General features: G+C 46.5%; 1 protein-coding gene across 1 annotated transcript; it reads right to left on the reverse strand.

Annotated features, from left to right (window-relative positions):
* Window positions 1-22,234: 22,234 nt before the first annotated feature.
* On the reverse strand, window positions 22,235-44,592 carry ASRGL1 (asparaginase and isoaspartyl peptidase 1). The gene is made up of 7 exons (XM_082628807.1): window positions 44,457-44,592; window positions 43,681-43,884; window positions 34,375-34,517; window positions 33,459-33,616; window positions 25,029-25,147; window positions 24,103-24,213; window positions 22,235-23,696 (listed from the first exon to the last, which is right to left on the reverse strand). Exons 2-7 carry the CDS (start codon window positions 43,871-43,873, stop codon window positions 23,491-23,493), a joined length of 930 nt encoding a protein of 309 aa, XP_082484933.1. The 5' UTR covers window positions 43,874-43,884; window positions 44,457-44,592; the 3' UTR covers window positions 22,235-23,490.
* Window positions 44,593-72,089: the final 27,497 nt, after the last annotated feature.

Consider the following 72,089-nt stretch of genomic DNA (forward strand, 5'->3'; position numbering starts at 1 on the left):
TATATAAAAATATTATCAATAAAAAAGGAAGAATAGGTCTGACACTTGCCACAACATGGTTGAACCTTGAGGACACAGAGCTAAGTGAGATAAGCCAGTTACAGAAAGACACATGCTGTGTGAGTCCACTTATATGAGGTACTGAGGGTAGTCAGATTCATAGAGAGAGAGAGAAGAATGCTGGGTGCCAGGGGCTGGGGGGAAGGGGACAGACAGCTATTTTTGTTTAATGGGGACAGAGCCTCAGTTTGGGATGATAAAAAGTCCTGGAGGTGGACGGTGGTGATGATTGCACAACGATGTGAATGTGCTTGATTCTACTGAACTATATACACTTACAAATGGTTGAGATAGTAAATTTCATGTTGTATGTGTTTTGCCATAATTAAAAAATAATAATAATAAAAAAAAGGGAGAGAACAGCTCAGAGAATGAGCCTGTCTGAGTTGAATCCCAGGCGCATCGCTTACCAGTTGTACTATCTTGGGCAAAGTACTTCACTCCTCTCTGCCTCGATTTCCTTGTCTGTATTATGAGCATAATAATATTATCTATTGCATCTGGCCATGAGGATTAAATCTGGGTGATGCACGTTAAGGAGTGCCTGACATGGAGAAAGGGCTCAGTGAATGTTGGCGAGTATCCTACTGGCGTGTCTCCACTTTGAAGGCAAAAGAGAAGTCCTTTCAATTTTGAGTTTCCTGGGCTTCCCTGGTGGCACAGTGGTTAGGAATCCACCTGCCAATGAAGGGGACATGGGTTCGAGCCCTTGTCCGGGAAGATCCCACATGACGCGGAGCAGCAAAGCCCGTGCGCCACAACTACTGAGCCTGCGCTCTAGAGCCCACGAGCCACAGCTACTGAGCCTGTACACAACAACTACTGAAGCCCGCGCGCCTAGCTCTGCAACAAGAGAAGCCACCGCAATGAGAAGCCCGCACACTGCAATGAAGAGTAGTCGCTGCTCGCCATAGCTAGAGAAAGCCCGGGTGCAGCAACGAAGACCCAATGCAGCCAAGAATAAATAAAATAAAATAAAATAAAGAAAGAAAGAAAAGAAAAAAAAAGAAAATGCATGGTATTAAAAAAATTTTTTTTTGAGTTTCCTTGTTCAAATGCACACACGTGACTCTGGGGGATGCAGAGGATCTTGGGTAAACTGTGCTGCTTTCACGCTGGGCCTGGGCCCCCAGGATGAGGGTTTCCTTTGTTCCTACTACACTGCTGTGTCCGTGACATACACCTGTGGGCTTAGCTGACTCCCACGTTCCTGACCTGACCCCAGGGCAGGGCTTGATAGGCAAGGTTACATGAACAAAGAGTAGTTCTGAGGTCCCCCGGTAGGTAAGAGGCTTAGTCCCCTCTTATCCTCATCCTTGAGCCACAGAACTAGGTTGTCTCCATGAAGCCTCCCCCAAACTGGCTGTCAGACAGGGATGGCCTTCTGGGCACATGGCCTGTCTCCTTAGTGACACCACCCAGGGGCTGTGCAGAGAAGGGCCCTATGAGTGTCATCAAGACAGTTCATCAGGTCAAAAACCTTCAGCCTTCATGAAAAACCTTGGTCTAATCCCTCCAGAGCGGTCTGTGTGCTGTTCTCCAGGGCTGTGTCGTGCGGAATCGTGAATGTACTGTTCTGGCTCCTGTTCCTCTCTCTGGATACTCCATTCCTGGTTCCAAGTGTCGCAAGACGGGCTCTTCCATCCTGGCCCTTGGTGGGATGGTGGGGAGGGGCATTTCTCTCCCCCGCCCTGGAGTCTACAGAGCAGCTGCTTCTCTGCCTTGTCCTGTGGGCAGTTAGGCAAAAAGGGTCAGTCAAGGCTCAGAGCCCAGAGCTTCTTAGACCCTAACAACTGCTCCTCAAACCGTAAACACCCCCGCACTGCGAATTCCAGGCCAGAACCTGCAGCTCACCGTAGCCCATGGTGAGAGCTGGGAGCCACCGATTCTGGCCACATGTGGGCAGTCACCTGGTCACTGTGCAAAGACAAACTGTCTGCAGGAAGACAAGACTCTTGGTTATTAGCACCATGGGTGTGGCAGTGAGTTGGCACAGTTCCTGCTGGGTCCCCCTAGTAAAAGCTGTACCCTGTGTTGCCTGGGCCTGGCTCTGGATCTTCAGGGAGAGGGCCTGGCCGCAGCTAGGGAAGTGGCCAAGGAGCCTGCCCTGGGTGCAACCTTCCCTGGGCTCCAGCTCGGAGGGTGAGAGCACCTTGTGCTTGGCTCCAGTGTCCGCTGGGGCCCAAGGGTGGGAGGGACCCAGGGGATCTGGAAACCCTGCTTGGGGATCTGGATTTTAAGGTATGCCGATCCCTCTCCCCTGCATGCGGCATGTGTGTGTGTGTGTGCACACACGTGGCTGCCAGGTTGGTGAGCTCTGTTCAATGCCCCTTGGGGAGCCTGCCCAGGTCCCCACTTAGAGGTCCGGTAGGGATGGTGGTGGGAAAGCCTGGGCCAGAAGCAGCCCATGGAAGGTATTGACTGAGACCTGTTGTTCGCCCCTGGGCTTGGTGCTTGGTGTAGACTCTGAGCCAGAAGCTGGGGTGCAGCCTGGGCTGGCATCTGGCCTATTGCAAGTCCCAGCCTGGCCCAGAAAACAGGTTGGAGGCTGTGGGAGGGCCATGCTGATCCTATCTATCTGGCTGGGCCAGCAGACTGTGGCTGGTCAGGCCATAGGCTCATGGGGTCAGCTCATGGGGCAAGCTGTAAGTGTTTAGCCTCCTCCCTCCACCCTGGGCTTCTGGCTCCATGCCCGTTCAGGAAACAGCCCCTGAGCAGAGCAGAATTTCCCTTGTGGGTTTGCTGCATTCTTTTCTGCCTCAGTGGCTCCTGGGGATGGCCCCTGCTTTGACCCAGTCCTACCAGGAGGGGTCTGGCAACTTCTGGACATTTCAGCCAGAATGAACGAAACTCCACTGGCCATGATGCCTAGGGCCTGTGAGCTTTCAGAAGACCTAAAAAATTGTCATGTATCTGTTGGATTCCAAGTATAAAAAGAAAATCAAAATTGTAATTAATGAATATTTATCTAGGTAACATTATTTCCACTAGCTTACTGAGACTATCTTCAGCTGTGATATAGTTATATGTGGATGCAGTAATGTTTAAGTTGTATGAACCCAATGCATAACCTATTCTTAGGATCAGAATTATTAAATTTATACAAGCCTCTTTCAAAAGTTTATGGCCAAAATTATATTTATTGTGGGAAGCATATATATTTGAATGTGTTTGATATGATATGGGGCAGAAACATCAAAACTAATAGAGCCTCCCAATATCTGCAGCTGTGGCCATAGCAGAACACAGCCACCATCCAAACAGGCAGGGAGGGACCAGAGAGAAGAAATACCCCAGCTTCTCTCTTGTCCTGTCCTCTGATCTATAGCCAGAGCCTTCCATTGGCCTAACTAACTGGCATCAGCCAGCAAGGAAGCCCCGGTTTTGTGGCCCTTAGAGGTCAGCCTCCAGGGACATGGAGTAGATCATAGAAAGGTGGAGAATGAATGGGGGGAGGGAGTGAGTGTCAAATATAAGAAAACCAGCCTTGGGACTTCTCTGGGGGACCAGTGGTTAAGAATCCATGCTTCCAACGTGGGGGGCTTAGGTTCGATCACTGGTCAGGTAACTAAGATCCTGCATGCCACGCGGCATGGCAAAAAAAAAAAAAAAAAAAAAAAAAAAGAAAAAAAGAAAAACCAGCCCATAATAGTATCATTCTACATACGCAGCTCTGGATCTCTCTTTTCCCACTTAGTATATGTCTTGGATATCTTTCAAAACCTTGGCACTTACAGATTTTGATTTTTTTCATGCTGCAGAATATGCATTTGCAGGATGTAATAGAATTTAAGTTACCAGTACCTTTTTGATGGACACTTGTATTGTTTCCAGTTTTCCTGCCATTATAAAGCACTCGGCAACTACATACCTCTTTCTGCCCAACGCCTGGATTTCAATGGGCTTCTCTCTGCACCGGTACTGACTTTCTCTGTGGAGTGGTTGTTGGTGGTGAATGACAGGGCTGGGGAGGTGGGAGTGGGAGGGCGTCGGGGTGGGTGGGGAATGGGGGATCTGATTTGTGCAGAGATCTTGATCACCTTCCCAGGGGCAAGTTGTCCCTCAACCCGCAGAAGAGGGCAGTAGCCAGCCGAGACGCTCACATGGGCTGCCGAGCAGCATCCTGTGAGCGCGTTACCCACCCATCAGTTGCGGGTTGTACCCAGGTATAAAGAGACCTGGCTTTTGCTGTTTCTGGAGTTCCAGGGAGGGGTGGGCTGCGGCAGGCTTCAACCCGCTTAGGATCTGAGCCTTTTCTTGGCTCCCCAGCCAGGCAGGCTCCTGGAGCTGAAACTTGGGGGCTGGGAGGGTGGAGCTGGGCTGGGAGCTGGGGAATGGGCGTTCCTGAGACTGGGGGCCTGGCAGAACCAGCAGGTTCTTGGCTCTGGGGGAAGCTCCCTCCAAGGGTGGGGACAATAAAGGTGATGGAAGGCCCTGTTCTGCAGGGTGGAAACTGGTTTCCCCTCCATTTTACTGGCAGCTCCGGAGATTTGGACAGCAGATTTGCTGACAGCATGTGACACGATTCACTTCCTGAACTTTCCCAGGGAGTTCGTGCACTTGATTGCTGAATTCTGCAGACTCTTTGTTCTGCAGTGAGTCACCAGGTCCTGCCCTCCACGTCTGTCCTGCCCTGAGCTTCTGCCCACTGTGGACTTGGCAGGTCACTGCCGAGGTCCCTCTGCCCAGCGTGCAACGGCCCTACCCTCAGCCGTCAGGGGGGACATAAGACCACGTGGTCAGCAGACGGGGGTCAGGGCCCAGCTCTGCTGCTGGCCGGCCGAGAGGCTCTGCAGGGCTGTGGTGGTCCCACACGCACAGGGAAGGGGAGAGAAGACCACCACGGGCTCCTTCAGGCTCGTAGTCTGAGACGCAGCGATGTCTCACCCAGAGGAGCCTGGTGAGTCCCTGACCTACGTCCTCCACCCACGGCCTACACTGTCCCCTCTGGGACCCACATCACTTTCCGTCCATCAGGGTGACGCAGCGTCCTCAAACACAGGTGTTCACGAAACGAACTAGAACTTTATTTATCATCTATCTCTATTGTTATAACTAAAATAGTTACAGTTTATATTTAGATATTTTATATGTAGTGTGTTTTATCACATATACATATAAATATACATAATACATATAATAATAATATATAATATTTATATGATAACGAAAATAAAATGTAATTTCAGTCTCAAGCCTTCACTCTGCTAAGGGGGTGGAAATTTAGTCTCAGCCCCCTTGGGGCTTCTGTCCAGAGCTGTGCTTAACTTCCAAGGGGGCTTGTTCAGAACCAAGGCTTTGGTGGAGTTTGTGTGGTGAGAGCGTCTGGTGCTTGAGGTCACCTGTCACCAGCTCATCTTGTTGCTGGCCATCAGCCTGTGCAGGCCTCCAGTTCACTGGCTTTCTCTGCCACCTCGGGGCCACTCCTGGGTGCACAGAATCCCACTGCTGCTCCCACGTGGTGCGGGGCTGGGAGATTCTACTGTGATACCACCTCAGATGTTATCACACATCCATTTCTTCTTTGGGGGGTTCTGCTCTCTGCTCTCAGATTCTTCAGATGCATCTGAGGACTTTGCCATCTCACTAAGGCTTGGTCTCTCCGGTGGCTTACCTGGTGGATTTGATAACCAGAGAGGATCCGTTTTTAACGCCTCCCTACTCTAGACAACAAAACTTATTCTCATTAATAACTGTGAAATGAAATGAAGAAAAGAAATGAAACACAGAAAAGAAATGCAGACAGTGATCACTGATTTATTTATCTGTCAAGATCATTTTCTTTTATTGAAATACACACACCCTGCAGGCAAATATAAATATCAGAGCACACAAATATTCACACTTTAAAACACAGCTATTCAGCACTACTTACAATAGCCAAGCAACCTAAATGTCCATCAACAGATGAATGGATAAAGAAGATGTGGTACATATACACAACAGAATATTACTTAGCCATAAAAAAGAATGAAACAATGCCATTTGTAGCAACATGGACTAACCTAGAGATTATCATACTAAGTGGAGAAAGTCAGAAAGAGACAGACAAATACCATAGGATATCACTTACATGTGGAATCTAAAATATGACACAAATGAACTTATTTATGAAACAGAAACAGACTCACAGACATAAAAAACAAACTTATGGGGACTTCCCTTGTGGTCCAGTGGTAAAGAATCCACTTTCCAATGCAGGGGACACAGGTTCGATCCCTGGTCGGGGAACTAAGATCCCACATGCTGAGGGGCAACTAAACCCACACGCCACAACTACTGAGCCTGCACGCCTCAAGTAGAGAGCCCGCATGCTGCAAACCACAGAGCCCACGTGCCACAATTACAGAGCGGAAAACCCGCATGCCACAACTAGAGAGAAGCCCCCGCGCCGCAAAGATCCCGCATGCTGCAACAAAGATCCCGCGTACCACAACTAAGACCAGATACACCCCCCCAAAAAAAGAAAACAAACGTATGGTTACCAAAGGGAAAAGGGGGTGGGGGAGGGATAAATTAGGAGTTTGGAATTAGCAGATACAAAGTACTATATATAAAATAGATAAACAACAAGGCCCTACTGTATAACCCAGGGAACTACATTCAATATCCTGTGATAAACCATAATGGAAAAGAATACGAAAAAGAATATATATATGTATATATCTGAATCACTTTGCTGTACACCAAAAACTAACACAACATTGTAAATCAACTATACTCTAATAAAAAAAAAACCCACAAAAAAACAAAAGCACAGCTATTTATTCAATAGTTTGTATATTTACCTAATGAACTCTGATCCTTTGGTTATAGTCTGCTATATTAATACCTTATGTAAATAATTATCCAATTAAAATTCAGCCAGAAGTAAAGTTTTATAAAACTGAAATACGTACCTGTAAAAGGTAAAATTAGGCAACTACTAAGTTACACCACTGATGTACTGTTTTATTTATTTGATTTGTTCTTTAGTTTTAAAACAATCAGCAGTTGAAAAAAGAATACATTTCAACTTTAAAGATATTAATATTCAGTCCAATATTTCATGTATGAACGAAAATGTTCACTTCCTAAACAAAAAGATTATACCTTACACTGTGTTACTGTTTAAAACTTTAAACCCAAAGAAAAGCTCAAGTGGCCTAAGATGACAGAAATGAAGCAATTCAAGTTCTCTTTCTTGCTTTTTACAAGCACAGCACTTTGGTTGTTTACTTGGAATTTGCTGTTTGAGCACAGAAGTACGAAGCGCACAGGAGTTGGAGACGCACTGAACCTGAAGCCAGCTCCAAGGATTCTGCCCCTCCACAAACTTACTCTTTTTTTTTAAGCCACTGATAAAATAATGTTCTTTATTACAACAGAATATAGTATACAGATTTATAGCAAAACAACATAGGGGCTTCCCTGGTGGCGCAGTGGTTGAGAATCTGCCTGCTAATGCAGGGGACACGGGTTCGAGCCCTGGTCTGGGAGAATCCCACATGCCGCGGAGCAACTAGGCCCGTGAGCCACAACTACTGAGCCTGAGCGTCTGGAGCCTGTGCTCCACAACGGGAGAGGCCGCGATAGTGCGAGGCCCGCGCACCACGATGAAGAGTGGCCCCCGCTTGCCACAACTAGAGAAAGCCCTCGCACAGAAACAAAGACCCAACACAGCAAAAGTAAATAAATTAATTAATAAACTCCTACCCCCAACATCTTCTGAAAAAAAACAAAACAAAACATAAAAAAACTAGATAAATGAAAGAAAACAAACTGTAAAATTGACTCAAGTAAACTTAAAGGTGTGCTAAGCACAGTAACCAAAGAAATCAAAGAACCCTAAGAATCAGAAGGTCCAGCTGATTTTACAGGCAAGTTTTACTAAACTTTTAGGTAATAATAATAGTAATAGTAATAATAAATAACGTGTATTGAGCTGTATCTATGTTCCAGACAGTATGAAGTGCTTTACATAGTGAGCAAATTTAATTTTCACAGCAATCTAAGTGGATAGTCCGTGGCTTCTCTGTGAAAATTTTCAATGATGGCAAGCTTTCTACTTTGTACTTAGCCTGTTCTTTTGTTGAATAGCTTTAACCAACAATTTTCTTTTTACATATATGCAAATATCCTCTATCGTTCCCACCTATTAGCTCTAGTTCTGCCTTTTAGAGCTGTATGACATAAGTGAACCTCTTCTTTCAGGTGGCAATCCTTTATATCCTGGAAAGCCATTATCATGTCTGCTTTCTCTTGTTTAAGAGACTTCATTTAAGATCAGTACAGGGACTTCCCTGGCAGTCCAGTGGTTAAGACTGTGCTTCCACTGCAGGGGGTACAGGTTTGGACCCTGGTTGGGGAACTAAGATCCTGCATGCCATGTGATGCGGCCAGAAAAAAAAACAGAAGAAACGTTTTGGGTTTCCCTGGTGGTGCAGTGGATAAGAATCTGCCTGCCAATGCAGAGGACACAGGTTGGATCCCTGGTCCGGGAAGATCCCACATGCCATGGAGCAACTAAGCCCGTGCGCCACAACTACTGAGCCTGAGCTCTAGGGCCCACGAGCCACAACTACTGAGGCCGCGTGCCACAACTACTGAAGCTTGAGCACCTAGAGCCCGTGCTCCCGCAATAAGAGGTACGCGTGCAGCAATGAAGAGTAGCCCCCACTCGCCACAACTAGAGAAAGCCCGCGTGCAGCAAGGAAGACCCAACGCAGCCATAAATAAATAAATAATTTAAAAAAGAAACGTTTTGTATAAATTATTTAATATCCATATTTTCCCACCTTCTAGTCCTGTAGCCCTCCTGATTTCCTTCACGGGTTTACAAAGATTGCTACTAGTAGTTATGTGTTCCTGTCCTCACGACAAACTTATTCTTGACATGAACTCATTGGAGACCAACTGTATAACTGGGAGTTCTTAGAAATAATTTCCATGTAAAATACAATGCCTGTTAAAAGATAAGCAATAAACATGTGCTAATTTGGAGCTTACATATATATTATGAAAACTCTACATTACCTGTATCAGATGCTTGCAACTTGGACTTAGGAGAATATTCCAGGTAGGAGTATTTTATCACTGACATTGTTTAGAATTGCTGGTGCATGGTGATAGTATATAGACATAGAGAACGGACTTGAGGACCTGGGGTGGGAGGGGGAAGCTGGGGCGAAGTGAGAGTAGCATCGACATATATACACTACCCAATGTAAAATAGCTAGTGGGAAGCAGCAGCATAGCACAGGGAGATCAGCTCGGTGCTTTGCGATGACCTAGAGGGGTGGGATAGGGAGGGTGGGAGGGAGGCTCAAGAGGGAGGGGATATGGGGACATACGTATGCATATGGCTGATTAACTTTGTTGTACAACAGAAACTAACACAGTAGTGTGAAGCAATTATACTCCAATAAAGATGTATTTAAAAAAATAGCATACAGACTTTTAGGGAGTCTTATCATTGTTTTTAAATCCTCTTACTGCCTGCACTTGGAGGCCACTAGTTTCAGCAGGGACCATCAATCCGTGGTAATACAGGCATGTCGTTTTATTACGCTTTGAAGATTGTGTTTTCTACAAATCGAAGGTTTGTGGCGACCCTGTGTTGGGCAAGTCTATTGGTGCCATTTTTTCCAACCACGTTTGCTCGGTTCATGTTTCTGTATCACATTTTGGCAATTCTTGCAGTACTTCAAACTTTTTCATTATTGTTTGTTATGGTGATCAGGGATCAGGGCTCTTTGGTGTTACTATTGAAAAAAGATTATGCCTCGCTGAAGGCTCTCTGGTGGTTGGCATTTTTAAGCAATAAAGTATTTTTTAAATTAATATTTATTGGAGTATAGTTGCTTTACGATGTTATGTTAGTTTCTACTGTACAGCAAAATGAATCAGCTATACATATACATATATTCCCTCTCTTTTGGATTTCCTTCCAATTTAGGTCACCACAGTGCATTAAGTAGAGTTCCCGGTGCTATACAGTAGGTTCTCATTAGTTATCTATTTTATACATAGTATCAATAGTGTCACACATATCAATATGTGTCAATCTCAGTCTCCCAATTCCTCCCACTGCCCCCTTTAAGCAATAAAATATTTTTTGATTAAGATATATACATTGTTTTTTGCTTGTTTGTTTTCTTTTACTTGAAGTATAGTTGATTTACAATGCTGTGTTACTGTCAGGTGTACAGCTGTACCTTTTTTTAAAACATAATGCTACTGCACACTTAATAGACTACAGTATAGTGTAAACATAACTTTTTTTTTTTTTTTTTTTTTTTTGCGGTACGCGGGCCTCTCACTGTTGTGGCCTCTCCCGTTGCGGAGCACAGGCTCCAGACGCGCAGGCTCAGCAGCCATGGCTCACGGGCCCAGCCGCTCCGCGGCACGTGGGATCCTCCCGGACCAGGGCACGAACTTGTGTCCCCTGCATTGGCAGGCGGACTCTCAACCACTGCGCCAACAGGGAAGCCGTAAACATAACTTTTGTGTGCACTGGGAAACCAAAAATTCGTGTGACTTGCTTTATTGCGGTGGCCTGCAGCTGAACCCATAGTTGTGCCTGTTCTGGCTCTGAGCGTCCCCGCTGCCCTGGGAATCCTTTCCTAGTCTGGGGGTGCGGTGGGCTCAGGAAGCCTGGCTCTTACACAAAACGAGTGCCTGGAGGTCTTTCCATTCCTCTGAAAGCCTAGGCTTTTGATTTGCAAAAGCCGGGAAAAGATTCCCCCTTTCTCTGCCTTCTCTGTCACAGCCCTTCCCTGGTGCCACCTGGATCAAGGCAAGAGCCAAGAGAGGAGAGTAAATAAGAGGAAAAATAACATAGGCTCATGTTTCAAAGACTTGCCACTGCGAGTGAATGGCTTGGGGAGAATCTCCTCCACTGGTGCCCCAGGGAGCAGGCAGACACAGGGCTGCTACCCCCGAGGTGGCGATGCCCCATGAGGTCCTTGCTGTCTCTCCAGCCGAGACAGTGTGGAAGAGGCCAGGCTGCCCAGGCCCCAGCCTCCACGATCACCCCGTGGCTCTCCGCAGCTGCCTCTGGCTTGCCGCAAGCTTGAACTCCGGGAGGTTCTGCCTCTGGGGTCTGGAAGGGCTATAGCTCCATCCTCTTGTTCTGGAGAAGGGGTCTCAGGCCCAGAGAGATGCCGTAAAATCATCAGAGTTTGCACAGAGAGTTGAGGCAGAGACAGGACTTGAACCAGTTGTCTTCCCGCTGGTCTGAGCTGCAGAGCACAGCTTGGCTGGCTGCTTATTGCTCAGGTCTAAGTGCACCCAGCATCTTACGACCGAACAGTTCAATGCGTTTATGCTCTGAACCTCATGGGCCCTTGGGGCCTGGAAAAATGCGGAGAAACAGCCTCTGATGCTGTCAGTTACTTTCCTCTAAACTCACCGGTGGTCTTTCCCCGGTAGATGAGGAATGCCAGGAAATACGATAACTAGAGGACAGGTGTCCCTCCGTCCCAGAGGCTGGAGAGGAAGACGCGCTGGTCAGGCGAGACCAGCTGGGAGCAGCCTGTTCCACGGTGGCCCCGGACAGACAGGTGTCCTGGCCTGAGGGGACAGAAAGTACGGGGGCTCCTCCCTGGGCCTCTGGCGCAGCATGGGGCTCATGTCATGTCCACAGCACACTCCTGAGGTCCGTTCTCCCCAGGGCAGCCAGCGCGATCTTTTAAAAATAAATCAGATCATGTCACCTCTCTGTGTAAGCCCTTCTTGGCTTCCCACAACACTCAGAAGAAAATCTCAAGTCTCACCTGGTCCACATGAACTGGTGTGACCTGTCCCCCCGTCTCTGCAGTCCCATCTTGTGTCACACATCCCCCCCACCCCAACTCAGCACCCTGTGGCCACGCTGGCTTTCCTCCCTGCAGGGCACATGGAGGGCAAGCCCACCTCTGGGGCTTTGCTTTCGCTCTTCCTCTGCCTGGATGCTTCATCCCAGATTATTTCCTGATTGCGGCTCTTATCCACCTCTGTGGATAAGCCTTCCCTGATCACTGCGGCCCCTCTCCGCAGTTGCTCTGGATTTCAGAATCCGGCTTTCTTTCCTTTAGAGCCTTCATTACCATCTGAAATTATCTCATTTACGTGTTTGTCTATTATTTGCCTTCCCTTCCCTCTCCCAACGTAAGCTCCATGCTCACCTATGATTCTCCAGGGCCGTGCACATAGTAGGTGCTTATTAAGTATTTGTTGAATGAATGGATGGGGCTCTTAGCCTCTCACATACCGCCCCCCCAAGCCTCAGCACCAGGTGTTCTGTGAGCGTCGGTGGTGGGGAGGACGAGGATGGCACTCAGAGCAGGGCCTGGCACATCCTAAATACTAAAATACTCAGTGTTTTCTGTGACAGTTATTGCACCCAGGCCCTGGGGCTTGGCCTCAGTAATTTTCCCCATTTCCTGAGATGCACTCAGCTGTCCTTCCCATGTTTACCTGCTGAGATCTCCCTGCATACACCGACCTTCCATTCCCATCTCCACTTGCTGAAATCCTTCTCACCTTCGAGACTCAGGCCAAAGGCAACCTTCCACTAAGACTCCTCTCAGGGAGAATGTGGCATCGGCAGTGACAGCAGCAGCAATAACTCCCGCCCGCCCTGTGCCCGGCACCGCACTCAACTCCATCTTGGCCTTACAGCAGTCCTACGAGGTAGGTTCTGCTCCCGTCCCCATTTCACAGATGGAGAAACTGAGGCTCAGGAAGTTGCCGGACATCTCGCAGTCACAAGTAAAGGAAGAAGTCAGACAGAGAAAGACAAATATCATGTGATATCGCTTATATGTGAAATCTAAAAAAAAGGTGAAAATGGACTTATTTACACAACAGAAATAGAGTCACAGATGTAGAAAACAAACTTATAGTTACCAGGGAGGAAACGGGGGAGGGAGGGATAAATTGAAAGATTGGGATTGACATATACACACTACTATATATAAAATAGATAACTAATAAGGACCTACTGTATAGCACAGAGAACTCTACTCAATACTCTGTAATGGCCTATATGGGAAAGAATCTAAAAAAGAGTGGATTCATGTATATGTATAACTGAATCACTTTGCTGTACACCTGAAACTAACACAACATTGTAAATCAACTATACTCTAATAAAAATTAAAAAAAAAATCAAAGTTAAAACCAAACAAAACAAGTAGAGGAGGGAGGATCTAAACCCTGGGAGGCTGACCCTGGCCACGATCTCCAGCCCCTGTGCTGAGGGTCCCCACCCTGCCCCCGCCATTGACCATCCCATCTCCAGCCCTGTGTTCTGGAACCTGGGACATCGCTGGGCGGGGGGGGATTAAACCTAATTCTGGCCCTTCATCCCTCACCCCAAGCACCTGCTGTTTTTATTGCCAAGAAAAATTGGTTCCATAGAACTATTGTGAAAATTTTGAAGGAAAAGAAGGTCAGGTGCGGGGAAGGGACTAACAGAACTTGGCAAATAGAAGGTAATTACTGTAAATCGCATCTTAACATTTTTGTGTAATTACATACTTCTCTGTGGTTCAAACTGCTCAAGAGTTAGTTTTAAAATACAATCCTGGGGGCTTCCCTGGTGGCGCAGTGGTTGAGAGTCCGCCTGCCGATGCAGGGGACATGGGTTCGTGCCCCGGTCCGGGAAGATCCCACATGCCACGGAGTGGCTGGGCCTGTGAGCCATGGCCGCTGAGCCTGTGCGTCCGGAGCCTGTGCTCCACAACGGGAGAGGCCACAACAGTGAGAGGGAGGCCCGGGTACCGCAAAAAAAAAAAAAAAAAAAACAAAAACCAATTCTGGGACTTGCCTGGTGGTCCAATGGTTAAGACCCAGCACTCCCAATGCAGGGGGCCTGGGGTCGATCCCTGGTCAGGGAACTAGATCCCGCATGCTGCAATGAAGATCCCGTGTGCCGCAACTAAGACCCGGCACAGTCAAATAAATAAATGAGTAAATAAGTAAGTAAATAAATAAATATTTAAAAAATAAAATAAAATAAAATACAATGCTGACTGAAGTAATTAAGTTCTCCCCCCCTGCCACCATCTCCCCTCTGGAAGGCTGGGCCTCTGTGAGGAAAGAAAAGGCCCATGACCTGAAGCTGGCCGTCCTCCCAACAGGCGACACAGTGCCCAGCACAGGGATGTTTGGAGCAATGCAGGACTCTGAGCTTTTTTTCTCTTAGCCTCAGAGGTGTCATCTGTAAATTGGGGCTAGTGGAGGCCACCAGCCGTCCCTCTCAGAGGGGCTGTCAGAGTTCAGCAAGTGACGGGAGGAAGCTCATGCATTCCAGCGGCCTCTGCTTGAGTGGTTTGAGGGGAACGTGTGGGGAAGAGACAGTGGTTGGCCGGGGCCCAGGGCTTGGCCCTACTTCAAGGGTCTCACAAGCATATGGGGAGGCAGACAGACAAGGCAACTATGGTTCACGGACTGTTCCCTAGGAGCTGCTCAGAGGAGGAAAAGACAGAAAGGCTTCCTGGAGGAGGTGTCTTTTTTTTTTTTTTTTTTTGCGGTACACAGGCCTCTCACTGTTGTGGCCTCTCCCATTGCAGAGCACAGGCTCCGGACGCATAGGCTCAGCGGCCATGGCTCACAGGCCCAGCTGCTCTGCGGCATGTGGGATCTTCCCGGACCGGGGCACGAACCCGTGTCCCCTGCATCAGCAGGCGGACTCTCAACCACTGCGCCATCAGGGAAGCCCAACGAGGAGGTGTCTTTGAGTTGGGTGGGTAGGTGGGAGCTGGAAGGAAGCGAGGTCAGAGCTGGGAGAGGCCGGCCCCTCCATCAGCTGCTGTCCACATGCCGAGCCTGGGGCTGGTACTGGGGACACCGTTTAGAGTGGGAGACAGATGCTAATCGCAACAGTGACAGTTTCCATGAAGGAGAGATTCCGGCATGGAAGAGGGATCACTGGGCCTGGGTGTTGGAGCAAGGGTCCCTTGGGTGGGCTCTGAGATCAGCAGGCCCTGTCTAGTGGGGGGAGGAAAGGGGACTCTGAGCAGAGGGAAGAGTGTGTGAAGCTTGGTGGCCAGAGGGAGCAGGGCCCTGTAAGAAGCCGGCATGGCCGAGGCCCACGAGCTCGATGAGCTGGAGACATCTGGGCAGGGCCCGTCCACACAGAGCCTACAGTGACAAAGGGGCATTTGGGTTTAACTTGGTCACAGGACACCTGGAAAGGTACTAAAGTGGGGTGCAGGGCAGGCTGGAGCAGGGGCGGGGGAGGCAGGGGGCACAGGCGGGGCACGTGCATCTGGTGGATGCAGGAGAATGGGGCTTGTTGGGGTGGGGGAGGGCAGGTGGGCACAGCTCAGTTCATGGAGTCTTCTAGAAGCACCACTCTGGAGGGCGGGCTGGGATTGGGGTGGAGTTTGAGTTCATTGTTATTTCAACTCTGTGGTCATGGCTGTTATGTTTGTTAAATGAATGCAAACAATCCCGACTGGGCTCATGAACTTGGATTCAGAGAGGGACACTGCCCACACATCCACACCCACGCAGGCCTGGGGCTGGGCCTGAGCCTGACTCTGCCCTCAGCCCCACAAGCAGTCCTATCATCCAGATAGGGAGTTGGCTGTAGAAATGGCCCTCCAGGGGCGATTCCAGGCTGGTGACCTGGGCGCCCCAGCCGTGGACCCGCGCTCTGCCTGTTCCCTGTCCCTCTCACGTTCTCACGGAGCCCAGCCCCGCTTCCCCACCCAGGCCCTGACCTGCTGGAGCCACTGCCAGTAGGGCCTTCACCTCAACTGGGAGCTGATGTCTCTCCTGCAACAGCAAGGGGGGCCCTGACCCTGAGCCCACAGACCATGGGGCCTGGGGCCTCGTGGTGGGCCCGCCTCTGGGCTGGGGTTAGAGGGGGTGATGGGCAGAGCTGGCTCTGTTTCCCCAGGTCTTGGGTGGGTTTGCCCCCGCCGGGCGCCACTGTGACTAGGGCTGAGGCATGGGCTGTCATCCAGCCTCCTCAGGCATCCCTGCTTGCTCACCTGGACGGTCCCATCTCTCCTGGCCTCACTTTTCCCATCTGAAAAATGAGCGTAGCACCGGGTGGGCAGGGTTGTTGGGGTTAGGGAGGGTGAGTGGCAACACGGTTGGCCTTGGACACTCCTTGTTTCGACCCTGAAGATGAGTGGCCTTGCAGTCTGGCCCAGCTCTGGGGAGAGGCTTTCCCAGGCCCGCGGGGCTCCAGGCCCTTTCTCAGGGAGGCTCCCTCTGCCAGGAGATGAGCTCACAGGGCGGGCTGGGCCTCGGGGGCCACACATCCGTTGTCCTCCCTTTCCTGGGAGTTGGTCCAGAGACAAGGGGCAGGGCGTCTGGTTTTCATCGGGTGCCTGTTTCTAATTCCTTTGGCCTCTGAGCTCCTTTTCAGAAGGAGGAAGATGCACTTAACTGATTGTGACCCAGCACGGTGCTGAGGAAGAAGTGCTGGGCTTGGCATCAAGGAGAGCAGGATCCGGGGCCTAACCGGGCCACTTACTGGTATGTGACCTCGGTGAGGTGTTCACCGCGTCTCAGCATCGAGGGCCCCATTTGGAAAATGGGAATAATGATTTCTGCCCACAAAGTAGATGGTAAAGTGCTTTGTAAACTGCAAAATATGAAACTTCCCCTCTGTGGCGGCATGGCTGTAGGTGGGGTCCTGCCCAGGGGCCTTGCCCCACACAGGGGCAGCCAGGCCTGCTGGCCGAGCCCCAGGTCTGTGTCTCCAAAAGGTCAAAGCAGGGCTTCCCTGGTGGCGTAGTGGTTGAGAGTCCACCTGCCGATGCAGAGGACACGGTTCGTGCCCCGGTCCGGGAAGATCCCACATGCCGTGGAGCAGCTGGGCCCGTGAGCCATGGCCGCTGAGCCTGCGCATCCGGAGCCTGTGCTCCACAACGGGAGAGGCCACAACAGTGAGAGGCCCGCGTACCGCAAAAAAAAAAAAAAAAAAGGTCAAAGCAACTTTAGGTCCAAGGAATGGAGACCCATTTTAGGGGCTGCTGGCTGGGGACCCTAAGCATGGCAGGGGCTCAGAAAAGGAAGAGTTCAGCCTGGTTGGCGTGGCCTGGGGACAAACACACTAATGAGAGCTAACGCTTACTGAGTGCTCACTATGTGTCCGGCACACTTCTAAGACTTTTCTGTGTATTAATTGATTGAGCATCACAAGCACCCTCGGACAGAGGTCACTGTTTTTCTCCCTGTAAACCCTTCAAGGGTGGAAAGGCATTTGGGGAGAGGGAAAGGGGTGGGCAGAGGCTGGGGAGCCCCTTGCACGCAGGGGCAGCAGAAGGAGCGGGCCCAGGGGTAGGGGTCTGACCCTACAGCAGCAGGAACACTTGGAGGTTCCTGGGTGACCTAAACCTTGAGGGTGGGCAGGAGGGGGCTCTTAGGAGGACTGGTTGTGGGCCTTCCTTATTCCTCTGGCTTCATACTTGAGCACAGGTCCAGTGGCCACCCACGCGCCCCCCCGGGAATCCTCGACGCCAGGAAGGGCCGAGAAGCCGGGCAGTGCTGGCGCACAGGCTGAGGCTCTCGGACCCCGGTGGGCTAGCGTGGTGGCCAAGGGGCCTGCAGCAGGGCCTGCGGGTGCCAGGCCGCACCCCATCCTGGGACCTGACCCCGGGCAGGGCAGGGCAGCCCCGCCTGCCAGGTTTTAGAGGAGCCACGAGCATTCCGCCCATGAGGACAGGACAATGGTGCCCTCCCGGTCTGAGCCCCCCATGCAGCCTGGTCAGGGGACTGGCCCAGCTAGGGAGGGGGTGGTAGGGCCATGGCCCCAGTGGTCAGAGACAGGAGACAGCGCTGGAATCTTTCCTCTCAAAGAAAATGAAGCCCCTTCCAAGGGAGGCCACCCCGGAGTGCCAGGGTGGAGGCCCTCGGCCTGAGACCTGGGGTGCAACAAGGTAGGCGCATCGCCCTCCCAGGACAGCTGCCCATTTGCTGCCGTGCATCCACGTAAGGCCTTGGGGCTGGGAGTGGGGAGTGTGTGTGGGGAGATTCGGCTCTGCAGGGCACCCCGCCCTGGGTCCTGACCATTTCTGCTTGAGAGCAGTTGACAAACATGCAGGAATTTAAAACAAAGACGGGGACAGGGTGAGAAAGGGCTTGGCGGGGAGAGGCCGAGTCTTGAGTCTGAGGCATCCAGGGTGTGTTATCTGTGCAAGAGCCAGAGATAAGATGAGCCGAGATGGATGGGAAGATCAGGGCAGCACAAAGCAGAAAGGCCGGATCCAGGGCGGGGTCACCAGGGGAGCAGGGCCTCAGTGAGCTGTGTGGGCTGAGTGGGCCCAGGGAAGGAGGGGACAGACAGGCAGGAGGGAGGCAGGGACTCGCCCGAGTCTTTCTTACTTTTTCAAAGATTTAAATACTCGGTGTCTCAATAGAACCCTGGGAGGCAGTGTTCTGAGTTCAAAGCCCCAGGGATCTGGCACCAGTGGACAGGAGAGTGTTGTTCTCAAGGCAAGGGCAAGCCCAGCCTTTGTTCTCATCCCACAGAAATATTCCTGCATTTGGTGAGACGGCACCCAGCGGGGCCCATTTGTAAATACTGCGGAAGATGCCCTTTGCCCAAGAGGCACTTGGCGGAGCTCCTGCTTGCTGTGTGGACGGCAGGCCAGGCCTCCCTTGGGGACTGCATGGGGCGAACCCGCTCCCCACCTGCTCGACCCACTCCAAGTCACTCTTGGTCACATTTCTGGGTGGGGTCCTGTGCTCTGGCACAACCCACGCTTCCCTTTCCAAACCTTAAGCCTGGTCCTGTTCCCACAGCCCAGCACTGCGGGCTTCCACTGCAGAAGCAGAGGAGGGAGCTTGAGCGGCCGGGCAGGTGTGGCGCAGGCCCTGAGTACCCAACAAGCCAGAGCCATTAAGACGGGGTAGGACCTGGGAGGAGAGACCAAGGGCACAATCACCCACCCAGGCTAGGGACAGGCTTTGGACACAACTGCTGTCGGTGACGTTTTCTGAGTAAACTGGAGTCATCTGAATGTTGACTGAGTATTATAAAAGGTGAAAGTTTATTGACATGGAAAGGTGGATTGTTAACTGAAAAAAACATTTAAAAAGCACGTGGAGTGGCCTCATCGTGGACAAAATACTAATGAATACACAGTAGGGGTTAATAGTGATACTGACTGGGGTGCTAAGAAGTTTTTCCACTTATTTTTTTCTTATTTTGTGGATCTATGTTTTCTCACCCTTAAAATTTTTTTTTGTCAATTTTTTTCCAACTTCTACAATGAACATATACCCCCTTTTATTATACTAAAAGGTTATTTTTAACTAAAAAGTGTTTGGTAAAAATTGCTACCCTGAAAAATAACAACCCTGGGGCTGCCTGAGTCATGGATGGAGCCACGGCCTACGGGACAGGGAGAACTAACCTCTCTGCTCCTTTGCTCCCAGCCAGAGCTTAGAACCCAAACCCCATCTGAGTTCGGCCCAGGATCCAGAAAGTACTGATCATTGCAGAGCAAAAAACAGACTTGACTCTGAGATGATCTGTGATTTAAAAAAAAAAAAGGATCCCAGCCTGGTCTCCTTTACCAGTCCAGTCCAGGCCTGGCCCAAACATCTCTTTGTATGAAAATCCAAGTCCATTTTAATCGTGGGTTTGGGGAAAAACAGCAGAATTTGAGGGATAAGGTTGTTACGTGTGCTGTTCTTTTCTGCTCATTACCGGAGCGCTCATGGGACGCCCCCTACCTGCATCTGGGGGCGCTGGGTGCCACGCGCGACGTGAGAAGACCATCATCACTCAGGGACAGAGGGTTTGGGACCAGGGAGGCCAAGACAAACCGCGGTTTAACTGGAGTGCAACGAATGCCCCGGGAAACCTGTTTCTCTGGGCCTTTCTTCATCTGTCAGCAGGGCCCTATCGTCCCTGCGCCTCCCCTGGCACGCTAACCCCTCACAAGAGACGAGCTGCATGCCTGTGGCCCAGCTCTTCTGGGTCACGCGTGTTGGGTGGATGAGCTGGACGGGCGGCCTGCCTCTCTAGTGGCACCTGGGCCCCAGAGGGAACCACCGCTGGGCACCACGCCCACCACCAGCCCGGCCCTGTCCCCCATTCCTTCCTGGGTCCCTCCCACCCAGTGCAGGAGGAGGCGGAGGGCACCACACGCCCTTCAGCTGGCTGCTCTGCCGGCGGACCCCCCGCCCCGTCAGAGCTGCCACCGCCTGTCCAAATGCAGCGACGGTTCTGGGCGAGGGTGAAGGCACAGGTGGGGCGGGAGGGACGGTGTCCCCGCGGGCTCCCCACGCCTTCCACTTCTGAGGAGAGGGCGACACAGCCCGCTCCCTCCCCCTCTGCCCTCAGAGTCCGTAATCTCTCATGCTAGAGAGGAACACAGCTGGAACGGACATTACTTGAAAAAAACATTTATTGTCCAATAGCTACACAGTTAAGGCCCTTTCTTCCCAGGACTGTTCCGTCCAGCGCAGCAGGTGGGCCCAGCTGCCCCCCCGCAGACACCCACGCGCTCTTGGCTCTGGGCCCCCATATTCTCATTACCATGTAACCCTCTCCCTGGCTGGAAGGGGCGGCCGGCCCCGGCAGCAGGTGCAGAGCAGGCTTCACTGATTTAAGAGTCAGAGACGTGGTTGATTTCGATGCGTTCGGTGGGGCATTTGCTAGCATTTGTTTTTCTGGACAACTGTGCTCTAAAATAAATCATAGTATTTAGATGAAATGAAGGTCAGGAACAGGAACCCCCTTGCGGTTCCAAAATTTCTGAGTAGATTGATTTGATTCAGAGTGGAGATGAGTTATCTCCCCTTTGGGCTGAAACCGGTGGACAGCGTGTGGTTTGCTGCCCTCCTGTGGCAGAGAAGGGATAAAAGGCTGTCGTTCCCCTTCAGACGCTACCGTGAGCCTCCATTTGTTGGACAGTTAGGGAGCTGCCCCCTGGCAACGTGGGGGGCGGGAGAGACCCACGGTGGTCTCCACATAGGGGGCCCGGGCTAGTGGAGTGACTGTTCACTGAACTGAGGCCCGAGGGCAACAACACGCACCTTGGCTCACACAGAAGGGCTGGGGACCCTTCCCTAAGCGGGCTGCCCGACAAAGGGGGCAGGTGGCCCGAGCTGAGGCCCCAGCGGCCCCTGGTGACTAGATCCGCTTCCCTCGTGAACAGAAACGAGAAGCGTAAAACCAGGCGCTGCTCCCCGCTCCTTCCTTCTTCCTTCTCCGCTCAGCGATGGTTACTTCTGCAAAAGCCTCTCCCTTCCCAACCCCTAACGTAGTCCTGCTCTGCTTCCTGTTAGGGTCCGCACGGTGTCCCCTCAGAATCCCTATGTTGAAGCCCTAAGCCCCGGGTATGTGGCGACAGGGCCTTTGAAGAGGTGAAAATGAGGCCGTTAGGTGGCCCTGATCCCATGTGACTGGTGTCCTTAGAAGAGGAGGAGATTTGGCCACAGACTCGTATAAAGAACAGGCTGTGCGCAAGCCAGAGAGCACGACCTCAGGAGAAGCTACCCTGCTGACACCTGCACCTGGGGCTTCCCGCCTCTGGAACGTCTGTCGTGTGAGCCACCGCGTGTGCAGCCCTAGCAAACGAATACACCTGCTAACAAAGTACTTAGCTCTAAAGGACGATTGCTGCACCTGAGGTGTTCAAGGACGGAACCACATGGGCTCCCTCCTGGGCCTGGCCACATGTTCTCTATTTGTCCAGAGGATCCGGAGATAAACACTGAGCAGCTGTCCTTTGTTTTCATTTAATCTTCATAGTGACCTATTTTATAGATGATAAAATTCTCAGAAGTTAACCTGCCCCGGGTCACCCACGTCGTGGGGAGAAGCAGGATCCAAACTCCATTCTGCCTCAAGTGCCACCTCTCTCTTTCTCAGGCTCAGGGCAGTTGACACAGGCACAGGGAAGGTCAGGGGACAGGGACCGGGACTGCGTGACTGTCTCGTGCAATGGACGGCCAACGCGAAAAGCTGGATCCATAAGCCGTGCTGATTCCTGCAATGGTGGTTTGTCTTCTTCCTTAACCCATCCCAAAAAAACTCAATTCCTCTGAAAACTCTCGAGTAGTCTCCATGAGGCAGGCAGTCTTATCACATCCACACACCACACTTATGCTGAAAGCTCTCTTTAACGAGTTTACCTGTCTGAACTGACAGACCAAGGGAGCTCGTGTACATTCTGGTCTTTGTCAACAGTGACTCCTAACCACACTGTTATTCTCTTTTTTTTTTCTGCAGTACGTGGGCCTCTCACTGTTGTGGCCTCTCCCATTGTGGATCACAGGCTCCGGACGCACAGGCTCAGCGGCCATGGCTCATGGGCCCAGCCGCTCTGCGGCATGTGGGATCTTCCCAGACCGGGGCACGAACCCGTGTCCCCTGCATCAGCAGGTGGACTCTCAACCACTGCACCACCAGGGAAGCTCCCACACTGTTATTCTTTCAAAATACATTTTATTAGTGGCACATGGAATTTAAAGTGAAGCAATTTCTTTCCAGAGAGAAGGTAAGCCCTGACAGACTAAAAAATTGAGCAGATATGTCACAGCAAAAATACCATTTCCAGTGTAAAGAGGTTAACAGGAATACTCTCCACCAAGGAAATGCCTTTGTTCACCATGCTGACCACAGTGGACACTTGGTTCAGCTGGGGGAACCCACAACACCGGACAGTCATGGACGCCACTAAGTCAGGGTCATCCTGACACTGACTGGCCCTTCCCTGTCGTAGTAGAGGCGGAGAGGTCACAATCCCCATCGCTCATCATGGGGACCCGGGGGTCTGGGAGGTGGAGGATGGCTGGGGGGAAACACGAGGTGAGCAGGCTCGTGTGTGAGCCTGAGAAAACCCTCAGACTTGGAAGGCCTCCAGAATCTCCATGACGACCCTTCATCAGCAGATTAGAGCCAGGGGTTACCAGAGCGTTCTTTTAAAGCATCTGGAAACATGCCTATGTTAGTAAGTCAGAGAAGATCTGCACTTTCTTAAAAAAATCAGTTTCTCTCTCAGAGATACTCCTACCTAACGTTCTTCTGGCTCAGAACGAGCTCTGCACCGTTCACGTGCAACATTCACCAATCTGTTAGCTCTGCTGCCCTGTCTCCCCACCTCGTCCCAGCACTGGGTCCTGCCCCAGAGCGCTGCTCTCCTCCGGGCCCCCCGCACCCTCGCGCCTACAGCCTCTGTCACTGCAGTGGGTCCCCCAATTCCAAAAGGCACTCCCTGCACTGAGGCCGTTTCTGTCCTGTTAAGATCATGCTGTTTCTCCTTTCTAACCTCAGATCATGGGGAGTATTCACGAGGAAGGCTCAGCGAGTTTGTCATCTTCACTAGTCTTATTTGATCCTAACACGGGCATGTCGCACATCACTTCGGAATCTGTCCCCAACCAAACACTGATCGAGGTAACAAAACGAGTGACAGACTGCAGAATTTTCCATTTCTACATCTAATCGATTAAGCGAAGTCTTAGCTTCTAGAATACAGCTTCCGGGGCTTAGGGCAGGTCAGTGATGCTGGTGTCGCCAAGAGCAACTCCAGTGTACAGCTTGCCGTCCTTTGCGGCCCCCCAGGGCATGGATGTGGAGGTCCACTTCACCGCCCAGTCTCCTGCTTTGTTGACCAAGATGACACCGCCTACACCTTTGACCTTTGACTTCATATAACCCAACGACGCGTCAGCGGCCTCTTCTAACGTCTTTCCTGAAAACAATGAGAGGTTGAGAAACAACACAAGTTACTGAAAGGAACCTGATGGGAAAATAATTTACAGCATGAAAAACCAAAGCGTCTTAACAAAGATTCTTAGTAAGTGATTTCTATTTCAATGTCTCAAACAAGGACTCTCACCCTACAAGGCCCTCCCTGCGCTGGATGAAGCTGCCTTTTCTCCCACACGCAGGCTCAGAGTCTCTCTACTGCCCCCAGGAGGCAGAAGGCAACCAGTATTCCAAATGCTCTTCTTTCCTGACCCTAACAGAAGGGGGGTTAACCTGAAAGCAACGTCGGCAGCAAACAAGAAAGGGTTTCCCAACCTTCTCCGTCGATGTATACACAGCTCCTGTCCCCTCCCAGTCAGACGTGGACAAAATAACCTTGTTCCACGTACCCTGTTCCACGTGGAAGAGGGTGAGTCTGGCCAGATTCACCTTCAGGATGCTCTCTCCGTGCCCTGTTGTTGAAATGGCTCCAATATCATTGTCAGCATAACCTCCAGATCCTGCTCGAGGAAGGGAATTGTTTCTAACTGAGCGGCAACCGTCAAGAAATTCACACACATATTACAAGTCTAACGCTACATAAATATTAAACGCCAAGGTGCACTAGTGAGCGCCATGTGAATAATACCCTGAGATGGGGATGGAGGGCACGTCGGGGCGGGGGGGGGCAGGCCTCGCCTTCCCAGAGCAGCGACACCAGGGCAGCCCCTCCTCTGCCCCCAGCACATCCACCCAGCGCGCAGGGTAAGACATATCCACCCCGCCCCTCCCCCCACCCCTGGGAATTAAGATAATGTGCTCCGCCGAGGTTAATGCGAAGAACACTTCGACGTGCAATATCTCGTAGTGGTGGTGTGTTGCTCTCATGCCACTCAGATCTAATAACTGCAAAGTTAAATTCTCAGCTTTCTTAGTTTGCTCATTTGAGCCCATGCCTGGGAAAAGGTTTCGTGTACTTAACCCTTTGGGAATAGTCTGCAGATCCTGAGACGGATTAGACAGAAGACAGAGGCACCGGGGGTGCTGCGGCGACTTCAGGACCCCAACTCCACCTCCCTCCCAAGCCCTCCACGCCCCCTCCCCAAAACACAGCATCTAGGAAACAGGTGCCTGCTGGACATGCCACCTTCTCCACGTGTCCTGGGCAACCCCCTCCAACCCACCGCCACTCCCAGAAATTCTAAAGCTGCCACCAGGAGGAGGAGGAAATGAAGGAAGAAAGAAGTGGGCGTGGGGGTGAAGCGAAGACCAGAGAACGAGGACGAGAGGATGGGGGAGGGCAGGGGCAGGGGCAGTGATCATCTGTCCAGCCCACCTATACACGGCGTGTCCCCGACGCGGCCCAGCATCTTGTTGACGATGCCCCCCGTCGAGGTCGCGTAAGCCACATTTCCTCGGCAGTCCACGGCAACGGCACCCACGGTCCCCAAGTTTCTGCCAAAAAACCAACAAAGAGTGGCTGAAGATGAGACACTCCCACAGGTGACAGGGTAGCTTAATACACTTCTATGTTAATGGCACATGGGACACACTTTGATTCCAGCATTCCCCACTCATGGAAACGGCAAAGAAAGCCTGTTTGCTTTACATTCTACATGTCAGTTAGACTGCTGGACATACTTTTAGCCCTCAGCTCTAAGGGTCCATCCAATCCCAGCACCACCATTTTCTAGCTGGGTGATTGAGTTAAGTTTTATCGTCTCATTTTTCCCATCTATAAAACGGGGATACAAATAATTGAGTGCATCTCAAACTTTCATGTGCATCAGCATCCCTTGGATCCTCAGCACCCCCATCCAGAGACCCCGAGTTGGCAGGTACAGGATGGGACCCAGCATCGTGTACTTCTGACAACCACCTGGGTGACGCTGCTGCTGCCTGTCCGCACACCCCTTTGCCCGTTTCATGGGGCTTGCTATAAAGACGAAATAAGCTGACTTTTTCTCTAACATTTTATTATAAATTTGCAAGTAAAAAAAGTTGAAGCAATTGTATGCTAACAGCCGTATACCCACCACCCCGATTCTACAGTGAACTGTATTTCAGGCACTGTTCTACATGCTGGGACACAGCAGAAAACTAAATGGACCAAGGACCTTCTCCCACAGAGCTTGCATTTGGGGCACAGGGTGACAGAGCAATAAAGAATGTCAGGCTTTACTGAACAGCAATAAACTATAGCCTATAGCTGCACGTGGGACACGTGATGGTGGAGAGGTGCTGCTTTCTAAGGGCCTCTCTGAAGGAGTGAGGGTAAGCCATGCTGATTGCTGGGGAAGAAATTCCTGAAGCAGGACACGCTTGCCAAGTTCAAGGAACTTCAAGGAGGCCACTGTGGCTGGAGAGAATAAAGCCAGGGAGAGCGTGCAGCAGGGTCAGAGGGACGGCCAGCAGGCAGACCGTGAGGCTTTGACAAGTGGGGTGACTGTACATCCTGGTTTCCCAGGCCCGTCCTGACTTAGGCCTGTTGTCCCGGCTTAATTAATAGTGCCCCTTTCACTCTCAAAACCAAGCTCCAGTTTGAATACTGAATCACATGCTCATCCATCCTACTTACAGGCCATTGGAAGGGCGTTTAGTCTGAGTGAGGTGGGAAGACGCTGGAGAGTTTGAACCGAGAAGTGTCACGAGATGAGTTAAGTTTAAAAAATAACCATTCTTACCACCATGCCCATCAGCGGCACGGCTAACATGAAACGGACACGGTATCAAGTACGGGCACGGAGGTGCGGGGACCGCGACCCTCACTCACTGCTGCCGGGCATGTGGACTGGCACGGCCACTTTGGGAGGCCACCCACGGGGCCTCCTAAAGCCGGCTCAGCCATTTTATCCCCATATTTCTGTCCAACAGAAACGTGGAGGTAAGTTCACCATGGAAGTGAACAGAATGTTCTCAGCAGCACCACTTGTAATAACCGCAAAGTGCAAATGACACAAACATCCGCCCAAGTAAATAACTTGGGACACACTATGCTTCAGTGAAGGTGGACTCCGCTACGCACGACAGACAGATCTCAGAAACGTAAGAAGAGGCACCCAAAAGCACGTACTACACAATCCCACTCAGATGAAGTTCAAAAACAGGCATCCCTAGCCCACGGTGCTGGAAGCCGGGCAGGCGGTTTCCTTGTGGGGAGGGCAGTGACGGAGGGGGGTGCGTCGGGCTGTATGCCGATTCCAGGTGTGTCCACCCTGTGAAAGCTCATCCAGGGCTCCATATATGATCTATGCACCCGGAGTGTGTGCTATACTTCTACACAGAGTCATCTTAGGAAAACTGTTCTGGCTATTGTGTGTGGACTGAGGGAGATGAGAGAGGAAACAGAGACCCCCTCAAGAGGCTTGAGAGGCAGTGGTTTGTGTCGGGGTGTTTCCAGAGGAGAGGGTGGGAAGGAGGCTGGACCTGGGACATTTTGAAGGCAGAGCTGACAGAATTTGCAGGTGGACCAGATGTGAGAGAGAGAAATATAAGGCAGAAATTGAAAGGATGCAAGAAACATTTATTGAAAGGTAGAAGACTGGGAAGACATTTTTTGCTTTGTGGTGTGTGTGGAGTGGGGTTGGGTAGGGAAACAAGTTTAGTTTTGGACAAAAGCTTGAGGTATCTGTTAGGCAATCACATGGAGAGGCTAAATTGGAGCTAGAGATGTAGCCTGGCATTCAAAGGACTAGAAAGAGAAAGCTGGTATCCTATTAGAAGGAAACGGGAACCCTATCTCCTATCACTCACAAAAGCCAACCCAGATAGCTAAGGACCTAAATATAAAACACAGAATTCTTCAAGGAAATCTAGGCAGCTGTATGTCTCAGGGAGGGGATGGCTCCTAAGTTTCTCGTCTTACAAACTACCCAAGAAGAGGGAGAGTACTACTGATCACAGAAAACGTTCAAGTGGCAAAAATACCATAAGCAAAGTAAAAGCAAATAAAAACAACAGATTTGGGAATTTTTTTTAGCAGAGAAGATAGCCTTAAGATTGATAGGAAGGGGACAAAACAACTAAAGAGAAAAAATGATCACAGGACAAAAAAGGCAAATTCCCGGAAAAGAATGACCCACAAACAAATGCAAAGTATCCAAGCTGGCGGTTGTCAGGGAGGAGCAACGGCAGTGACGCGAGCCCCTCCCGCCACATAAGGAAAGAGGGACCCTGTCACTGCCGGTGGCAGCCCCCCAACACGTACAAGGAAGGGGCTGAGGCACAAATACAAAGGCAAGTGGAGGCCCACGTCCATGTAATACTTAGAAATAATAAAGATGCTCTATCCTCTTACCGTGATAAATGTATCTTGAGAAATACTGTAGAGCTATGGCTTTCATTCGACTGAAAGCTGACAAACTACCAGTGATGACAATTTAATCATTCACATGCACATTTGTATCCTTTGTTGATCAGCTGGTGATGGCTGGATGAGTGGGGAAAAAAAACCCACACAGACACATATACAATCATAAATTATGATGTATTTATTCCATAAAATTAATTTTCATTGCCTTCATCTCAAGGGGCATTGATCATGTTCTTATGATCAACATTTCCATGTAACATGCATTCTACTGACAATGTCACAAATAACACAACTTTTCTTTTCTTTTCTTTTTTTTGTGGTACGCGGGCCTCTCACTGTTGTGGCCTCTCCCGTTGTGGAGCACAGGCTCCAGACGCGCAGGCTCAGTGGCCATGGCTCACGGGCCCAGCCACTCCGCGGCATGTGGGATCCTCCCGGACCAGGGCACGAATCCGTGTCCCCTGCATCGGCAGGCAGACTCTCAACCACTGCGCCACCAGGGAAGCCCGACACAACTTTTCTTGAGCGATGCAGTTCTGAGGAAGTTTTTAATTAATTGTAAGTTGGAGAAGCTTCACTCTGCTGAGGCAGTAGCGTTGGAACTATATCTAAACCTCTTAAAGCAATACTTAGCGTTGGAAATGAATCCTGATGTTTACCGCGCTCAAGTGTTACATGGGGTTACGTTTGATAAACTGTTATCACAGAAGATTTTACGAAATAGTTTAATTTGACCATTTAAATCACCATCACTTACTATAGTCATTTTTGTCATCTCTTAAGCAGTGTTTAAATCAATGCAGAGTATCTTAAATTCTTCTTTCCAATTTCATTGCTGGTATATTACAAAGAAAATTGAAAATAGCAGTATGTTGCTCGATTTTGTTCAAATCTCTCTACAAATGATACTTATACTTCGATTTTATAATGAACAGAAAAACAGCCTCTAAAGAAACTGGTTTCAGGATCATCTGTACATGAATCTTCTCCTTCAAGTTAGGCAAATAGTTTTGTTTCCTTTGTTTCAGTTTCCTTATATTTTCTGCAGATGTCATTTTTCTTGCATATTTCCCATGCACTTTTGGCTTTGTTTCTCTAAATTAAAAAAAATTTTTTAATCCTTTAAAAAATGTAATAGCCAAGCTTAGATTTTTTTTTTAAAGCTTCTGCTAAGCTTATCAATGGAGAGGAATAGTTCAGACTAAGTAACTGTAGACAGTGCAAATTCAAAATTAATTTCACTTCCTCTCAAAGTCCGAGATTTGTTCTTTAAGGAACTTCTGAGATTTTTGCTGAACTCTTCTTATCTAAATTCGATTTCATTACTTCAACAGCATTTAGTTGGAATTCCCGCCACGTCTCTGAGGTCTGTTGTAAGGTCAGATGTGAGTCTAATTAAGCTGTTCCACCTTCGGCCACATCGAGTCTCTTGCAGTGGACCCTCCACTGTCTCACAGCATCGTCAGTATTGGTGCAGCTGAGGGCGTGTCTCCTAGAAACAAATTCACGGTGAGCTGGCCGTGTCACACAGAATACTTCTGGACTCTTGGCCAAAGTTCGTGCTTACATACCTTTTATTTACCTACCATGTTAGCTCCATTATCACGGGCTTCCCTTTTTTTTTTTTTTTTTTTTTTTTTTGTGGTATGCGGGCCTCTCACTGTTGTGGCCTCTCCCGTTGCGGAGCACAGGCTCCGGACGCGCAGGCCCAGCGGCCATGGCTCACGGGCCCAGCCGCTCCGCGGCATATGGGATCCTCCCAGACCAGGGCACGAACCCGTATCCCCTGCATCGGCAGGCGGACTCTCAACCACTGCGCCACCAGGGAGGCCCGGGCTTCCCTTTTAACTGTTAGTTTTTCAACATGTTTTCTGATCATGGTACACTCTAGTTGAACTGAGTTTTTTAAACTTCATGTATGATTGCATGTCTTGCTTTATTACCCATTAAACTAACCTATTTGAATTCTCTCTCCTAGATACTTATCATTAGGGTTTTTTCCTAATTACGTTTTGGCATTTTATCAAAGCTTGAAATAATTTTTATTAACCCTAGAAATTTCCCATTGTTTTCCGTAAACATTGTGTTGATGGGGTCATGGAAAGTACCATTACACTTGTCCAAATATTATTATTCTTTCAAGAACATTACATCTATGTTTTCTATCTTTGTCTTTTCTGGTTATCAACTGTCTATTGTTTATTCAGCCTTTTCCCAGCGCTTCTAATAATTGCACGTGTCCTTTTTTGGTGTATGATTACATCAAATTGCTTTATGATGAGCAATTAAATCTTCCTTTAGTAAAGAACATGAAGTTGTCGGGATTTCATCTGAATTGTTCAAGTTGTGGATTTGGTGAGAATACTATTCCTACTAATTTTCATTGTTTTGATAAGTAATTAAATCTTCATTGAACAAAGAATCTGTAATGTTTTCTTTGTGAATTTTATGTGGGTCATCCTGGAAGAAGACTGCTTACTTTTTTTTTTCTTTAATTTTTATTCATTTATTTATTTTTTGGCTGCATTGGGTCTTTGTTGCTGCTTGTGGGCTTTCTTAGTTGCAGCGAGCAGGGCTTCTCTTCATTTTGGTGCGCAGGCTTCTCATTGTGGTGGCTTCTCTCGGTCTGGAGCACAGGCTCTAGGCGCATGGGCTTTAGTAGTTGTGGCGTGTCGGTTCAGCAGGTGTGGCTCGCGGGCTCTGAGCTCAGGCTCAGTAGTTGTTGCGCACGGGCTTAGTTGTTCCGTGGCATGTGGGATCTTCCCGGACCAGGGATCGAACCTGTGTCCCCTTCATTGGCAGGTGGATTCTTAACCACTGAGCCACCAGGGAAGTCTAAGAGTGCTTACTTTTAAAGCAGACTGTTTCTTTGAAGATATTTTACTTCTTTTTTTCCTTTTAGCTTTTTTTTCTTTTGTGAATTCCACTTTAGTATTCTTTTTCTATCAAAATTTTGACTTGTACACATTTTCAGTAATCTAGGAATTAGAAAGTGAAATGTAACTATACTGAGAGTGTACAAAATTAGAATATATTTTCATCAAAATTAAGGGCAAATCCCCCAAAAAAGAATAAAAGTAATTTGCAGATATAATTTCAAAAGTTAGTTTTTTCCTAAAATTTACAAACTTATTAATATTAAAGTCTAAATATCAACTATAATTAATGAATATAACATTTTAAATAAAAATTACTTAAAAGTTAAAAATTTCAACATTAAAAAAAATTTAACTCAATCTTAAGTATTTTTATAAGAATAAAACCATACATAAGTCTAATATTCAGTGTCCATTTAGTTGCCAACATAAAGAATTGGTTCCTCATGCAGGTTCTGTCTACACCTGTGATGTCCAATACAGCAGCCACTGTCTGCATGTGGCTACTGAGCACTGGAAATGCAGGCAGTCTACAGTGAGACAAGCTGTCAGTGTAAAATACACGGCAGATTTGGAAGATCTAGCATGAAAAGGTGTAAAATATCTCATAAATAAATTCTTACATTGATTACATGTTGAAATGATAATATTTGGGGTATATTGGGTTAAATATATTATTAATTTCACTCGTTTCTTTTTACTTTTTTTTAACGTGGCTACTAGAAAATGTTAAATTACATATATGGCTCTCAGATTTCTATTGGACAGTGCTGGTCTAGACCTACATATCTACAAATTTAAGAGTAACAGGAATCAGCCCTCACGTGCAAGTCTTGCAGATATCGTACTAATTCATGAATAACTCCAGAACCACAAACTGAAACATGGAGAAAGAAGAAGGACACTGTGCACTACTGGGAAACAACACTTGGTTATGCAAGAATTTGTTTGACAAATTATTGTCTTTTTCTCTTACCTAAGTCCTTCTGCTGTTCAAGTCTTCCCCACACTCCAAAACAGCGTCTATTTCTGATGTCAGCAGTGGCATATTCCACAAACCTTTTGACTCAGGTGGTCTTTACTTCCAAGACATAGAGCAAGAGATGCAGAGAAGCACTTCCCTGGGGGCTGAATGATATTTGTCACAAGAGCGGATGATGAGGGTTATGGGTAATGCTGTGTCACTGCTGAGTGACAGAGATGTCCCATGGATCTGCAATAAACCAACTGTTTTGTGTAACTGTGATATGAGGGTCCTCTAAAGTGCAGGGCCCAGGGCAGGAGCCCCTCTTGCTTATATTGAAGAGCAGTACTGGCTGGTGGAGATGTGTGTTGTTGCAGAATTTTTGGAAAGCGATGTGGCAACATCTATGGAAATGTACATGAACCACTGATAAAGCGACGCCATTCCTGTGACTTTAGTCTATAGACACGACAGCACACTCAGTAGAGATTGTCAACAGCTGCCAACATGTGGCCAATCTTGTGAAACAGATTCCTAACCTGGGACACACTAGAACTGCCTGGGGAACGTTTTTCTAATGGACTTGCCTGGCCTCTCCGCCTCAGCTCCACTCAATTAGATTTTTTTTTTGGCCATGCCATGCGTCATGCAGGATCTTAGTTCCTCAACCAGGGATCGAACCCACGCCCCCTGCAGTGGAAGCCTGGAGTCTTAACCACTGGACCATGAGGGAAGTCCCTAAATTAGATTCTTTAGGGAAGGGGCTCAGACATGTAGATTTTGAAAAAGCTCCCTAAGTGATACTAAAGTACACCTCTGGTTAAACATTACAAATCTAAAGGGGTATGTGGAGTTAATAGATTATATTCCATTATAAACCTCCAGGCCACATTCAAATTTTATTTTTCAAATTTTTCTTTAAATTAAGGTCCTTTTATTTGGTATTTTTGAATTGGTAACACAGAAAACCATAATTCAGAACACATGATTAATTCACTTATAAGGGCTGTACTGATTTCTCTGCCCTGTGAAAGGGTGCCTAAGTAAGTTCATAGGGTGGTCTACATCACAGAGAACCTGTGCAGTGTACCGAAGATAACAAACTGATCAAGAAGTATGCAGGTAATTAATACCTTAACACACGGCATTCATCTATTAAATCATGTTGGAGAAGGAACTCTTAGCTGAATTTGAGTTACTATTCATAGCAGTAATAAATGAGGTTAAATTTCAGAGTCAAAAGAGCAGTTTTCCCATTACTTAGTGTGAACTATTTTGTACAAAAACTGAAACTACCAAGTGATATTTGACTTTTTTGTGTGTGTGTGGTACGCAGGCCTCTCACTGTTGTGGCCTCTCCTGTTGCGGAGCACAGGCTCCGGACGCGCAGGCTCAGCGGCCATGGCTCATGGGCCCAGCCGCTCCGCGGCACGTGGGATCTTCCCGGACCGGGGCACGAACCCTTGTCCCCTGCATCGGCAGGCGGACTCTCAACCACTGCGCCACCAGGGAAGCCCAATATTTATGTTATTTAAGAAACATGGATAACCAGACATGAGTCAAACTTTCACATTTGAATAAGTCGCAAAAATGTGAGCCACAGACGATACTTACTTTTGATAGTCTGATTTCTGAGCACCTTTCTCATGCTTTTCGTTTTCTAGACGTTTTTTGTTTCTTTCTGTAACCAGCTGTTCTCCAGGAATTGTTGGAATCCCACTGGCTGCTGCAAATTTTGCTGCACCTTGGTCAGTCAGAAAGCAATGAGGTGTCTTGAGGCAGAAAGAAATGGGAAAATAGTTAGTTTTGTGAAAAAGTTAAAATCTTTTCAACTGTTCCTACTGTGTGGAAATAATTATTCTCTCTGGGTACAAAGCCTCAAAAATGCAAATTTCACTGGCTTGCTTTTCTGAATGTTGAAAAAAGCCTAGCTCTCTGAGTTTTTGTATTTTCAGAAAAACCCAGATGATGGAATATTACTAGGAATTCAACTTACATATGATCTTAAATTTAGAGAATTTAATCCATTTTTATTTCATACATGTTATTTATTGATCTACATATTTATGTATATAGGTATATATTTATTTGCTGCACCGCACAGCTCGCAGGATCTTAGTTTCCCAACCAGGGATCAAACCTGGGCCCCCTGCACTGGAAGCGTGGAGTCCTAACCACTGGATCGCCAGGGAATTCCCCCATATATGTTATTTAAACAGTTGGTCTGTTCAGTGTGTATGTGTTGTGTTACATGTGTTGAAAGCAGGCTGAAGAAAATACAGGAAGATAACAGGAAAACATTAAGATAATGTGAAATGTAATCACTGGTTAAGTGGTCATGAGTCAAATTACATCAACAGAGTCAGAATCTTGGTTTCCTTGAGAAACTTAAATAACATTGTTTTTGTTCTTTCATACAATTTCAGGAGAACAGTGATCTCAAGTATTTCCCTACAAGTCAGAACCCTTTTAGTCACTGAAGTGCAGCAGTGACAATTCCTTAGGAAAAGGGTGCTTTAGCCCCACATACCTTTTCCATAACAAGCCGTGCAATTTTAATGGGATTTGCGACACAGCGGATAGCAGACACCGCTCCTGCAGACAGGTCTTTCCCATTCATGATACTTGCATCCATTTCAACTTCACCATTTTCGTTCAAGACCGATCCACAACCTAAAATCAAAAGGAAGCCGAAAAGCAAGAATTAAGAATTTAGAAATGGCCTCAGAGTTTCCCCTAAGCTGCCTACTTTAATTCATCCTCTACTCCACTGTCAAAGGAACGTTTTTAAAAACACAAATCTGACTTGATACCCCATGACCTACACAATAAACGGTATGAAGCCCTTCCTGATCTGGCCTCTGACTTACTTTTCTAGCTTCATCTCTTCTTGGCAACATTTTACTGAAATATTAGGTTTCCCTGAATGTACCATTAGCTCTCATTACTCTGTTCTCTTTACCACTAGCAACTTTTCTCCAACTTTCTCTGCCTAGATAACACTTGTAAGCCTAGCTATTCTTAAACTCTATGTGACTCAGTTTCCTCAGAGGGATAAGAACAAAGCTCAAGAATATTTAAAGGAGTATAAAAATATCCAGCAACTAACAAGTGTTTGGTATCTAATAAGAAATTAACAGGCTCACAAAGAAACAGGAAAATATGACACATAATGAGGAGGAACAGCAACAAAAAAATCAATTAATAGCAACAGACTCAGAAATGACATAAATGATAGAATTATTAGACAAAAATGTTAAAACGGCTGTCATACGTACCAGAACATGGAAGAAAATATGAAAAGGACCCAGAGAGAACTTCTAGAGACGAAAAAAGAAGTCTGAAATGAAAAATAACTGGATAGGATTAACACCAAATTAGACACTGCACAAAAGATGAATGAACTTGAAGACACAGTAAACAAAAAGACTGAAAAAAAATTGAACAGAGTTTATCACTGAGCTCAGGGACAGTTTCAAGTGGCCCAGTATATGTGTAATTGGAGTCCCCAAAAGGAGAGGTGAGATAGAGGGACAAAAAAATTTAAGGAAATGATGAATTTTCAAATTTGGTGAATACTATAAATTCACAGATCCGAAAGCACAACAAACTCCAAGGAAAAGAAACATGAACAAAACTACACTCAGGCACATCATGATCAAACAGCTTAGTGCTAATGAGAAAGAGAAAATCTTAAAAGCAGCCAGAGAAAGACACATTAGGTACAGAGGAAAAAAGAAAAACGATTTGTCAGAAACAATGCAAACCAGAAGACAGAGGAGCAAGATCTTTGAAGCCCTCAAAGAAAAAAAAAACTGTCAAGTTGGAATTCTACACCCAGTAAAAACATCTTTCAAAAACCCAAAACAGGGCTTCCCTGGTGGCGCAGTGGTTGAGAGTCCGCCTGCCGATGCAGGGGACACGGGTTCGTGCCCCGGTCCGGGAGGATCCCACATGCCGCGGACCGGCTGGGCCCGTGAGCCATGGCCGCTGAGCCTGCGCGTCCAGAGCCTGTGCTCCGCAACGGGAGAGGCCACAACAGTGAGAGGCCCGCGTACCGCAAAAAACAAACAAACAAACAAAAAAAAACCAAAACAAAGACGTTTATAGACATAACAAAAGTTAAAAAAAAGTCATCAATAGCAGATATGCAATATAAGAAATGTTAAAGGAAGTCTTTCAGGCAGAAGGAAAATGATAGCAAAGAGCCATCAGGATTCCCCCAAAGAATGAACACTGGATATGGCTAATATGTGGATAAACAGAAATACCTTTTCCCTTTATTTTTACAATATCTTTAAAATATAACTGTTTAAAGGAAAAATAATAACAATGCATTAGGCAACTTATACACGTAAGTAAAACATATGACAACAGTAGTACAAAGGCTAGGAAAGGGGAAACAGGTGTATGCTGTACAAGGTTCTTAGAGTATGCACGAAGTGTGATATTACTTAAGGTAGACTGTGACAAGCGAGAGATATACTATAAACCCTAAAACAACCTTTAAAAAAAGAAGTCGAGCTACTAGGCCAACAAAGGAGATAACATGGAATTATGAACATTCAATTATTCCAAAAGAAGGCAGAAAAAAGCAGAAAAACGGGAAATGGAACAATGAACAGACTGGACAAATAGAAAACAAACAGCAAGATCACAAATTTATGCCTAACCATATCAATGATCACATTAAATGTAAATGGTCTAAACACCCCAATAAAAAGCAGAGATTGTCAGGACTTCCCTGGTGGTCCAGTGGTAAAGAATCCGCCTTACAACGCAGGGGACGCGGTTCGATCCCTGGTCAGGGAACTAAGATCCCTGAGAAGAGAAAACCCACATGCCACAACTAGAGAGAAGCCTGCACACAATGATGAGCCCGCGTGCTGCAACGAAAGATCCTGCATGCCTCAGTGAAGATCCTGAGTGCCACAGCTAAGACCTGATGCAGCCAAAAATAAAAAACAAAATAAATTAAAAAAAAATAAATCTTAAAAAAAGCAGAGACTGTCAAATTGTACAAAAAGATAGGACACAATTACATGCTGCCAATAAAAAAAAAATCTACTTTAAATATAAAGATGCAAATAGGTTAAAAGTAAAAATGGACAAATTATAGCATGCCAAAATGAATCAAATGAAAACTGGAGGCAAAGTATACTTCACAATAAGGAACGTTAAATAATAATAAGGACATTAAGTAATGATATAGGGGTCAGTTCACCAAGAAGACAACAATCTATATGCTAAACAACAGTTTCGAAATACATGAAGCAAACACTGACAGAACTCAAAGGAGAGATAGACGAATCCAGTTACAATTAAAGACTTCAATACTCCTCTCTCATTAATCAGAAATGGACAATCAAGATACAGAAGGTATGAACATTACCAGTGAACTTGACCTTACTGAGATTTATAGATTTTTCCATCCAACAACAGCAGAGTACATATATATATATATATATATATATATATATATTTTTTTTTTTTTTTTTTTTTTTTTTTTTGCGGTACATGGGCCTCTCACTGCTGTGGCCTCTCCCGTTGCGGAGCGCAGGCTCCGGACGCGCAGGCCCAGCGGCCACAGCTCACAGGCCCAGCCGCTCTGCGGCATGTGGGATCTTCCTGGACCGGGGCACGAACCCGTGTCCCCTGCATCGGCAGGCGGACTCTCAACCACTGCGCCACCAGGGAAGCCCAAGTACATATTCTTTTTAAGTGCAAATGGCCAAGGTAGAACACATTCTGAGCCAAAAACCAAACCTTACGAAGTTTAAAAGAATGCAAATCACACAAAGTATGTCCTCTGATCATAACAGAATTAAACTAAAAATCATTAACAGAGAGATATTTAGAAAATCCACAAATATTTGGAAATTAAGCATCACACTTCTAAATAACCCATGATTCAGTGAGGAAGTCACAAGGAAAATTAGAACACATTTTGAACAGAATGAAAATTAAGACAACCTGTAAAAACATGTAAAAATCAAAGCAGTGCTAGAGTAAAATTTTAAACATTAAATGCTTGTATTAGAAAAGAATAGTCTCAAGTTAATGATCTAACAGGAAAAGAACAGTAAATTATTTCCAAAGCAAGCTGAATGAATAAAGGAAACAATAAAGATAAATCAATGAAATTCAGAACAGAAAAAGAGCAAAAGAAAAAACAGAAAATGGGACTTCCCTGGTGGCACAGTGGTTAAGAATCCGCCTGCCAATGCAGAGGACATGGGTTCGATCCCTGGTCCAGGAAGATCCCACATACCGCGGAGCAACTAAGCCCATGTACCACAGCTACCGAGCCTGTGCTCTAGAGTCTGTGAGCCACAACTACTGAGCCCGTGTGCTGCAATTACTGAAGCCCAAGCGCCTAGGGCCCATGCTCTGCAACGAGAAGCCACTGCAACAAAAAGCCTGCGTACCGCAACGAAGAGTAGCCCCTGCTTGCTGCAACTAGAGAAAGCCCACACAGCAACAAAGACCCAACACAGCCGCAAACAAACAAATAAATAAATAAGAAAAGAAAAAAACAGAAAAATTCACCAAATCCACCCCCCAAAACTAAAACTAGTTCTTTGAAAAGAACAATAAACTTGATAAACTCTAGACTAACAAAGAAAAAAAAGACACATTACAAAAATCAGGAATGAAAGAGGGGACCTCTCTACAGACCATACAGACATCAAAAGCATAACACAGAAATGTTGCAAATTCAGCAACTTAAACCAAATAGAAACATTTCTTGAAGGACAACTGACAAAACTCACTCAAAGAAGAAATAGATAACCTGAATAGTGCCATGCCTATTAAAGAATTTCATTTCTTAAAAACTTTCCATCAAAACAAACAAAAAACCAATCTACCAAATATTTACAAAGAAATAATAGCAACCTTATACAAACTTCGAGAAAAACAGAACAGGAGGGAACACTTTCCAACTCATCATATGAAGCCAGCATCACCTTCATTTCAAAACCAGACAGACGTTATAAGAAAATAAAACTATAGACCAGCATCTCTCATGAACACTGATGCAAAATCCTCAAGAAAACACCATCGAATCAAACCCAGCATTTACATGTGTAAAAAATAACATGTCACAACAAAGTGGTGTTAATCCCAGAGAAGAAAACCTGGTTCAAAATTCAATCAATCAATATTCACCATATCAACAGACAAAAGAAAAACCACATAGTCATCTCAATAGATGCAGCAAAAGGATTTGATAAAATTCAACATCCACAGATGATTTAAAATCTCAAAAAACTAAGAATAAGGGAACTTCTCAACCTGGTAAAGGGCACTTATAAAACCCTACCACCAACATCGTGCTTAACGGTGAAAGACAGTGCCTTCCCCCTAAGACTGGGAAAAATGCAAGAATTTCTGCTCTAACCACTCCTATTCAACATAATATTGGATGGCCCAGGCAATGTTAGAAAAGAAAGAAAAGGCATAAAGTTTGGAAAAGAAGAAATAAAATGTTCTCTATTTGCAGCTGACTTTACTAGAAGTTACAGTAAGCAAGACAGTGTGGTGTTGGTGAAAGAATTTGAAAAATAGATCAATGGAACAGAATAGAAAGTCCAAAACAGATCCACACAAATATATAAACTGATCTTTGACAAAGGAGGTGTGATACTTTGATTTATCATAAATACATATTTTGGTCTTCGTCCAGGTACCTGGTTCACAGCTGCCAAACCCTTTGGAATTTCCTAAGGGATCAGAACAATGGGAGCATCTTTTGTTATAATATTTGGTTTTTTGCCCTCAGTTCCTGAAACCACTTCAGATCCATACAGGTGAACTGGGTGTCCTGTTATTCATAACAAGCAGTTTTCAACCAAAACCAAATTTATGTTAATGAGGTAACTTTTGAAAACCCCCTAAAGGTGGGGGGCTAGTTGCCAGCGGAACCAACCAGGATTGAAGGGCTGGAACTTTTAGTCCCACCCCCTGATTTCTGGGGAGGGGAGGACTGGAGATTGAATCAATCACCAACTGCCAAGGATTTAATCGATAACGCCTATGTAATGAAGCCAAATTTTGTGTAAGTGTTGATGAGCACAGAACAGAGGCAAGGGGACAGAACAGTTACTAAATATCTGATGACTAATTGGTTAAGATTTCCTGAAATTCTTTTCTCTGACAGATGTCAGGTAGGTGGTGTAATTCCCTAGAAGCGTTTTAATCCCTAGATCTTAGGTTTTCTACTTCAAAATAAAGAGGAAATGAGTGTCTTCCAGCAAGTTACTTAAACTTTTTGTGCCTTAGTTTTCTCATCTGAGAAATGAGCCTGATAATAATTACACCTAACTCATAGGACTATGGTGCAGATTAAATGAGTTAATCACGCAAGTTTCTTAGACCACTGTTTGGTACATAGTAGACACTCATGGTAGCTATGATGATTATTACTCTAAAAAAGGACTGATTTGAGTGAAAGAAGCCAAACACAAAAGAATACACTCTTTGTGATTGCATTTATATGAAATTCTAGAGAATGCAAATTTATGACAAAAGCAGATCAGTGGATGCCTGGTGCTGGGGCCGGGAGGGGGGGATTAACTGCAAAGTGGCAGGAAGGAATGTTTGGGGGTGACGGAAATTTTAACACCTTGGTTGTAGTGTGGTTACACAGGTATGTACATTTTTCAAAACCTAAAATGGGTACAGTTTATGGTATGCAGTAAAGAAAGGGCACGTGTGGGACTGGGTGGGACTGGGGATCAGAGTAGCAAGCTGCCTTTGAGAAGGCAAAAGCACTAGTGAAGCAGATTAAAGCTCTGGGCGTCTCCCAAGCAGGGCTACCATTTGAGTTAGATGTGTCTGTGACTCTGGTAGGTATAGGGCAGGCACTGTGGCAGAGAAAACAGAAGGGGAGAGTGCTCCTGGGATTTTGGTCTCAGCTCTGGAAGGGGGCAGGAACCCCACGTACTGCCCCTAGAGCAGTGGTGTACACAGAGCTCCAGGTGGAGCCTCTCAGGAAGGATGAACTGCAGCAGCCAGCGGGCTGAACTCAGAGCCCTTTGGCTGGTTGTTACTCCTGGTCCCTGGCCGCTAACCCCTTGCACTGACAGCTGGGCTGTTCTAAAGAGATTAACCCTATGGCTCTGAAAACAGGAAGTTGAAGGGTGGATGATTAACGAGTGGGCCTTTGTGGGGTCAGGATGTGTGGAGGTGACATTTGGGTTTGCCTGCAAGAGACTGAGGCAATCCTCACTGTCTTCCATGTCCTGGCTCATAAGGCACTGACACCCCCTGGCAATCAGGAAGCTGATGCCCTAGCTTGGGTTCAATCCCTAGCAACTGACCCTTCAGGAGATACAGCAGATTGGATGCATGGAAAGAGTGGCCACCACAGAGCTCGGGTGGGGCGGCATATTGCCAAAGATGTCCGGTTGCCCTTGAAATACAGTGACTTGGTTAATGCAATAACAGCATGTCCTGTGTGTTGTAAACAATGCCCATGGCAACTGCCAAAGGAGTCTGAGGCCACCCACCAGAGTTCCTAACTGGTAAGGGATTGGCAAACTGACTATACTGGCCTCCTCCCTCTGAGACAGGGTTCTAACATTCCCTGGTTTGTGTGGACTCCACATCTGGCTTAACCCAAGCTTTCCCCTGTCCCCATGTAAACAGGCCGCCACTGTTAGGGGATTAGAGAAGCTAAGTACCGTGTAGGGGTACCCTCATCAAATAGATAGTGACTGGGGTCACATTTCAAAGACTGTGGATTGTGATATGCAAGACTGGGCAAAAGAACATGGCACCGAATGGAGGTTCTATCTCCTCTATAACCCACAAGCAGCAGGGCTGAGAGAAAGGAAAAATGGAATATTAAAGCAGTACCTTAAATTACTAACAGATAAAGCCACTGTGGCTGGGGGTACTGAAGTACTGTCCAAGGCTTTCATACATCTGAATGGTCAACGAGTAGGGCTGTTGCCCCATATCCCAGACTGGGGACCCCTACGGAAGCACCGATACCAAAAAAGTATGTCAGGAAACAGCCGCTGCCCTGACTTTCACCATGGATCAACGTGCTACAGTGCTGAGAACACCAAACTGCATCACACCTGGGAAAGGAGATTATCTCCTGGAATTTGCACTGGGACACTCTAACAGAATGGGTGAGGGGAACTACTCAATCTCCACTGGGTTCCTGTTGGCCTGCCCCAAGCTGGGCCCGTTGAAATGCATTATACCTGGAATGGGATGCGCACCACTGGAAAAGAGGAGAAGGTGAGGGTTCTGGTCTCACGTATCCTGCCACCAGTCCATCTCCTCAAGCCTGACAGCACTACCTCCCCCGGCTAACATGTATGGTATATAAAACCAGGTCAAATTCCTAAGGCTGCTGACTTCCCTCTCCTCAAGGCCAGGTGGGCATGTTCTGTTTCCCACTGGAATGACCTTTTGGCTGCTGTCTTTGAGCCCTCCATGGGCCTGGAGAGCACATGACAGCACACACAGAGCCTCCTACTAAATGCACTCACCAAGCCTTGAATGACAACCAACAAAGCCTGTTCTTCCAGCGCACTGACATGTCTCTAAGGAGACAAGCTCTCCTCCAAAACAGAAAGGCCTTGGCCATTATTACTGCCTTGCAAAGAGGCACCCAGGCCATTATATCCAAATAGGATGCTGTGCGCTCATACGCGATGAGTCTGTTAATGTGTTGCCTTTATTAAATCACAGGACACAAGTGAATGCTCTGAGTGATCTGGCTCCCAGCCTAGGGGACTTAGTAACAATGGTCTGAATCATGAGGCTCTCAGTGGAGAAAGGTATCCGTGATCTGGGGAATTATTGTCTTAACCCGTGTTTTCTTCTGTATGTGCCCGATGCTGTGGCATCTGCCTCCAATGCAGCCAGACAGCCGCCAAATGAGCCACCCGTTATTGCCCGCTCAGGGCACACTGTGGAAGAGAAAGTGTGTGAGATTGTAAGAGCCGGTCACGAGGGGTGGAGCGCTGGGGCAATCGGAGTCCCCTCACCCCTTCCTCTTTCCTCGGAGTGTGCTCTCCGCTTGTCTTCTTGCACCAGAAGCTGCCCAGGACACAGCCTTGAGATGTGGTGTTGAGACCATCTGGATGGTATATGTGACTGAGCCCAGATAAGGCTACGATATAAACTTTTAAGATTCTGGTTAGCATGGACAGAGGTCTACTTATCCTGCAAGGCAAGCCTCTTGTGTAAGTTCCCACGCTTATTAAACCTGCCACCTACCAATCTGGAGAGGTCTGCCTTTTCCCGTGGTCTCTCCCTGCCCTCCCTGTATGGGGGACCGATTCAAATTATACCCTGAAGCTCCCAAGGTTGCCACCCAACAGTAGTCTACCCTCTTCCCCCACAAAAAGATGTAATAAAAAAAGCCTCTTGGGGCTCCCCTGGTGGTGCAGTGGTTGAGAGTCCGCCCGCCGATGCAGGGGACATGGGTTCGTGCCCCGGTCCGGGAAGATCCCACATGCCGCGGAGCCATGGCCGCTGAGCCTGCACATCCGGAGCCTGTGCTCCGCAATGGGAGAGGCCACAACAGTGAGAGGCCCGCGTACCGCAAACAAACAAACAAACAAACAAACAAACCCTCTTGGTATGTGAATTCTAGAAAGCAGATTAAAGAAAAAAGGGGGAATAATGAATTTTAAAATTCTTTAGAGCAACTTGGTCAACAGGTAAAGAGAGAAAAACTAAATCTTTTCAGCATATTAGATTTTACCATAAAGCTGAAGAGATTCATTGACACTTTAGAGAGGTTCTATTTATCTTGGGGTAGAAGCTTAACCCGGTTTGGCATCAGTTACCAGTTGCAGTGCAAATTTACCTGCGTTGAACTCGGGATCATCTTCCAGGACGGTCACGGCTCCTTCCACAGCGTCAACTGCGCTCCCTCCCTCCTTGAGGATGTTGTAACCCACGGTGGCGGCTTTGACGATGCCCTGGAGCACCCGCTCCTTGCGGTCCTTGGAGATATTGCTGCCTCCGCCACCGTGGACCACGACGACGGCGGGGTTCATGGCGACGGATTCTAGGGATCAGGAAGACGAAAGCGTCTTTTCAAGCGGGTCCAAGAAAACCGCACTGGGGCTTAAGTCTCCCGTCGGGGACAAGGTCCAATTTCTACGCAGGGAGGGGAAAGCCCTCAGAGTTTACAGCCTCAGGCAAATTCCTGAGACCCAGGGAGTACGGAGGACAGAAGCGGCTGGGTTTGAACGCTGCAAGAAAAGCCCAGAGCGCCCGCCCCCGGCCCGGGGCACCTGCCGACTTCGCGGGGGCGGTGGGATGCTCTGCGCCCCAGAGCCAGCGCACCCTCCTCGCCCACTGACATCGGGCTTCCGTTTCCCCGGGTAACCCGGTTCCTGTCCCGTGCTGGGCCCCCGGCCGGGATGGCATCTGGGGTCGCAGCTCCAGCCTTCCTCCCCGGCCCCACGTCGGGCCTCGGTTTCCCTGGGACTTGTCCCCGGCTCCCACCCCCGCCGCGGGGCCAGGGGCGGCCTGAGGGCTGGATCTCGCCAGTGCCCTCCCGCCTCCAGCCCCCGGCACCGGGGAGTGTGCCTTTCGGGGTCTCGGGTGGCGACTCCCTCAGGGCCGTCGACTTACCGAGGACGCCGCAGGAGGCGGACGCCGGGGCTTCGAGCTTGGCCGAACCGCCCGGTCGGCCTCGGAACCTGCACAGTCCACTCTCTCCAGTCGAAGACCCTCTGGAAACGGCTGTGCTCGCAACCTCTCTGCCGGCAACGGCTCTGCGCCTGTGCACGAGGGCGGGGCAGCGCGCCGCGGAGAATTACCGTAAAGCCCCAACGCGCCGCCGCGGCGCAACCCCGCTGCCGGCCTCGCCACTGCAGATCCGACTCTCGCCGCCCGGCTCCTAGGACAGGTGCTGTGCTGGCCTTCTGTGCACGCGAGCTTCCTAGTGGGATGCGGGGAACTCCTCCTCCTCCTCACGAGGCGGAGGGGTGGTGTTGATGGCGACATACAAGAAGTGATGTGCCGCGGTTTTGTAACTGAAAACTGAAAAGCACCGCTGCACGCACTGAAGTCCTTCCTCTGCCCGAGATGTTTCGCAGACTTGCTAGTCATTCTCTTCCTTTTAATTGTGTCTCCCCGTAACGTTTGGTAAAGAACAGAAAGATAACCTCTGTAATTGGTCTGGTTCTGTGCCTGGGGTGCACTGAAGAGTCTGAAAACCCCTCCTCTGAGCCTCAGGATCTCAGCTCTAAATTCCTTCAACCACAAGTGACCTAATTTTTTGGTGACACTTTTCCTCCTCCCTGCCCCAGAACCTGAAAGGCTCTGACCCCCCTAGATGATTGATTGTATTCCCCCGGAGCTGCCCTAGATTACTGTTACCATAGTGACCTTCAAATAGAAGTTTGCACTTCTACCCAGTAAAACAACTGCAAGATACTAGATTAGTGACATGAACCAAAGGGTACATTATTCTGTTATGTAAAATAGCGGCAAAAACTCACGGGGCCTGAAGCTTTGAATTAGAAGAAGTAAGCAGCGGGCATTGTGCAGAGAGAACTCAGTCCTTTTTTAAGTCCTGCCTTTTCTCCCAGACCACAGAGATGCGGGCCAGAAGGCATCAGCAACCAAAGTTATCTTACTGACTTTCTGACCACTCTGACTAACATAGCCCCACATCTGGCAATTGCTATTTATAAAATTTCCCCTAGACAGCTATTAAGCTATGAAAGTTCTCTCAACACTGGACTGTTGTACACAAAAGTCACTCTAGAAACATCTTCCTATCTCTTCTCCGGGTAGTCGAATGTGTGTGTCATATTCAAGCTGTGTTAACTGCAGCTACTTTGAATCCCAGCCTACATTACTCTATCACTGGGGTACCTCTTAGGGATCCAGTTTGACAGCGCAAGCCAGGGGATGCAGATAAATTCAACATCAGCCTAAGGTCAAGGCCATGGAAAGGAAGCCTCCTTCAGCCATAAATATGCTATACCATAATCTTGACTAGGAAACCTTCAGTTCATCCTGCTATAATTGTAATTCACCTAAATTCACTGTTTGAGAAAAGAGGTTAAGGTTTCAGTATGATAGGACAACCTAACTCCCTAGCTGCTTTTCCTCCCCTTACATGGAGGGTTGACTGTTCAAACAGCGAGTACTTTTGGCTCAAAATGTGGCATGGATCAAAGCATAACTTTATATGGGTCAGTAAGACCCAGTCATACATGTAATGATTTCTTAAACTGCCCCACCCAGGAAGATAAGCTGGCTGTGTCAATAAAAGTCTCAAGAGGTCTTAGAAGGAAACAAGGCACTGAGAGAAATATGGGTCCATTTCTCTTCTGCTGTGTCAGCTTTGAAAGAGAGGGACAGATAAGCAATTGCTTCTGCTCTGATAGATAGGGTGGGGGAATTTCGTGAAAGATGTGGGCACTGGTCATGTCCTGGGGTTGAACAGTCAACATTAGATCCTTCCTGGGGGATGGTGCCCCTAATCCTGGACCCTGACCCTGGGCCCCTCCCCGTGATGGGAAGGGTGACAGCCATATAACCGAGCCATGGTCTCAGATTTTATTGAGCATCAGAATCACTTGGAGATGAAATACAGATTGCTGGGCCCCACTCCAGCATTTCTGACTCAGTAGGTCTGGGGGTGGGAGACCCAAAAATTTGCATTTCTTCTTATTTTTTTTTTTTTTGCGGTACGCGGGCCTCTCACTGTTGTGGCCTCTCCTGTTGCGGAGCAACAGGCTCCAGACACGCAGGCTCAGCAGCCATGGCTCACGGGCCCAGCCGCTCCGCAGCACGTGGGATCTTCCCGGACCGGGGCACGAGCCCGTGTCCCCTGCATCGGCAGGCGGACTGTCAACCACTGCGCCGCCAGGGAAGCCCAGAATTTGCATTTCTAATGAGTTCTTAGATGCTGCTGCTTTTGCTCGTCTGGGGACCACTCGTTGAGAACCACTTATACAGAAGGAGCTCGTGAGATCTTGTCCTTTGAAAACTCATCCAAACTGACGTTTGTGACAGTCTTCTTCATGGGATCTAGAGTAGGGGATTACGAGGTTGGGAAATTTGTGCCATTTTTGGTGTTCCTTTTTTTTCATTCAAGCGTTCCATGAATGATGAATGAGCTTTTGTTTCAGTGCCCAGTGTGAGAGTGCTCAGTTCAGTCCATCTGGGAGGGTAGGCTGAGGGGAATTGAAATAGGCTGGGAACGATTAAAATTAGGCCCCCCAAATAAATTTGCAGCATGGATAGCAGTTCTCAGTGAAGAGGCAGCCGTTCCAAGAGGCGTCTTTCAGCTAAGCTTCCTGCCATAGCACCACCCACATCTTTCCCACGGAAATTCCCAGGGCTGATTGTAGTCCTTTGGTGGGCTTTTCTGTCCACAGACTAAGTGATGAGCATCTTACAGGCAGGAACCTTGACAGTTCTATTTGCAACACAAGGCCAGACCAGTGCCTGGCTCTCTGAAGATTTTCATAAATGTGTGTTGGATAAAGAACAAATGGTTCAGAAACTCAAAACAGCAAATTCCCAGAAGTCTGGGGCAATAGCTCTTGGAAAGAATGAAACTGGAGTGGTCTGGATATTTGTGAGCTGATCAGTGAGCACAACTTATTGCTATGGGAGAAAAACCCTGGATTTCAGATAGAGGTGCCTGGAATCCATTTTCCTGGCAGGGTCACACTGGTGCCTACTTGAGGGCTGTGGCTTAGAGGTAGTAACAGCCCCATGATGGGCACCATCTGGGCTGTTGTGTTCAGTGCTTTATGCTCTGGGCCTGGCACAGAGCCTGGTACACAGTAACTGCTCAAAATGTTTGTTTTTTAACTTAAAAAATTAGTTTAATTTATTTTTAAAAATTTTTGGCTGTGTTGGGTCTTCGTTGCTGTGCATGGGCTTTCTCTAGTTGCAGCGAGTGGGGGATATTCTTCGTTGCAACCTGCGGGCTTCTCATCGCGGTAGCTTCTCTTGTTGTGGCGCACGGGCTTAGTTGCTCCGTGGCCTGTGGGATCTTCCGGGTACAGGGCTAACCCGTGTGCCCTGAGTTGGCAGCCGTATTCTTAACCACTGCGCCACCAAGGAAGCCCTCAAAATGCTTATTGAATAAAAAATGGACCAACTTCATTCAGATGGGGGGGCTTCAGCATCGGACAGGGGTTGGGCTGAGGTTTGGGGGTCCTGAGGGTACTGATGGATAGTAATTATAATTCAAAGCTCAACATCTGAATAAGAGAACATACTTATATAAGGAAAGATCCTTTTCTAGATTAATCAACCCTAAGAAGTCTAAGCTGGATACATTTTCAGCTGAAAAATACATTTTCAGGTAAGGGGTGTATTTGTTATAGACAAAGCATGGCAAAGTATAAAGGACAAAATTAAAATGGCTATAATTCTGCCACTTGGAGACACTCACAGTTAAATTTTTTGGTATATTTCTCCCTTTCACTATTAAGATGCTCTATTTCTTACTTTTTCACCCCAGGTAGCATTATTTGTGAGCATTTCCATGCTATTAAATGTTTTCCATGTTGTACTATTAGAAATAATACTTCAGGGAACATTTTTATACATAAGTCCTTATTTGCATTTTTTGATTAATCCTCTAAGAAAAATCCATAAAGTAGATTTTTTAGGTCAAAGGTTATGTATGATACATGTTGGAGGTGGAGCAGGAAATAAGTTATGTTTCAAGAGTATCGATGAGTTATGACTTTTCTCCTACCAAGAGTTCACAAAAAATATGAGAATTGTTTCTAAAATAGTTTCGGAGAGCCACAGATTTTAAATGGAGTCAATCGCTGTGTTACTGCCTTGGACAGGATTCCAGTCATCAGTCCCTTTGAAATGTTTCCCTGCATCATAAGCACATAGCATGCAAATTTCTAAATCCAGAAAAGAAAGAGCAAATAAATAAGCTTCTAAAATGTAAGGCCCTTTAAGAAACCAAGTAAGCTACACAATGCTTACTGGAATTAGGCAACTCTGCAAGGCAGGCTGGGTAAATTCTCAAGATGACAGGCCGCTAAACTGTTTTTCTAGGGACAATAAGGGACCCTGCTTGGCACCCATTTTGGGAGAAGTGGAGAAAGCACATAGGCAGCCAGCCAAAAGCTTTAGTGTCTCATCGGAATTCATCTGGTGTCCGGTGGGCTTCTGTCTTTGGACTGTTTTGTTCACTGTTTGTCCCTGTGCCTGGCAAGGAGCCACAACACCACACTGTAGGCTTCACAACCACACACTCTCCCCTGAATATGCTTCCCTAATTCCACTGGGCACAACCTGATGTAGCATTGTCTGTGCTGGGAGGTGCTTAGAGGAATATGAAAGTTCTCAAAAATCCAAGGTGACTGTAGGGAGATTATCAACTAGCTGTAGACACCAGACAGTTTGTATTAGTCAGAGTTTCTGGTTGCATGCATTGGTACCCATCTGGCTAGATGAGGCTTGTGAAATAAAAACTAATATATATATATATGTGTTCCTGACACAGAGCTTGCCCCTAGTGGCAAGAGTCTTAGGGTGGAGTTTTTTGTTTTTTTTTCAGATGGCCTTTATTTAATTCCAAAAGGAGTTTTTATTTTTAACAGGGCACCCTGTATCCCTGAATAAAACCAAGTTCTCTGGGTAGGAAAGAAGGGTGACAGGATACTAGGTAGACAACCTGAAGCTACTTGTCACCCCTGTCTCCCCACCTTTGGTAATTCCTGTGCTCCAAGTACGGAGCTTCTCAGGGCTTCACCTGAGTAAACTGATTCACCTCTAGGTAGAGTGTAACTTCCTTTTATCTGCCGTTTGCTTTCCATCTTCCAAAGTGACCTCTTTTACCTGCCAGGGTCTTCTCTCCATTTCTCCCTGTCCTTGTGGCTAATATACTTTTTAACATCATCTGTTATCATTTTAGTAGGATTTGGAAGGGAGGGATGACCAATTTGTGTGACTGATAACACCATTTAAAATCAGAGGTTGCCTAGAGCTCCAAGGAGGTGATTCTAAACACAGTGGCTCTTGGTTTTCTAGGAGAGGAATTGGGAGGGCTCCCAGGGGCAGAGTGAGGAGGTGGGACCAGAGCAGGAGGAAGTGGGAGGGGCAGGGTGGGGCGTGTTATCGGGACAGAGGAAGGGATTGAAGGGGAGGGAGGGAAGGAGGAAGAGAAGAAGAAAAGGAAGGAACAGCTAACATTCCCTGTAGGTTCACGAGGAGGAGCTACCAACGCACTGCTTTACAACCTTCATCTCTTCTAACCTCAGCCACTCCGCGGACAACCCGAGTCCCCCCTGGTCTTTGGCCGTAGTGGCCAGAGTGTGTCTGTTTCATCCTCTTGTCTATGGCTTTAGGTCCTCCCAGGGTCACTGGGTAGCAACTCCCCAGCTCCACCACTCTCAGCCACGTGGGCAAAAGGCTTTCCCACAGGTCCCACTGGGGGCAGAGTGGGAATCGGTGAGCTCCCTCCAGCCCTTCTAGGGTGTGCAAAAGTCTTGCAGGGGACTCCCCTAGTGGTCCAGTGGCTAAGACTCCGTGCTCCCAATGCAGGGGGCCTGGATTCGATCCCTGCTCGGGGAACTAGGTCCCGCATGCCACAACTAAAGATCCTGCATGCTGCAATGAAGATTCCACACGCAGCAATGAGATCCTGTGTGTCACAACTGAGAGCCGGTGCAGCCAATAAAAAAAAAAAAAAGCCAAAAACGTCTTGGGGCTTGCTGCCCCCCGCCCCCCAGGACTTTCATACAAGAAATGGGACTCAGACCTCTCTATTCTGAGATTCCCGAACTCATTTAGGAGTTCGAGTACCCCTGACTCCAGGGGATGAATTTGTTGAGAAACAGGTCATGAGGCAGCTTTTAGGACCTCCACCTAAACATGTCCCATGATTGTTCTTAGAAGATCTTAGATCCAGCTTTCTCCTCTTCCCTGCTGACCAGAGAATTTTTAATCAGTCAGGATGGGAAATGTGTGAGTGCAAATAGATTCTGCCTGCGGTTGGATTCCTAGAAATAGTTTTTATTTATACCTGGACTGTGGTTTTTAAACTCAAAAGCCAAAAATTTGAGGTCTACAAGTCTCATTGGTAGTGCAGTCATGCTATAAAGAGAAATACGGGAGAGGGAAAGAAGCCACATAAATTTATTCCACGCTGTACAGTTAAAAAAAATGATATAGAAGAATTTAAAGTGAAAAGTCATAGTCTTCTGTCCCCATGCCCCCTCCACTTCTCCAGTCCCTGGCATTACTGCCAGGAGGCAACCCTTTAAATTTTTTCTTTATTTTACTTTATTTTTATTGAAGTGTAGTTGATTCAAAATATTATGCTAGTTTCAGCAAAGTGATTCCATTATATATATAATACATATATATGCAAATTCTTTTTCAGATTCTTTTCCATTATAGGTTATTACAAGATATTGAATATAGTTTCCTGTGCTATGCAGTAGGACCTTGCTGTTTATCTAATTTATATGTTTTGTGTCTGTTAATCCCATACTCCTAATTTATCCCTCTCTCCCCTTCCCCGTTTGGTAACCATAAATTTGTTCTCCATGTCTGGAGCCTGTTTCTGTTTTGTAAATAAGTTCACTTGAATTGTACTTTAGATTCCACATGTAAGTGATATCATATAATATTTGCCTTTGTCTGACTTAGTTCACTTAGCATGATAATCTCTAGGTCCATCCAAGTTGCTGCAAATGGCATTATTTCATTCTTTTTTAATGGTTGAGTAATATTCCATTCTATATGTATATACCACATTTTCTTTATCCATTGCTCTGTTGATGGACATTTAGGTTGCTTCCATGTCTTGGCTATTGTAAACAGTGCTGCAGTGAACATTGGGGGTATGTGTGTATCCTTTCGGACCATGTTTTTCTCTGGATATATGCCCAGGAGTGGGATTGCAGGATCATACAATAGGTAACTCTATTTTTAGTTTTCTAAGGCACCTCCATACTGTTCTCCACAGTGGCTATACGAATTTACTTTCCCACCAACAGTGTAGGAGGCTTCCCTTTTCTCCACACCCTCTCCAGCATTTATTGTTTGTAGATTTTTTGATCATGGCCATTCTGACTGGTGTGAGGTGATATCGTATTATAGTTTTGATTTACATTTCTCTAATAATTAACGATGTTGAACATCTTTTCATGTGCCCCTTGACATCTGTATGTCTTTGGAGAAATGTCTATTTAGGTCTTCTGCCCATTTTTTGATTGCGTTGTTTGTTTCTATGATATTAAGCTGCATGAGCTGTTTGTAAATTTTGGAGATTGATCCCTTGTCAGTCTCATTGTTTGCAAATATTTTCTCCCATCCTGTGGGTTGTCTTTTTGGGTTGTTTATGGCTTCCTTTGCTGTGCAAAAGCTTTTGAGTTTAATTAGATCCAATTTGTTTATTTCTGTTTTTATTTCCATTACTCTGGGAGATGGATCGAAAAAGATATTGCTGCAATTTATGTCAGAGAGTGTTCTGCCTATGTTTTCCTCTAAGAGTTTTATAATGTCCAGTCTTACATTTAGGTCTTTAATCCATTTTGAGGTTATTTTTGTGTATGGTGTTAAAGAGTGTTCTAATTTCATTCTTTTACATGTAGCTGTCCAGTTTTCCCAGCACCATTTATTGAAGAGACTGTCTTCCCTCCATTGTATAGTCTTGCCTCCTTTGTCACAGGTTAAGTGCTTTGACTATAGATTGACTCTGAAAGTTGGAGATCAATAGCTCGTGTTTGCATTACTGTCCTTCCATCTCCAAGTCTTGGGCTGTCTCTGTCTTAAATGATTCAGCACCTCCTTCCATTCTAATACTGTAACTCAAATATTTTTGGAAAGAACTAAGATGTAAATCATAAATAAAATCCTGTTTGTTCTATTAATGTATTACTAACCCTATGTTTTAAATTTGTCAATATCAATATCTTTTAATCTATCATCTTCTCATCCTAGACTGTAGTTCTCCAGGGGCAATGATTGTGTCTGGCACCCCCTCCCTCTTTGTCACAGGCTTTTTGCCAAGCAGTTTATTAATAACGTTTGTGCCGTGGCTGATAAAGGAGGGTGAGGAACATGGTGATAGCAGGGTTTGACTCTCAGCCCTTTTCTAATGGGATAAACGAGACACTCCTTTGGCTGGGAATTTACAGACTAGGCTGAAGGGACTTCTTTCAGAGAGGCATTATTTCTTACTGCCCTTCCCAGGGGTAGATGAAATTAAGCAGGTGTCCTCCAGGCCACCTTCTGCCATCCACTCCAGTCCATAGGTACAGGACGCGGTTACAGCTCTCTGGCCACAATCCAGCACTGTTCCCTTAAGGATCACCTGGTAGAGGACTTGCGATTATAATGTTGGCCACTGGGGGGAGCTTTCTCCATCCGCAGCCACTCTGATATAGATAAGATCATGCTCTGTAGAGTTCTGTAACTTCCTCTTCTCACTCAGTAATGCATCTTGGACCCCATTCTGTGTCAGTTCGTGTATAGCAATTGGTGGTTATTTAGATTGTTTACAACTCTTGGCAATTGTAAACATAATTGAGATGATCATTATGGTCCCTGCATTGCTTGGATTGGAGCTGCTTATAACCCACTCTTCGCCTGCCTGTAGGAGAGAGGTTGTCCCCTTCTCACAAGGAGAACTGGCTGTGAAATTGGGCAATGGATTATGGGATATGTGAAGCTATGCACCCCTCCTTGGCTCCCTCAGGACCTGGCTGCTTGCAGGCTACTCATCTCTGCTCCTTTCCTGTCCCAGAGGGTATTCTGGGGTATAATTGTCTGCACTTCTTCTTTTTTTTTTTTTTTTTTTTTTTTGCGGTACGCGGGCCTCTCACCACCGTGGTCCCTCCCGTTGCGGAGCACAGGCTCCGGACGCGCAGGCCCAGTGGCCATGGCCCACGGGCCCAGCTGCTCCACGGCATGTGGTATACTCCTGGACCGGGGCACAAACCCGTGTCCCCTGCATCGGCAGATGGACTCCCAACCACTACGCCACCAGGGAAGCCCTGTCTGCACTTCTTATAACACTCTGGAATGTAGGTAAGGGTGTTATCATTCCCATTTCCCCCCATTTGTACACAACTGCTCTGCTTCTGCTTCCGTGATATCTTTTTTCTTTGTTTTTTTGCTTGTTTTATTTTTTCTTTGCTTTCTTTCTCTCTTTAAATTTTTTTTATTACTTGTTGTTGTTGTTTTCTTTTTCTTTCTTTCTTTTTTTTTTTTTTTGCGGTACGTGGGCCTCTCACCGTTGTGGCCTCTCCCGTTGTGGAGCACAGGCTCCGGACGCACAGGCTCAGCGGCCATGGCTCACGGGCCCAGCCACTCCGCGGCATGTGAGATCTTCCCCGACCGGGGCACGAACCCGTGTCCCCTGCATCAGCAGGCAGACTCTCAACCATTGCGCCACCAGGGAAGCCCTGCTCCAGGCAATTCTGTTAATCATTTCCTTTGTCAAGTTTACCCAAGGTTGGGCAGATCCCATGAGCAGATTCCCTTAAACTCACACGCCCCTGACTTGTAAACCAGAACCATCAACTTTCAGTGGGAACTGTGAGGGCTGGAGATGCCTCAAACCAGCAGACACTCTCCATAGCTGTATGGCCCACTGGGGGTTTAACACTGGCCTATTTTATGCTTGGGCAATGAGGCTTGGTGCCCAAATTCATAATTTTGTATTATCGCTGTGTCCATCATTGTGGGGGACCCAGAAGTTACAGTAACAATCTCTAAAGGCAACGCCTTGATGAAGTCCAGAGAATTTGCCAACGATGTCCTCTCCTTCTGCCCCGTTCCATCACCCACTCACTCCTCCACGCACTCCATTCCAGCCACTGCCACAGTAGACCACTGGAACGCTTCTCTCCACGGTCGACAGTGCCCACTCAACCACTAAGTTTAAAAGACAGGTTTTCATTCTTACCTTGCATTTCATATCTGTCCTCAAAACCCCCTCTTCCTTACCTCCTGTGGTCTTGCACCCGGGAGGATTAGAACACCCATCTCCAGAGGCTGCAGGGTCAGTGTTAGGTGTGACCCTCACTCTGGAATTCTGGTGTGTCTGAAGCAACCTCCACCTTAGTCAACGGAAGACGTAATGCTCAGCAGAAACCCCACCGCCAGATCCTGTAGGAAGGAAGGCAGAGGAGCTGAAGCCTTTGTGATGTGGCCTTGGATAGTCAGCCAGATTAAAACCTGAACTCAAACCTGCATGAGAATCCCTGTCCTCTCTCTCAGCAGACATGTTCACTTCCTGTTTCACAGGAGACAGAAGCCACGGGCTGGATTCCAAGCGGTCACGTCTAATAAGCCCTTTTCATGTCTTACCTCGCTTGACTCTGCAGGTTTTACTTCACCCCTCCTTTCCACTGTGACCCCTCTTATATCTCTACCCTTATTTTATAAGTCTCCTTGGTGGCTTCCCTTCCTTCTGTTTGTCTAGACGTTTCTGACAGTCAATTCTCTTCTCTCTTCATGAGCTTGGTAATTTAAACCACACTCATGGCTTCACTTACAATTTTTATGATCACTAAAGCCCTGTCTCCAGCCCAGGGCTCTCTTGATAGCTCCAAATCTGCTTATTAGATGTTCACAGGACTATTCTAGGTGCTTCCAACTTGACAGATGGAACTGTGGTTCCTTCTTCCAGGCATCTTGTAGCACCCTGCCCCAGGCCCGACGTTTGTTCAGACACATGGCGCTACCTGCAGCTCCCAGACACATCAGTCTCATCACTCCCTACCAGCATGTATGCTGCTGTGTGTTTCCTCCACCTGGAACTCCCTTCTCTTCCTTATTCCCCATCCCCCAGTCTTCTCAAGTTCAAGTTCAGAAGTCATTCCATCCAGGGTAGCCTTCCTTGAGTCCCTCTGCTGTTACCCTGTGTGCACACCAGTGTGGAACGCATTACACAGAATTCTAATTGTGTGCTTCTCTTCTTCTTTCCTTGCTGGCTTGTGGTGAGCTCTGTGGGGACAGAATCCCAATGATAGCCCAGCCCCACTCTCTTGCCATTCTGCTGTTGACTGAAGGAAAAACGCACAATGTAAGTGCTGTGAGTTTGGGTTTTATTTGGGGACCTTACTGAGGACTCTAGCCTCTCAGGAGCTCTGAGAGAACCGCTCTGAAGAGGCAGGGGAGAAGCCAGTATATATATATGATTTTTGGCTGTGGAATATGTGCAGGCAAGCATACATCTCAGTAAGAGATTACGGGTAGTCACAAGGAGCAGATATCTCAGTTAATGGTTTGGTATTTTTTTGTGTGTATAGGAAGATGCAAGAATCTGGGTTCATTAAAATTCTACCCGAGATGTGTCTATCTAAGGGGACTGCTTCTCCAAAGCACAGAGTATCCTGTTATTGTTCTAATTTCCTCAGTGACTTAATCCTTGTAGGACTGGGTGGTGAGCAACACCCTTTGTTCGTCTTTGTTTACATTGCTCTGTGTAAGGGAGAAGCTTTTTTATTTTTTATTTTTTTTGCGGTACGTGGGCCTCTCACTGTTGTGGCCTCTCCTGTTGCGGAGCACACGCTCCGGACGCGCAGGCTCAGCGGCCATGGCTCACGGGCCCAGCCGCTCCGCGGCATGTGGGATCTTCCCGGACCGGGGCACGAACCCACGTCCCCTGCATCGGTAGGCAGACTCTCAACCACTGCGCCACCAGGGAAGCCCCAATAATACAATTTTTAACTTTGTATTTGGAATTAACTTCAAACAGAAACTTTATAATGATATGTATAGTAGAAGACCATCATGCCATTACCCAGATGCACTTTTTTTTAAAATTGAAGTATAGTTGGTGTACAGTATTTTATAAGTTACAAGTGTACAATAGATTCATGATTTTTAAAGGTTTTATTCCATTTATAGTTATTATAAACTGTTGGATATATTCCCTGTGTTGTACAATATATCCCTTGTAGCTTATACATAATAGTTTTAATTCCCTACCCCTATATTTCCCCTCCCACCCTCCCTCTCTCCACTGGTAACCACTAGTTTGTTCTCTATACCTGTGAGTCTGTCTGTTTTTTGTTATATTCACTAATTTGTTGTATTTTTAAGATTCCACATATAAGTGATACCATACAATATCTGTCTTTCTCTGTGTGACTTATGTCACTGAGCATAATACCCTCCAAGTCCATACATGAGGTTGCAAATGGCAAAATTTCATTCTTTTCTATGGCTGAGTAGTATTCCATTATATAGATATACACCAGATGCACTTATTGTTGATGCATTACTTGATTTACTTTATATACATTCTTTTGGAGACTTTTCTCACAAAGACACAGGCCAAAGGTTTCAATACATGGAAGAAAAATTCCAACAGACATGCACAGCCTTTAACATGAAATTATACCCATATATTCCACTGGCCCCAAAGCTGTGGCAAGACCATACATACATAAAGTCAGGGACAATGTAGGGACTAAAGAAACTACAATAAGCAGATCTTTTGTGGTTGCGAACCCTCCCATGTCAAGAAGAACATGTAGGCTGCATTTGAAGGATTGGAGGAGCACTGCATTAATGAAACTGTCATGGGCTCCTGATTTCCAGGCAGTGTTCCAGAGGGTTCCCTTACCATGTAGAAGACACTTGAATGTCAAGGACTCTCCCTCCATCCGAAGTCCTTTTCTGCAGGAGTCAAGACTGCCAGACCAAGGTGAGGCACTGTTCCAATACGTCTGTTCTACCTAGGGAACGGATGATACCAAAAGCAATTCTGAGGGAGAGCTGCCTTGTAGCAGTGAAGCCAGGTGTTAACAACTCTTCCTGCCCTTCCCACAGTAAGGTGAGCTGACGTGTCCTTGAGATACACATTCTCATTGTAGGGCATCCCCACAGGGGCAGGAGACCCCTGAGGACAGCAAGTCACAACCCCTTCACTGGTCCCTTCCTGAATAGGGGAGTTTGAGTCCTCTGCAAACACAAGTGCCACTTATGATAATGGAAATAGCAGATTTTCGCCATCTTTCCCCTTGAGAAGAAAGGAGTAACCCTATGGTGTCCATGACAGGTTGAATGAAAATGAAGGTTTTCTAAATTATTTATTTATTTATTTATTTGTTTTGGCTGTGTTGGGTCTTCATTGCTGTGTGTGGGCTTTCTCTAGTTGCGGTGAGCAGGGGCTACTCTTCGTTGTGGTACATGGGCTCCTCATCTCAGGAGAAGCAGTTGGCTCAGCAGTTGCGGTATGCAGGCCCTAGAGCACGCAGGTTCAGTAGTTGTGGTTCGTGGGCTCTAGAGCTCAGGCTCAGTAGTTGTGGAGCACGGGCTTAGTTGCTCCATGGCATATGGGGTCTTCCCAGACCAGGAATTGAACCCGTGTCCCCTGCATTGGCAGGCAGATTCTTAACCACTTCACCAGAGGGAAGTCCCAATCTCAGTCTCTCTTGCCAGCTGCCTTCTCATTAGGTTCTCTAATGGAAGGCACTGATGAAGATAGGAAGGTGGGAAGAGGGCAGAAGTCATGTGCTGCGGTATTGTTTAAGGGAGAAAAGCTTTCTAGAATCCAGTTTAGAATTTGTCTATCTGTGGCAGACCACTAATTGGGAACCTGATGCCTTCCCACGATCAATAGAGAGAGAGGCAGAGAAACCAATCAATAAAATAAAGAATTTGAGGTGTGGCTCTGGCTTGCCAGCCCTGGGCTATATGGACTATGTCAGCTTGAGAGAACCAATTCATCTTAAGTCTCAGTAAATGGAGATACACTTTCTTCTTTACATGAGAGTCCATATTGTGCTCATCTGGTGTATTGAAACTTTTTAACAGGAATCTGGACCTCTCATAAAGGTGTTTTGTTTCATGTATCATTGTTTTTTTTGTTTTTAAAATATTTATTTATTTATCTTTGGCTGCATTGGGTCTTTGTTGTGCACGGGCTTTCTCTATTTGCAGTGAGCGGGGGCTACTCTTCGTTGCAGTGGCTTCTCTTGTTGTGGAGCACGGGCTCTAGGCGTGCGGGCTTCAGTAGTTATGGCACATGGGCTCAGTAACTGTGGCTCTCGCGGCTCTAGAGCGCAGACTCAGTAGTTGTGGCGCACGGGCTTAGTTGCTCCACGGCATGTAGGATCTTCCCAGACCAGGGATTGAGCCCGTATCCCCTGCATTGGAAGGCGGATTCTTAACCACTGTGCCACCAGGGAAGCCCCATGTATCATTGTTAAGTCAGTCTTTCTGCGAGGGAATAAAGGCTGGGACTTCCGCCATCTTGCTGATTTCACTCTGGGGATATCCTAGTTCCTCTCTAATTTCCAGTAGCTACCACAGAGAGCACATAAAAACTGCTATATTTTTACATATTGTTGATACATCTAGCCACCTCACAAAGTATCTCATCTTACTATCTTAATACTGCTTGTTGTATTTCAAGAGCCCGTCTCACGTTTCCTGGCAAAACAATCATGTTCTCTGCAAATGAATGTGTTTTCTCTCTTCTTTGGAAATATTTAGGATTGGTTCATTTTATTATTTTTGTCGCTACTTAGGGGGGTTGACACAAAGCAAGGCTGACTGACTGCATGTGACAGGCATATTTTTGTTTATCCTGGATTTTAATGGAAATGTCATTAGCATCCATTATTTTATTTTATTTTTATTTTTTTAATGATTTTTTTTTTTGGCCGTGCCACACAGCTTGTGGGATCTTAGTTCCCAAAACAGGGATGGAACCCAGGCTCTCGGCAGTGACATCACCAAGTCCTAACCACTGGACCGCCAGGGAATTCCTGCATCCGTATTTTAGAACTGCACTTGCTCTTGGCATTGTAAATTATTTTTTTGTACCTAAATAGTTTTCTTCTATACTTATTTTACTTTAAATTTTTATTAAGAACGGTCATTGAGTTTCATTAAATAACCTTCATCTAGTCATATAATAGGGAGATTTCTTTTTTTCAGTTGTTGAGATGATGATATTGGTAACGTGTATGATATTGAACTGCACCCTTGGTTTTGGAACCCCCTGTGTATGTTTCACATTTTAATCCAAGGCCACCTCTGGCCTATATTTAATGATTTCAGAGGAGAACTTTTATACACACACACACACACATTGACATAATACTGTTGTTCTCAAAGCATGGTCCATGGGCCACTGTGGAACTCTAAGATTCTTACAAGGGGTCCTGGGAGATCAAACTCTTTTAATAATAATACTAAGTTATTATTTTTCAGGTCACTCTCATTCTCTTACAATTGTTCATTGGAGTTTTCCAGAGGCTATGTGGTATGTGACACAGCAACAGATTTAATGTAGAAGAAAATATATTTCAGCAGTTTTCTATCAGTCATATGTTAAAGAGACTTGCAAAAATCTAAACATTGGTAATCCCAATGCAATGCAATTTTTTTGTCCTTTTGGAAAATATAAACTTTTTAATAAAGATATGCTATATATTAAAATATATGAATTTATTATGATGATTAAATTAAAAATAAATATTTTATAAATGTCTCCATTTTAAACTCTGTGTAAGTGTAGATATTTATAAGCCACTTAAACAGAAGCTCTTTTTTGTGGTCCTTAATTGTTTTTACGGTTATAATGGATTCCCTTTTCTGAGAACCATTGACATAATATAACCACAGACATGTAAGTACATTTTATATACGTATCATTTCAATAATACTAAGTACCCTACTTATTATTTTCACTCCTAACTATCAATACTCATAAAAACAAGGAAGGTTGAGGGACCTTCCTAGTGGTCCAATGGTAAAGAATCCACCTTTCAAGATCCCACATGCCTCAGGGCAACTAAGCCCCCGCACCACAACTACTGAGCTCTCGCCTCAACTAGAGAGCCTGTGTGCCACAAACTACTGAGCCCAAGCGCTCTGGAACCCACGCGCAACAACTAGAGAAGAGAAAACCTGCACCCTGCAACTAGAGAGAAGCCTGCGAGCCACAACGAAGAGCCTGCATGCCTCAGTGAAGATCCCGTGTGCCGCAACTAAGACCTGACACAGCCAAAAAAAATAATAATAAAATAATAATAATTAAAAAAAAAACAACAAGGATGGTTGAGAAGAAGTGGAAGTTGACAAAAGGATGATCGAGGAAGATCTCACTGAGAAGGAGACATTTGAGTAGAGACCAAGGAAACAAGAGAAATTGAAATGAGATTAAAACAGGATTGGTATGCACTGCATATTCCTATACATGTTCAAAGGCAAATAAGAATAATAATAATAAAATTTAAAATAGTATTCAGTTGTTAGATTGTGCATATTTGGCAAATACACTGCTCAGAGACAGGACTAAGTGGGCAATTAATAGATTTTTTTAAAGATGTTTTTTTTTGGATGTGGACCATTTTTTAAAGTCTTTGTTGAATTTGTTACAATATTGCTTCTGTTTTATGTTTTGTTTTGTTTTTCTTGCTGTGAGGCACGTGGGATCTTAGCTCCCTGACCAGGGATGGAACCTGTACCCACCGCATTGGAAGGTGAAGTCTAAACCACTGGACCACCAGGGAAGTCCCAATAAATCTGAATCCAATAATTCTTTCAGTCTCTGATATTCTTTCTTTACCTGCAAAACACATATATATCTTCATCCTTCTACTTATTTTTATATTATCTCAGTGGTTTCTCTAAAAATGGTTATTACTGTTACATATGAGTCCAAGTTGGGGGATTGGAGCTGGGGGTGCTCCTCAGAACCAGTGGATGCTGAGAGTGGGCGGTGGGAGTATTTGCACTGGGTGTGGGCGTAAAGAGAGGCAGTGCCTGTGGAGCATTTGAAAGTGATGAGTGAAAGTGAAGCTTCCCCAGAACCTACTTTTCTAAATAACATCAGTGATAAAGTACACCTCCCTGAAGAGATATCAGTATAAGTTTTAATACTCGTTCTACTTTCCATTGCCCTGGAACAGACCACTCCCAGAGCCCTGTCCTTGATACTCCCCCAACTCCATGTGGTCACTCAGGCACCCAGGCTTTCCTGATGAAGGCCTCAAGCATCTCTTAGGGCCTTAGGACTCTACTGGATCTTGGCGTTAGGTGGCAGATGAGGGAATAGGGAAGGGGCTTTCTGAGACAGGTCTGGAGGTGATGTGTCTCATGACTCCCACATTCCATTGACCTGAACTCAGTGACATGGCCACGCCCCAGGGAAACAAAGCCAGCTGTGTGTCCTGGCGGCAGAGGAAAATGGCTTGGTAAATAGCTCTCTAGTATCTGTTTGTTTGTCTTTTTGTTTGTTTTGTTTTTTGCTTTTTTTAACTGTTTTATTGACTTCACAATATATAATGAACATCTCTCCATGCAATAGGTAAAACTCTCCTGCTGATAGAAACTTACAGATTGTGTCAGAAACACAACATTCAGTTAGAAGCTGGTAATAGGAGACCCACAAGAAACAAGTAACACCAAAAGGTTTACAACAAAGGTACGTCACAAACATGTAAGTTTAGGAAACAGTATGTCTCCCTACTCACTTCAGGGAAAAATCAGGATTCAAGGCATAAGGCAAAACTCATCGTGATGGTCATGGTGAGGGGGGTCAGGGCTAACTGCCCGCAGACTATGACTCACCGCTTTTCCCTCAGCTGCCTCACCTCCTCCCCAATCCTTTCCATATTCTCTTCTCTCATCCTTACCTGTGGCTCTCTAAGACTCTGAGTCATGTCCCATCTACACTGCAGGATGGGCTGCCTAATGCAGAACCGCCTACGATTTCCTCTAGGTGCACAATATTCACCAGCTTCCAAAGGGCCACGGGTGCTCCTTTATCAGCATCTTGCCCCTTTTCATCCTCGTTTTCATTCTCCTGGTTGGCATGTTCCACGTTGCGAGTTTTACTGCTTGTTCCTCTTTGGACGCCATTGCTCCTGGGCCTGTCCTCGCTGTCTCCTGCTTCTCCCGATTCTTGCTGCACGTGCGCCGCCGCCACGCTTCGACTCGCAGACCATTTTCTGTGGCCAAACGCCATGCCGCGGGGGGCATGGGGGCTGCCGTCTCTGCCCCGGGACCCCTGGGGAGCGGTCCACAGGCCGTGTCCGCTCGCCCACGCCATCTCTGGGGACCCCCCTCCGGGTCCCTTACCTGTTTCTCCTGCACCTCCTATTCTTGGGGGCCGACCCCGGCCCGCACTCCCTCAGGGCTGCCAGGAGCAGGGAGCGAGCGACGGCCGGGCTGATATCTGTTTTTAATATCCTTACTGTCTAGAGCATAAACTATTTGTAAATTGTTGATCTTGGTAGGCAAACACTATATTTCATGACTTTTCCTTAAATTCTTTTTTTTTAAATATTTTTTTAAAATTTATTTTTATGTATTTTATTTTTTGGCCCCGTTGCGCAGCATGTGGGATCTTAGTTCCCCGACCGGGGATGGAACCTGTGCCCCCTGCATTGGAAGCGCGAAGTCTTAACCACTGGGCTGCCAGGGAGGTCCCAACATTTCGTTTCTAATCCTGTTACCCTCAGCAAGAACGATAAACAGGGCTTCCCTGGTGGCGCAGTGGTTGGGAGTCCGCCTGCCGATGCAGGGGACATGGGTTCGTGCCCCGGTCCGGGAAGATCCCACATGCCGCGGAGCGGCTGGGCCCGTGAGCCATGGCCGCTGAACCTGTGCGTCCGAAGCCTGTGCTCCGCAACGGGAGAGGCCACAACAGTGAGAGGCCTGCGTACCACAAATAATAATAATAATAATAATAATAATTCCAGAGAAGGGAATTGTAGTAATAGCAGGGAAAGAATTCTAGTATTGTTAAAGGGAGAAAACTAGTCCAGCTTTTCATATTCCAGTTCTGAATTCGTCTATCTGTAGGACAACACTAATTTCGTGTCCTGATGCCTTCCCAAGATCAACAGGGAAGAGACAGGGAAACTGATCGGTAAGATCAAGGATTTGAGGTGGGGAATCTAACTTTCCAACCCAAGGGTATATGGACTATGTGAGCTTGGGAGAGTCATGTAATCTTTTATTTATTTAATAAATGGAGATACACTTTATTTACAAGGAAATCCTAGGGATTAAATGGTAGTATGTATCACTCAGCATTGTGTCTTATTCAGAATATGTCTTTAACAAGAGCCATAAATCCAGACGGTGTCATGCCTCTCCAAACGAGGTACTTTTGAGTCATCTTCATTTCTTAGCTTCACCACCAGCATTATCATTTATCTGCCCCTCTATTACCTCCACCCTCAATAGTCAACTTTTAGACTCCGTTGTGTCTCATAATTTCACGAGCCTTTGTCGCCCTCAGTTTCTCATCTTCTGCTCCGTGGGTGTGAAATCTGAAAAGATAGTCATTAAATACACCTGGCACGGTCATGCAGCACCCTCTTTCTTCAAGAAGAGAAGAGCTGGTCAGTTATTTTGAACAAGTACAAATCCCAGTGAAACTTTCATTTCCTTTTAGTCACTTCGACCATTGCATCCAGGAGTGGAACTTAAAGGCGCCTCCTAGTGACGTGTGGTAGAACTGCAAGTGTTCCGGGAGATCCCAGATTCTACGTGAAATAGTGCCACCTGGAGGTTGGAACCTTGCAGTTGCAGAACTAATGAGTCTGATTTGATTCTATTAATTTACCATTGAGCACATAAACTATGTTTGCACAAGGCAACAAAGAAAGGGAGAAAAATATCAAGCTTGCTGTTCTCAAGATGTGCAGCTTGAAAGGAGTTAAAGCAAACAGAATGAGGTGACATTGTTAACATTGGATACGTTTTAGTAAAATAAACCAACACTAAGCCATTTGTTTGGTCGGGGATGACAGGGTCTTTAATAAAATGATCTCCCGCTCGGCCAGGCAAATGCATTTGGAATGGAAGAGAATGTTCCATCAGGGGTTTGCTGAGGAGGTTCAAATATGTTGGTAAGTAGAAGTGGTTTCTTTATTCCCCTGAAATCAGCCAAGTCCCAGCCTTGGGCTTGAGGCCAAATCTCGAGACTCTCAGGGCACATCTTGGGGAGATGGCAGGTTGCCTTGGAGCAGAGCTTCTCAAAATACGGTTGCCCATACCAGCAACATGAGCATCACTTGGGAACTTGTTTGAAATGCAACTTCTTGGACCTCACCTCAGATCTACTGATGAGAACCCCAGGGGTGAGCCCAACAATCTGCTTCATCAAGACCTCTAGGTGATTCTGATGCAAATTACATTCGAGAACCACAGCCTTGGAGCATTTCCCATATGTTGGCCAACAGAACTGAATTCATTGTTTCCTGGAATATTGGTCCCTAGAATAATTTTAGACAACACACACTTATGTAAAAACTAAAGAGAGCTCCATGACCAGACCCTGGAGCATTCTTCGACTTGGAATGCACATCGCCCAGATGTCTCATGCTCTCTCCCTCACCTCCTTCATTTGGGCTGAAATGTTACCTCATCAGTGAGACTTTTCCTGTACATCCTAATTTTTTATTGAAGTATAGCTGAATTACAATATTATATTAGTTTCAGGTGCCGTCCATCCTAATTAAAACCACACCACCACCCTACCTCCTGTCTTATTTTTCTCTATGGTATTTACCTCCTCCTAATATACTTTAAATTTTTACTCTGTATTTGGCTTATTATTTTGCTCCCCTCAATAAAATATAAGCTTCTTAAAGGCAGGGATTTTGGTCTGTTTTCTTCAGTGATGTATCTGCAGTGTCTGGCATGAAACGCGTGTTTGACAAGAGGTCTATGTGTGAATGGCCGTGACTGCAGGGAGGACCCAGCCTAAAGACAACTGATGAAGGAAACGGGCTCTTGGGCAAGGCCAGATCAGAGATGATAAAGAAGTGGCAACAGAACTGAAGAGAAGATGGATTCCAGAGTCCAGGCTCAAGAAAAGAATCATCAGCAAAGAAAAGGGAGCTCCAGTGTGATTTGATTTGCATTACACTTTATGGTTACCCCCCTGGATACTAGATTTACTGTGAAATGTGACGGGAAAACCCAGAAGCACTGGGGGCTGGAAGCATATAAATGATTCCCTTCAGTGAGGGAGGAAAGCCTTCCCTATGAGGGGACCCAACATCCCCACTGACCCTGAGGCTCACAGAAATATCACTCCCAGGGACTTCCCTGGTGGTTCAGTGGTTAAGACTCCTTGCTCCCAATGCAGGGGGCTCCGGTTCGATCCCTGGTCAGGGCACTAGATCCCACATGTCGCGACTAAGAGTTCGAATGCCGCATGCCGCAAGTAAGAGTTCGTGTGCTGCAACGAAGATCCTGCATGCCACAACTAAGACCAGGCATAGCCAAATAAATAAATAAATATTTTTTAAAAAAAGAAATATCACTCCCAGAAGGACTTGTGTTGCACTGGGGATCGAGATTTCTACACGGCTTATGATAAAGGAAGGAGACTGTAATTATGGCATTTCACTTAACAGCCAACATGAGTGGAGAAGAGATGGATCTGGTGGAGGAGGATGTCAAGGGGATGAAACAGGTCCTTCTGTTCACGGGTCCTGTATACGAGTTTGCACCTAAATGACTACACTCAAGGGAGCAGACAGACAAGCGTTTAGGGATACGGGCACAGAGAGGTAAGGAGGACTGGAAAGGCTGCTCAGCTTCTGTGGAGCAGGTAGGGGCTGCAGGAGAGGACCAGACGGTGTCCGCGTCCCTTCCAGCAGTCACAGTCCGGTGGGGTTAGCTGCTTTGGGCAGGATGCTCAGGCTTAGGAACAGAGCAGAGTGTCCCAGACTGAGCTCACATAATGTATCAGCTGAATCTGAATTGGGGAGAGAGAAACGTGTAGGTCACGATGATGAGGAGAGAAGATGGTGCTCTGTCCTGGATCACAGGCCTGATGTGATCCAGCCCCAGGGAATTTTCCAACATTACATAATTAATATTCAGTGCTTCCCACATGTATTAGTTTCCTATTGCTCTTGTAATAGAGTGCCACAAACTAAGCAGCTTAACAACATGAAATCATTATCTTACAGTTCTGGAGGTCAGAAGTCCAAAATCAGTTTCACTGGGTTAAAATCAAGGGTCAGCAGGCATCTCTTCCTGCAAGAGGCTCTAGGGGAGAATTTATTTCCTTGCCTTTTCCAGGTTCTAGAAGCCACTTACATTCCTGGGCTCTTGGTCCCTTTCTCCAGCTTCAAAGCCAGCGACATAATCCCTTCCCTCCTCTCTGACCTCTGCTTCTGTCCTTGCATCTCTCTCTGACCATGATGCTCCTGTCTCCCTCTTATAAGGTCCCTTGTGATCCATTGGGTACCTGGATAATCCAGGAAAATCTCCCATCCCAAGACCCTTAACCTAATCACATCTACGCAGTCCCTTTCCTGTGTAAGGTAACATAGTCGCAGGTTCCAGGGATTAGACTGGGACATCTTCGGGGGACCATTATTCGGCCTATTATGTCACATGACAAACTCCATTTGAATGTGAGGACTTAAACTGCAATTCCTTGACCCACTGAACAAGTTCAGGTACCGTGTTCTACACCTCTTGTTCACATAGTAGGTAGAAACAGATGAATCAGTGATGCTTAGTCAACAGATCTCTATTGAGAGCCTGGTACAACCTCAGAGGAGAAATCTGTGACTTTTCTGAGACACACAGGGGAGTCTCAGAAGTTATGAGTTAGGACGTTATAACAGTAGGCCAGCTACCAACTGGCTCAGACAGACACACACACACACACACGCACACACATTGAATCGGGTTGGATAACATTGACTGAGTTCTCACCTGAATCCTCACCTAAGAACCCAGTTTCCCTGTCCCTCAACCCCACCCCTAGACTGACTCCCTAAAATACGAGGGGAAACAGCTCCATCTGATTCCCCGTCCCTCCCAACCTTCTCTATTTAAAGGGCAAGAAAACAGAATGTACCAGATGGTCCCTAAATCTCTCATTTTCCGAGAACCGTTCAGCCAGAGCAGGTCACCCCTCATGGTCTCGTCAGGCAAGAAAGGACTGAACATTTCAACATCACGTTGGATGAGACCAGAGCCAATAAGCTGGCGAAGAGCAGAGACAGCCAGGTCTTGTCCTCTGTGAGCCCTCGGGCTTGGCCACCACGGTGGAAGCTTGATCAAGAACTTAATTATTGGGACTTCCCTGGTGGTGCAGTGGTTAAGAGTCTGCCTGCCAATGCAGGGGACAGGAGTTCGATCCCTGGTCCAGGAAGATCACACATGCCGCAGAACAACTAAGCCCCTGTGCCACAACTACAGAGACTGTGCTCTAGGGCCCACGTGCTGCAGCTACTGAGCCCACGTGCGGCAACCACTGAAGCCCGTGCTCTGCAACTATTGAAGCCCACACGCCTAGAGCCCATGCTGCACAACAAGAGAAGCCACCACAATGAGAAGCCTGCGCACCGCAACAAAGAGTAGCTCCCGCTCACTGCAACTAGACAATGTCTGCACACAGCAACGAAGACCCAACGCAGCCAAAAAAAAAGAAACTATTTCTTAGGTTTCCATGGGATGTGCCACATCACACAGAAATCAGCCCTGCAGGGCAGACGCTGGCCCAGGGTTCCGTCAGCAGAAGTGCCCTGGCAGACCCCTGTCACCTCCCAAGGATCCACAGGGCTCTGAAATCAGGCCCAGGAAGGCGAGTTCTCACTTGCATTTATTTCCCACCATTTTCTGTTTTCTGGGGCAATGGTAGGTATAATTGCTGGTGCCTTAGATTCCAGGTTGCAACTAACTTTTAAGAAACTACTACTTGTAGCAAAAGTAAACAAATGGGACCTAATTAAACTTAAGAGCTTTTGCACAGCAAAGGAAACCATTGACAAAACAAAAAGACAACCTTCTGAATGGGAGAAAATATTTGCAAATGATATGACCAATAAGGGGTTAATATCCAATATATATAAACAGCTTATACAACTCAATATCAAAAAAACGAACGACCTGATTTAGAAGTGGGGAGAGGGATACATTAGGAGTTTGGGATTAACAAGTACACACTACTATATATAAAACAGATAACCAACAAGGACCTACTGCATAGCACAGGGCCCTCTACTCAATATTCTGTAATAAACTGTATGGGAAAAGAATCTGAAAAAGAATGGATATATGTATATGTATAACTGAATCACTTTGCTGTACACCTGAAACTAACACAACATTGCAAATCAACTATAATAAAAAATAAAAAGATTTTTTAAATGGGCAGAAGAACTGAATAGACATTTTTCCAAAGAGGAAATGCAGATGGCCAGCAGGCACATGAAAAGATGCTCAACATCGTTAATTATCAGGGAAATGTAAATCAAAACCATAACAAGATATCACCTCACACCTGTCAGAATGGCTATCATCAAAAAGAACACAAATAACAAGTGCTGGAGAGGATGTGGAGAAGAGGGAACCCTTGTACACTACTGGTGGGAATGTAAATTGGTGCAGTAACTGTGGAGAACAGTATGGAGGTTTCTCAAAAAACGAAAAATAGAACTACCATATGATCCAGCAATTCCACTCCTGGGTATATATCCTAAAAAAACAAAAACACTAATTTGAAAAGATACATGCACCTCAATGTTCATAACAGCATTATTTATAATTGCCATGATGCGGAGGCAACTTAAGTGTCTAACAAGAGATAAATGGGTAAAGAAGATATGGAATATATATACAATGGAATATTACTCAGCAATAATAAAGAATGAAATCTTGCCATTTGAAGCAACATAGATGGACTTGGAGGGCATTATGCTAAGTGAAATAAGACAAAGACAAATACTATATATCACGTATATGTGGAATTTAAAAAATACAACAAACTAGTGAATACAACAAACACTAAATCACTTTGCTGTACATCCGAAACTAACACAACATTGCAAATCAACTATACTTCTAATATAAAATAAAAATTTTTAAATGGTCAGAAGAACTGAATAGACATTTTTCCAAAGAGGAAATGCAGATGGCCAACAGGCACATGAAAAGATGCTCACAGATATAGAGAACAAACTAGTGTTTACTAGTGGGGAGAGGAAAGGGAGGAGGGGCAATATAGGACAAGGGGATGAAGAGATACAAGCTATTATGTATAAAATGTGCCACAAGAATATATTGTACAACACAGAGGATATAGACAATATTTTCTAATAAGTATAAGAGGAGTATAACCTTTAAAAATTGTGAATCATTATATTGTACACCTGTAACTTATATAACATTGTACATCAACTATACTTCAATAAAAAAAATAACTACTACTTGTCACATATGGGTGAAGTCTCAAAGAAGAATATCTACAGTTACCTGGCAATACTATTATAATACTCCTCCCCGTTCTAGCTACATATCTGTGTGAGTACAGATGTTCTCCATATACTGCGATCCAAACAACATACTGTAACAGATTGACTGTAGAAGCAGAGACCAGCCTCCAGCTGTCTGTAATCAAGTCAGAAATTTAAAATATTTGCAAAAATATAAAGCCGCACCACACTTCTCACTATTTATTGTTTGGGAAGATATATTATTTTTCATGAAAATGTTTTTATGTTAACATGTAATGGATTGACTTTTGCTTTTTTAATGAATTAATAAGTAAATATTTTAATTTCTAATGTAAAGATTGATAACTATAACCCACACAAAACTCTTTGGAGCTCGCAATAATTTTTAAGAATATAAAGAGTGTCCTGAGACCTAAAGTGTGAAAGCTACTGAGTTAGAATCTGACACCCCACCCTAAGGTCCTCGATTTGCCAGTGGACAAAGGGAAGCCCAGAGTGACATGAGGCCACACGTGCTGCCCATAATCTTGAGAATCCTGACACCAGTCCTGGGATCTTCACATCAGGGTTGCACAAGATGGTTCAGAGCTATGTGACTCACCAGTGCGGTTGGCCCAGACCCGAGACCCTCTCCAGAAAGATCCACTTCCTGATACATTGGCTCCTGCCCATCCATCTTCATTTTCCCTGCCTCTGCCACCCCAGCTCCCTACATCCAAAAGAGCTGATAGCAACCCCTTCCCAACTGCAAGCTCAAGCCATCTCATGGCCTGGGCTCAGCTCCCTCAAGGCAGGAATTTGACCTGAAGCTCCCATCCTCATCATCAGTTCAGACATACCTGGTGCTGTCATGGATGTTGATCACCTGGTCCCCATCCCTCAAAGACTAGGGCTCTGTGCATGCTGGGCACAGATTGGTCAGTGCTCCCAGCATCCTCAGGAGGTCTTTTTGCCTTAAGGACCTCTGGTTGATTCACAACACACAGCCCCATGTCAGGGGCTCACCTGTGCTCCTCGAATTCTGTGCCCTCCACAGGTTGGCAGCATTTCAAAGAAGGGGCTGCAGCCTGATGTCATCCCTCCCTTCCCAAGCCTCATCTGTCCTCAAGCCTCATCTGTCCCCAAGTCTGTGCTCCCACTGTGGGCAGGCTGAGGCATCCCCCACCTACATCGGGTTTCCGAGTGTCTCTCTGCTGAGAGTGACATAAGGGACTGTTTGGACTCAGTTTCCCCCAGGTTGAAGGAAGAAGAATGAGACTTTCTGGAAAGTGGATGGGGGTTGTTACCTTCAGCAGGTCGACAGGCCTCAGATGCTGGCACGGCCAGTATCCTCAGCAGTGCAGGAGATTGTACCACCGTCAGCTTCAGACTTTAACAGAAAATAAAGCCTCCATTCTGAAAGGTTTCCTACTGCTCCATGTACAAGAGCTTGGTGTTTACTTTCTGAAATAACCTTAATATCCCTCAAGGGGACTGTGTGATATTTAAGGGCCTTTCTTCATACCTGATCTACCAGTCAGGATACTTGATTATACACAAGTGAAATCACCTCTAGCTAATGTAGACAAAAAGATGAACTGGGGAATTCCCTGGCGGTCCAGTGGTTAGGACTCCGTGCTTTCACTGCCAAGGGCGTGGGTTCAGTCCCTGGTTGGGGAACTAAGATCCCACAAGCCACATGGCATGGCCAAAAAAATAATTAATTAATTTTTTAAAAAGAGAGATGAATTGGAAGGATAGACAAGTGTTTAAGACATTATGATGATACAAATAATTGCTACAACTCAATAATAAAAAGGCAAATAACCCAACCAGAAAATGATCAAAGGATCTGAATAGACAGGTCAACAAAGATGATCTACAAATGGCAAAAGACAAGCAAACAACCAAAAAACATGTGAAAATATTCTCAACATCATTAGTCATCAGGGAAATGCAAATCAAAACCACAACGAGATGCCACTTCACAAACACCAGGATAAGAATAATCAAAAAGATGGAAAATATCAGGTGTTCGTGAGGATATGGAGAAATGGGAACCTTCATACATTGCTGGTGGGAATGT

This window comes from Mesoplodon mirus, assembly GCF_964341445.2.
Source record: "Mesoplodon mirus genome assembly, chromosome: 7".
Taxonomy (NCBI): Eukaryota; Metazoa; Chordata; class Mammalia; order Artiodactyla; family Ziphiidae; genus Mesoplodon; species Mesoplodon mirus.

Coding starts and splice junctions, on each gene's coding strand:
- ASRGL1 (XM_082628807.1), bottom strand. CDS start 43,873: ATGAACCCCGCCGTCGTCGTGGTCCACGGTGGCGGAGGCAGCAATATC. Junction 25,148..33,458: donor CAGAAATCAGACTATCAAAA/GTAAGTATCGTC, acceptor GTTTTTTGGCAG/AAACTTGGGGACCGTGGGTG. Junction 24,214..25,028: donor CGGGGACACGCCGTGTATAG/GTGGGCTGGACA, acceptor TTCCTCGAGCAG/GATCTGGAGGTTATGCTGAC.